We start from the raw sequence: 60,412 nt of genomic DNA, 5'->3' as shown, positions 1-60,412 counted from the left end.
CTCGCGCTGCGGGGCGGCGCCTCGGCACGGCCGGGCCTGGCCTGGCCGGGCCTCCGTCCCCTTCACACCAACCCACCCCCTTCCGTGTGAGGGTTTCAGGCTGCCGGGGGGGGAAACGGGCGTCCTGCCTCCCTGTGGCGGCTTGTCGGTGCCTCTCGGGGACCCGCCGGTGCTTCCCGGCGCCGTGCCTCTGCCGGGGCGGGGGAGGGGGGGGCTCAGTCCTCGCGGCCGCAGCCGTGCTGCTCAAAGTTAGCGAGAGCTTCCTCCTGCCGGCGCGCAGGCTCGGCCCCCGGTCGGAAGTTTGTTTGTTTTTTTCAGGGCTGACTCGGGCGTCCGGTAACACCACCTGACGGGCTCGCTGTGCTCGCACCCCTGTTCACAAGCTTTGCGGGCGTAGCTGCTGGCTCCTGAGGGGCCCAGCGATGCCTTCAGTTAACCCCCCGCGCTGCGCAAACCAGAACGCCGCCTTGTCGGTATGGTGGGTTTTGCTCCAGACTGGAGGAAAAGTTGAAGCTGCATCTGCAGGAGGAGGACTGTCGATAGACTGGCAAAGCTGGTTTTAGCAGAAGCAGCGTTTGGGTTCTGCTCTGGTTGTTCCTTAAGTTTAATGTATTTTGTTGCTGTATCTTGTGTTAAGACGTTAAAGTTTCAGTTGTAGGTCGAATAGTACCGGAAATTAGGTGACCATCTTTTTGTAGCTTTAATGTGTGTAAGGCATCTGCCATTATTCTAGGAAGTTTGAGGGGCGTGATATAATGCAATGAGGTCCCATTAGAAGCTTGTCAAATGAGTATCGTGGCTTGTGCCATATAAATAATTTTTCAGAGAGAAGAAGCAATCCTGTGGATTTTAGAAAACCTGTGACAAGCATGCTGCTGGTTTATTTTTAGCTAGCTTCTCCAGTCCTAAAAAATTGAAGCCTTCCACAAAAAATGAAAGTATTTTTCTTTTAGAATTTTATGGGTTTTTTATTACCAACTAATTAAATGTGTTTCAGATTCTCACAAAAGACTAGAATCAAACCAAATGTGTTTCATTCCTGCTAAACAAATTAGTACAAATGTAAGGCAAGAAGCCAGATCTTAGATTTGCAGAAGTCTTGGAGATAACAGCCCTCTTATGTTTAATGTAGTTTTTCTTCTGTGTGGGGTTGATTGGTTTTTTTTTATATAGTTTCAACAGAAAGAGGAAGAATTGTCTGCATTTTATCTTGTTTTATTTTCTTGTTTTATCTTTCATATCTTGTTTTATTTTTCTTTCTCCAGCATTTGCCATCTTGGGTTTAAATAGAGCCGTAGGAGGGAGTACTTGTGGAATTTTGCTGTCACATCAGAAGGATTCCACTTGCATTCAGCAGCTGCTGCAATTTTACTGCCTCTTGTTGGAGGTCACCAAACCCACGGCAGAACTGGCATCTCCCCATCTGTTTGATGGCAGAGTATGACATCTTTGTTCAACCCCCACCCTGCACTGGTGTTTTAGACTGAGGTACTGACTTTGCATTTGAAGCAGCTGACAAATGAATGTGTCCTCTTCTGCTGGCCCTGCTATAGCAATGGTTACTTCTGTCAGATGAGTAAAGCAAATGGCCAGAGTCAGCAGTATCTTACAGTGAAGCTTGATGTGTTTGTTAAAATCTAAACTGTGATTTTTGTAGGACCCCCCCCCGCAAATCTCTAGTTTAAATACAGGTTTATAATGCCCTCCCTAGGATGTCTCATGTACTGTTTCTGCTCTCTCCCTTCCTTACCCGGTTCTGTTCTTCAGCACATCTCCTTTCCCCAGACTGTCCTTTTTCATACTGCTGTTCTTTTGCCCTTCTCTATCATTGGCACCTGGGCATATTCTTACATGTTTCTTCTTGCCTAGGCGTGTTCTTGCTCTTTCATGTGAGTTAGGTCACTCTGTTTCTGTCCTCAGCACTCCTGGATGATGGCAAGAAAGAGCCCAGTGCATGGTAGGGCATTTCTTCTCTCTTGCCCAATTTAAAAAAAAAACAACAAACAATTTGCAAGTTTTGTTCAGCAGAGAGGACTTTTCGGTGATCTTGTTGTTAGCCTCTTAACAACGTATGACTTCAGAGTTTTCTGACACTGAATGCTATTAGGGCAGTAAAAATGCGCTCTTAACCTCAGATGGATATCCAGAAAGTTCAAATCACTGTTCAAAAGCACTGGAGCTTTCTAATTAAACATGTCTAGTATTTCTTCTTTTGGCAAAATAATATGCTGCTTGGGTCTTGTCCTCATAGGTTGCACTCCTTTTGCTTTGACTCAAAGTAACGATGTAACGGTTAGTAAAAGTTTTGCTGTCTACTCTCCCTGCGCCCCCATACTGTCACAAAGTGTTAAATGGGAAATTTAGATATCCTTTATAAGAGAAAAACCCTTCAATTATCTTGCCTTCCTCCTATAACAAACATACTAGAGTTACTTTTCAAGATGTGGCCTAAATGTTTTTAAGGCAACAAGAAAGGATGGGTTTGTGGTTGAGGCAGATGACTTGCACTAAGCTTTAAATTCTGGTACTGGCAAATTCTGCTAGTCATTTAGGATTAAATCTCATAAGGGACTTAGACGTTTGCCTGCTTGGTTCTGCCGATTGCCCACCCAGAACTGCAGTCTAGAGCCCCAGGTGAGTTTTGGGGTCTGGAAGGGATCCTGGCAGGAGAGCCCTTGTTGACTATTACCTGATATTCTCATCTGGGTCTCTCCAAGATCCATTTTAGCTCTGCTGCTCTCAAGTTCTACATGGTGGCTGATAAAACTTGCTGTAGCAGGCGTGTCTCGTCAGCTGTGCTTATTGCCTGGACCAGGCGTATGCCCTGTCACTGCAGGTGTTATATATGTGTGGCTGAGCCTAGAAGTTAGCCTTCTTAATAGAAACTGATTTTTTTGAAACTCCAGGCTTGAGATTTAGCTGGAAGATGTAACTCGGTGTTACCTTTGGCTTAGGTTCCCTGAAGCTGACAAACAGGAATTGAATGAGGGGTAATAATTCTTTAATTATAAATCTTTGAAGTATTTTGCAATCCAGATAAGATGACTTACCTGATGGATGTGTTGCCTCCGTTCAGCTAAATGTTAATAGAACTACCAAATAGGAAAAAGAGCGAAGTTTACACAGTATTTTCCACTAACAGCAATTGATTACTATTTTAGACTACACAGGTATGTGTTTTCTAAATGTAAATTCTACCAAAGTTAAATAAAGATCCTTTGTAACTTAAAGCTCTAAGCAGATACAAGATTTTTCTTTTGTGCCAGTGGTATTATGATTTGTGAATGCAATTGTTGGTTTTTTTTTGGTCTAGGCTCTCATGGACATAGGGAAGTTATTGAAATGTGTTCAGACTTCAATACATTTCATCTCTGTTGCCTAGGAATTATGACTTTTTGATACATGATGGATTGCACTAAACTGCTTGAAATTATGCAAACCCAGCTTTGTAGTTAGCCACAGGAAGCATTTTTAAATTGTATCTGAAAAGTGCTAATATTGAAGATAATTTTTTTTTTGTAAATTAATGCAGCTGATAGCTGATTTAAAAAAGAAAGTTTTATTGTTCAGAATACACATGCTGTGCTTCTGAGTTCAGGAACTGCATGATCTTTTTCACATCTCAGTGTTTTCCTTTTCTGTTTAGCTACAGAGCAATGCCATATGCTAAAATTGCATTGTGAAAGCTAAAACCTTGATGGTCTGTGTTAAAGAGATAAGGAAGAACATGTACCTTTTGAAGGGGAGTGCCGGTTTCTTTAAACTGAGTGCCTAGCTGATAACACTGTTTGCTTTTGGTAGCCTACTTGGTCCAGATAGGCTTTTCAGTGCTAGATAATCTTTTGAGCAGAGCCAATCCCAAATTCTGAGTAATTTGTTTAATAAATAGAAAAAAAGGAAAAAAAACCAACCCTACATCAAGACCTCAGAACTCTGTATTTTGAATCTACTTGCATGTGGGCAAAAGCAGTTTTGCTTTCTTATTTTTGGAGCTATTTGATGAGTATTCTTCACTCATACAAAGAACCGTATGTCTGTTTCCTTTACTGAACTTGTGAAGGAGAAGTCACTTTGGCAACAAACAAGGAAAGAAGTGTCATTCTCAGGCAGTCATGACAGGAGAAAGGTAATAGTTAATTACTTCATAATGTGCCTGAAGCAAACAAAGCAACAGGTTTGTGCGGTGGGATTGTTTTCTTCAAGGCCAAGTGCAGCTGAGGGAATGGGAAGGTGCTGAGGTGAGTTTGGTCAGGATTATTGCAGCACTTTTCCCCTCATATCTCCTCAAGGTATACTCTGTCTCTCCCTCCTCAGTCTAAGAACTGGCTAAGTGGTGAGCCTTGGGAGATGCTATCAGCGTTGGAAAGGTGGATGGGCAGAGGAAGGGGTCCTGAAGTGGGGTCTGGGGCTGGGCGCGGAGCTGCTCTGGAAAGGCTCTGTTTGGAGGAGAGGGACACTGCAGTGCAGGAGCAGGGGGAGTCTGTGCCTGGCTGTCACCAGCTGCCCTGCGGGACAGACTCCACTGCTCCGGGTCTCCTGCCGGTTCTCGTCTCTCACCCTTTCTTCCTTCCCTGAGAGTGAGCTTTGTGCTGCTCCGTCCCTGTCCCTAATACAGCCACCTCCTCTGCTCCATTTTGCTGGCCTCCTCTGCCAGATGCAGTCCACCCCCCTCGCTTAGAAACCACAAAATTAAGGTATTGTGAAAAGCAGATTAGTGTTTCTTTCTTCCTCTGCAGTTTACTAGCCAGAATCAGCATTGCTTAACTCTGAGGCTTGCTCCCTTCATCAGTAGCTACAGTATTTCTTCCTTAAGAGCCAAAGTACTTCAAGCAAAAACATTTGAGTATCATGCTGCTGTTCCTGAGTGCCCCTGAAGTGCCACACAGTGACTGGTAGGTGTTGTATACTTGACGAAACAGAGTTATTACCATATTTCTATGCAAACACCTAGATTATGACAAATTGTAGACTGTTAAAGATGCAGAATTGTGGGGAGAAAAGAAGAGACCGGAAGGAAGCATGGTAAGTGTCCTAGTCCATTCTTTCCCCAAGTGAGAACACTATCATCCCGAGCGAGTTTCTTCAAGCTTTTTTGTAGAAATCCTCCAAGGATGGCAGCGCAGTAATCTCTAAGGCAGTCTATTCCGGGGAATTACTCTCCTTAACTTGGAAATTATTTTCCTAATATCTGACCCAAGTTCCCATTTTTGCAGTTCCTTCTTGTATCCCCAGTGGAAGCACAAAATGTTTTTTTTCTTTGCTTCCAACCCCCCCTGACTACTTTTCTCCTAACAAAGCCATGTCTCTCTTGTAGGGTATGCATTGGAAAGTGTTCATACTGGTCTTGTGGTGCTGGCTCAGTGAGTGGGTCAGAATGGAGTGAGCTCTGGCACAAACAGGTAGTCTGTTTTGGATGGGCATTGCTGAATTAGCACGTATACATGATAGTGATTTTTGTGCCAGTACGTGCCAGTCTGCCTGCTGCTCCCTATTCCAGAGCAAGCTCCTATTGCTCTGCCACGTGCACACTGCGTGCATGATTGGGGTGCCAGCCCTTTTGTGTTGTGGGGGTTTTGTGTGCATATTCCCTTTGCAAAAGGCTGATGGTAGTAGCATAAGTGTGTTGCCTGAGAGAAAACGTGGACTTTCACTGGACCAGCTGCAGTTCATTCATTTGCCAGGAGAACTGGAAGGACCAAATTGCAAAGGATGCTTTGGCCAGTTTCTTTTATGTAAAGTCCTTTAGCTGTTCACTATGACTTCAGATTGCCTGAATGCAGGACGTATTTCAGTGTTTCTTACTCCATGGATGATGCTTTTCCCCTAAACTTTTCTCACAGGTCTCAGTCCGGGACCTTTAACCATTTTATCGTAGTCCTGACGCCTTTGAATCAGTGGCCTGGCATCTTCTAAACCAGTGCTGAAACCCTGCTGGCTCTGAAATGTCAGCCTGCAGCTCCTCTAGCGCAGCCCTGCAGGCCCTGGCAGCCTGTAACTAATTACCTCAATTCACATGGTGAGCCAAAGAAGAGTGCAAGGACTGTCTGAAAATGAAGTACAAAGAGGAAAAACAAAAGGCAAAAGGAAACTGAAGTAGAATATGATTCACAGACCTGCATGAAACTGAGCCAGGGAGAGGACAGAGGCAGGCAGGGCGGCTGCCACGGTGGCAGGGCTGGACTGGTCTCTCTGCAGGGCCATGCAGTGCCTCCTGCAGCCTGGTACTGCCGTGCTGGGGGTGGGTCTGCGGCGGCAGCGTGGCATGGGAAGGATGCCTGCTGAGGAAGGCTTGTGCAGGGCGTGGAGACGCAGCTCGTGCACAACGTGAGGAGTTGGCTGGTGATGATAAGCCCTTATGGGACCCTCAGAATGAGGGTCATACTTGAATGAGCTCCCGCTGAGTCTCTGCTGGCTTGATTGGATGCTCACTCCTCACCTTGGTCCGTGCCTATCATCGGCTCCATAATGCTGCATCCACCTAAGGACCTTGCAGATCTGCTTGCCAGGCTCCCCTCTCCCACTGGCAGCACAATTTCTGTGCTGTGCTCACCTTTCCAGGGTGACTTGAAACCGTTGCCTCAGTTGCTGTAGGGTGTGGGCAAACATCTTCTGGAGGAGTCGGACACAAGGCATGAGATCTGAGGCAGGAAAAGACCTGCATATAGCAGAGAGAAGGTAGCAAACGGGATTGAAAGGATCTACATTTGAAGCTGGTGACACTGAGGATAAAGGGGCAGTTGGAGACCAAAAAGGAACAGATGACAAAACCTCCAAGGTAGCTGTACAAGGTGCCATGAAACCCTGGCCTGGACACATGGTCACAGAACCTGCATAAAGCGCTGCTAGTATGAAGTAAAACCATCACAATTGGACAAATGTGATCCACCATGATAAGTTTATATCAGTGAGTGCTTCATGTCATGCACTGCTTTAACCCAATTTTGGGACATTACAGCTCAATTTATTTTATCATCAAACTGTGGCCCTCACTTGTGAAAGGAGCCAGACAGCTTGCCCGTAGCATGACATGGGCTTTCTGGCCAAAGCTGTCACTCTTCCCCTCTCCACCACTGACACAACAAGCAGAGTTTTTTTCTCAGTTCAAAGGGATCATACTGGCAATTAGTAACTGCCTTACAATAATGCTCTTACCTGTAAGAGGTGGGAAGTAAGGTACTGCCACTGTTACATACCATAATAAGTGTTCAGTTCAGATGCATTTGTTGGTGTCTGTGGCTTCTATTGCATTTTGGGTTACAGTCGGGATCCAACATGGCCAAACCTGGTGTTTTTGGAGATTGGGAGCGTGGCCCTGCCCAGCCATCCTTTAGAGGGCACTGACTGACCGTTTGTGGTTCCACCAGCGGCTGAACATACCCAGTGACTTGTTGCCACTGAGAGGAGAATGGACCATTCCCCCTTTACCTGCTCCCTTCTTTCCTTGTCCTCACGGCTTTCTTCCCTTCTCCAGCCCCTGCAGGCCTGACCACTTCCCTCTTAAGGGCTGGTTGGTTGTAGGGTTGGTTTTTATTTTTTGCAATGAGTTCATCTGGGATGTTTGAGTGACTTAAATCCGCTCCCAGAGTCAGAGCTGACACAAGATAAGCAGCAGGGTGTGTGGCCCAGGGACAAAGGCAGACTGTTCCAGTGCTGATAAAGTGTTAATTGGCCTTACTGCCTCCTGTGAAACTATGTCCTTTGCAGCACAATTCTGGAGGAATAATTAGCACTAATTGTTTGGTCACCATGTTTTACCCAAAAAAGGGGGGAGAGTGGAAGGGAAGGAGAAAGACCAAAGGGCTGTGTGTTGGTGAAGGGACTGAAGAAAGAGATGATGTGTCAAGAGGCACTTCAGGCCCTGGGGCTGGGAAGTGATCTGATGGGAAGAGGATTTCAATGACTGCCCAGAGGAGGGGGAGCAGACCCTCCTCCAGAGCAAGGGGGATTTCACTGAGAGCTGTAAGAGGTGCCTAGGGCAGGATTTAACGTCCAATGTGTTTGGCTCCTGTCCCCTTTTTCCTCACAGAAGGGCCCAACAGGTATGGAAGATAGATGGTGGATCTCTGGCTAAGCAGCTTGATCTCTCTGAAGGCCCAAATTCACCTCCCAATGCTGCCATGTCATCAGTGTTAGATAAAACATGCTTCATTTTTTTGTCTTCTAAGGGCATCAGTTCAGGCTCCCAGAGCTGCCTCCATCCTTCTTGCCAGGTTAGCTGTTTTCCCTTTGAGCTTTGTACGAGTCTGCAAAGAAACAAAGTCAGTGAGAGGAGGAAAGAGAAGAGCTGGGCTGGAAATGGAGCAGGAGCTCTCCTACCCACTGAGATAACCGTAGGGCCAAGGGGCCCTGCTGGGGGTGGTCCTTGGCCCCTCAACAGCTTCTCCTCCCAGCTGAGAGGGACTCTGCTCCCCCTGGTACGGGAGTCAAACCAGTCCAGTCACCTGCAGCCCTGAGAGGCAGGTAACAAAATGCCAGGTAAAGCTTAAATTAGCAAATGATGTAACACCGTACAAATTCCCCACCCTTCCTAGGAAAGACAAAGACTCACTGCCTTACCTTGACACTGGGGAGCTGAAGCAGATAGACTGTTATTTTCAAGCATGTGTTGACCTGGGACTGCTTGAGTCCCAGTCATCCCTGCAGAGGAGCAGAGCAAAAGTGCTGGCTGCTGGAGCCTGTGGCAGATTCTGCTTGTGGGTGGCTTAGAGGCATCTGAATGTTTCGGTACTTTTCTGCTTTCTAGAAATGTTCACCCTGCTCTGAGCATCCATACCTCAGTGTCCATCCATAACCTTCCATGCAGCTGCCCAGCTTATGGCTTTTTTAGTGAGAAATACCAAACCCTTAGTTGCAATGGCGTTTTGTTCCCACTCAAGCTCCTGGTGAAGGCTGGGTGAGAGCCTCCTCCCCCAAGCTTACATGTTCGGTGAATGTAGTGAGAGAGCCAGACGCAGGTGACTTGACCCAGAGAAGCGAGTCACCAGCTGTCTGTTGCGATGTCAGCCTCGCTTAGCCTTGGCCAGGACTGGGTGCCTGTGGGTGTGATGTGGTGCAGCGAGTGCTCTGCTCCACACTGAGCCGAGGGCTGGGAGGAGAAGGGGAGGGCAAAGCATGACATCAGGGCTCTGTATAACGCATTCAAAAAGGGACTGGAAGAAAGGGAGCATGGAAGGGATTACATCTAGCCCAGCACTGCAGGCTTAGCTCAAAGCTAGGACTTAAAAAATGGCTATGATGCTCTCTTTGCTTGGCCTGCATAGTCTGAGGAGCATCCCAGGCTGCTCTGAGGCAAACTTCCATCCCGGTTCCTTCTACACTCGCATGCAGCCTTCCCCAAGTCTGTACTTGCTCTATCTGTACAAATGAGAGAGCCCCCTGAACAAGCACAGGACGTTAGCTGTCAGCCATCGAGGATGTGGCAAGGGACAAGGGGTACTCTAAATGTGACTGCTTAAAATGAAAGGTGAACTGTTAAATGGCCAGTGATTCTTACCTCCAGTAGCATAAGCGCAGTTAAACCCAAAGAGAGGAAACTGAAATAGAAACGGCTACTAAAAATGTCATTGCAAAAACAATCTAAAGAAATATCATATGAACATAGGAAAAGGAACTGTGTTTCATGCGCTGCTACTTTTTGAAAGCATCAGGAAACAAGCTGTTGAGCAGTGGAACGGATAAAACCAGGCTCCCAACCTCCCCTGAGCTGCCTGGCCCACTAAATCTCGCTGCCAGTGATGCCACCGCTGGGCCAGAGGCAGGCGGTGGTGTGGCCACCCCAGCTGTGCCTGCATGCTGAGGGGTGGCTGGTGCATGTGCCGAGTGGCATGTCCTCTGCCATCGAACTGAGCTCCTACCAGGTGAGCTCGGCCTCCCTTCCCATGGACAGTGTCACTGATACGGGTGTCTCTTCTCTACCCAGCCACTGGTTGTCATTAAATTTACAGGAACTCTAGTATATATGAGGCATCTTGGCTAAATTTGGTCAAGGATACCTGGGGACACTGGGAAAAAACAGGCAGACAGGCCTCGGGATTATACAAGTCTCTTGCCTTTATGAAATGCAGACTAAAAATGAATCCAGAGCTCAGAAAAGTAGTGAATGGCTCTGGCAATTGCAGGGTGCCAGAGGCTGAGCCACGTAGATGCAATCTGTGGCACAGAGACGCCCGGAACCTCTGCCAAACGTGGCACAGAGGTGGGCGTGCAGCACCGGAGGAGATGTCCAGCTGGCACAGGGACAGCCATCCAGGTGCAGATCTTCACCTCATGGGAATCTGCTGCTGCCACCTTCCCCTGCTCTCCGCCTGGGCTGTACCTTTTGCAAGGTGTGAAGGTCTTCCACAGGTCAGATGCCCCAGTGCTGAGAGCAGGGATGCTCAGGTACTTCAGAAGACTCGAGTATGAAAGTCTTCAGGAACATGCACTATGATTTGGATAGGCAGAAATGTAAAGGCAGACAACAGGGCCTTGATAGTCACAAGCGTCTGACTTACACATGGATATAGACTGGTTTCTACTAGGTTTGGGTTTTTTTTTTTTGTGCCAGGTATTTTTCTCCAGAAGAACTAGCCTATTTCATCCAGCTGCACCTTCCAGCTCTGCTGCTGCTGCTTTCGTGCTCTTTGCCTATGGTGCATGCTGCATGGGCATCAATAAGCAGGTATCAGTATGGCGCGCTGGCAGACTCCCAAGGGATCTGCAGTAAGCAGTGAGCACAGTGATCCAAAATCATCTTCTATATTGTGTTAGCAAAGTACAAAGCCCGAGGGCACTGATGCTTGCATAGCTGAACAGGGAGGACCGGGTGAGCTCTAACTCCTCTGAGTCTTTTCTGACAGCACTGCCCCTGGGGCTTACAGCGGGTTTAGTTCAGCAGTCCCCATGCTCCCTAGTGCTGCAGCCAGCTTTGCATGGCAGCGGCACTGCGTCCCTGGAGTGAAAAGGAGGATAACAACAAACTCCACCTCCTACAACAGTGCCACTACAGCCAGGTTACTGATCTTCAACCCCAAGTTTGCTGGCTTAGCTCTTTTGCATAAAAGCAATCCCCCTCCCCGTCTTCATAAGACCTGGCTGGGCAGTTCAGACTTAACAGCTCAATTTCTCCACAGGAGCACATCCAGCATGTTGCCAGATTATAATCCAAAACCTCCCCAAATCCAGGTGGAAGTCATCACAAAAATCGCCACAGAAACTAAGGAGAGCAGCTCCTTAGGAGAAGTATCCGCAGCTACCCTTGGGCTACAGGAATGTGGAGCTGAAAAACAGGGCTGGCTTCCCAGGGCTCTTCACTCTCACTTTCTGAGTAATCCTGTTGATTTTGAGGGTGAAAACAGTCCTGTATTCTGCTCCAGAAGAACCAGCCCCAGTAAGACACAAGTGTCCAAACACGGACTACCCCACAGGAAGCTCTGCTGCTAATTAGCTTTGGCTTTCCTGATTTTCTGTATAATTTTATGTGTTTGCCCCACCTTCAGTTCTTCATGGTAGATGAAGCCTTCTGCCACTGTAGCCAAACGGTGGCTATTTGGGGCTGGAGAGCACCCTGATGAAAGGCTTTCTCTTCTGCATTTTGTTGTCTTGGAAAGGGATTTACCTCCACGTTGTACCCAATGTCCAATTACCCATACCTGTTGCCCATCTCAGCACTTGGATTTTCCTGCCTATCCCCTTTCTACCTTTGTTCTTATCTCAGGGCGCCCATGAAAGCCAGCATTTTTACAGCCAGGACTTACCCACTAATTCCCACTGCCAGGGAGCAAACCAGGGCCCTGGCATGTATCACTTGGTTTATCAGAAAGCAGGGTTGTATGGTGGGAAACCACAGAAGGCAGGAATATGCAACCGATTGTGTGACTCCCTTCCCTGAAGGAAAGAGTTTGCCATTACTCTAAACAGAGCAAGTCAGAGCAGCCAGGCACCCTGCACTCCTTCCACACTATCCTCTGGCTGCACCACAGGGGAAAAAAACATGGTGGAAGGAGATTTTCAGGAGATACTGAGTCCTAGCTAAGGCAACAGGCTGCCAGCACATAGTGCAGGCAGGGCAGAGTCTCGGGCCATCTGCAAGCACCTTTGAGCAACCTGCAGAAAGTAGTTGATGCTAGCCAAAGGGCCGTCGGGAGAACTGAACCCAACTGCCCGGGTGGGTGAAACCCCTCGCTCTGCTCACTGCCAGCGCTGCTCCTGGTGGTGAGGCTCTCTGCAGCCTGCCTTTCCTCCCCTTGCACTGCTCACACCATAGGCATCTGCAAATCACTTCTCTTCATCCTCCTTTTCCCCTTTGCAAGATAGTCAGAGGAAAAACCCCACCCAAGAGTTTCATGTTCTGTGACTTACCTTTTTTGTTTTTTTAATCTCATTATTGGATTGCCTCTTGCTCAGCTTCCTGCCAGATCCCTGGCTGTTTGCACGGGCTGTTTGGAGCCCCTTGGTCACTGCCCCACTCTCTGCTGGCACAGAGATTTTTGGCCAGGACGTGGTTGCAGAACATTGACCACCAGCTCTCGGAGCCCATCACGGTTTCCCGTGCCCCAGCCCTCTACCTGCAAGCAGCTACCAGGCCAGTGGTTTTGAGCCACAGCCTGTTTTTTAAGCGTTTCTTGTCATTGTGGAGTTTCTGCATGATTTCTTTCTCAGTCACTGAGGAAATTAGCTTTGAAAACAAATGGGAGCAGAGGGGTCTGAGTTTGGTCTTGTATTTGGTGCAGAACATCCCACGACATCAAGGGGCTGGAGCACATTGTGAACTGGAGTGTGCCATGCGCCCACACCCAAGGATGATTTCCATACTGAACATCAGTAGGTATCACAACTAACATGTCAGCGAGGGCATCCATTGGAAATAAGCTCTGTCCTATATTTTTAGCCCAGTTACCCTTTCTTTTCTGGAGTGGCAGGCGACCAGCCAGCACTGTGATGGCCAGACCCTGCTTCAGATGGGGTTACACTGTTGGAGTCCTGCTCCATATGCCCACAGCTGTAGTGGGCTGGAGGAGATGTGCTCAGCACTTTTCACTCAATCGACAAGGTACAGTCTTTATGCCCTGTGCAGGTGACCCTCACATAGGTGATGGGGATGAAGTTTGCCTTGGTTGTGGAGCCAGGAGTGAGTATCTTAGCTAAATACTGATCTTAGGCTAGGGACACAGAATTTGAAGCAGTCAAGTTAAGTAAGTTAGCAAGTTAGAATCATAGAATAGTTTAGGTTGGAAGTGACCTTTAAAGGTCATCTAGTCCAACCTCCCTGCAGTGAGCAGGGACATCTTCTACTAGATCAGGTTACTCAGATCCCCATCCAGCCTGATCTTGAATGTTTCCAGGGATGGGGCCTCTCTGGTTGCCCTCTCTGGGCAACCTGTTCCAGTGTTTCACCACCCTCATTGTAAAAAATTTCTTCCTTATATCTAAGTTCCCATCTGCTGAGCTTGGCCTGACCCTGAACAAGGTGACATATTTCAGATTACCAGAGGTCCCAAGTTATTGTCCGTCAGCTGAACTATCAGTTGGGACTGATCTGCTGCTCATGCCACCAGTGCTGTGTGCTAGTCTGAGACCCAGAAGAAGATAGGAGCCCATTGCAACCACTCTGGAATACCAGGCTGGGTCTGGGGGTCCATGTGTGTCCCATATCGTGAGGGTCATGCAATGAAGTACTCGTATACATCCATGTCTCCAACTTATTTGAAAAACTGTGCAAGCAATAGGATGGTGCACAGGCTGTTTCCTTCACTGTCCTCCATAAACATAGTTACACTCTTAATGAAGCCCTCCCAATAGAAATTAATAGATGATACCCTCCATTCCCAGCTTTGGTGTGAGAGCCAGCCCACAGAGGCTCTCCTTCTGCCTTTCTTTAGTCCAATATTGTAGTAATGGCACAAAGCCTTTCTTCCAGCTGTGAACAGGGATTATCATAGCCAAGGCTGCATTTTACACCATCATCTCAAGTATCAGGACAACCAGCTAAAAACAATTACTTTCTCCACCTCCGGGCTCTTCCCCTTGTGCTTTTCAGTTAGTTGCACTGAGAAAATCTGCGTTTCCTAACAAAAGAGCCTTGTTCTCCACTGCTATTTCAACTAGGATCGAGTGTCAGTGGTACGCCTGCCTGCTGTGTCCCCTGCAAGTGCTCAGCTTGGGGCCTGCCCTGCCGAAGCATGGGGTCAGAGAGCTGACGGGGATTTTCCCTCTAGCTGCTATCCCTGTCCTCGTACGTCACCGTGAATGGGAGCCAGAAAGAGGTGGCCAGAAGCAGCAGTGCCAAGATGCAACTCCCAGGCACTACCACTGCTGCTATTTATAATGTCTCTTGTCTGTGCCATGTTGATGAGATAATAGGATAGCTGTTTTGCTAAGCAAGCTGTATTATTTTCTTTTACCACCGTTATCTCTTGCTTTGTCATCATTTCCCTGCTCTAACAGGAATCCCCCTTTTTTTCATGAAATGCCTCACTAATTCCTATAAATAAGAAGGGTGAGGCACATATTGGAGCAACTTAAAATGTTTGCAGTGAAAACCAGTGTTACAGACCAGAGGTGTACGGACTGGGAGCTGCCCACGACTCACCACACCATCACTCTGAAGAGCCATATCCAGTGATGGCAGTATTTGCCATTTGATGGCTTCTCCTTCATGGGTTGCTGGTGGCCTGATCCAGAGGGTGCTGGCCCCTTACGCTGACTTCTGTGGGTATCTTCATGTGCTTTATACGGGGCACATTGTCACTTTGCTGGACTGAGGCTGGAGCGCTTGGTGCACTGTATGACAGAGCCTGCCAGATAGGCCTGTCTAGTCATTAGTTTCTCTGGCAGCAACAGAGATCAAAACATTTCTCTAAAATCCAGTAAGAATCCGGAAGGGAATGAGATCCTATCTGCAGGAGCTTGCCTGGAGAGCTGAATGGAGAATTACAGCCCTCTGAAACCATTTACAGAAGGTTGGTGCAAGAGCCTTATAGCCAACTAACAGTCCCTGCAGTTTCACAGGCTTTGCCACAGCAATATGCTCTTGCAGGTGGTATATGTCCTAACTGGTGCTTCAGATTCAAAGCCTTAAGAAGAGGGAGGTAAACAGTGAGCCGATGGATATTCAGAAGAGGACCATCTACCGAGGACAAGGAGAGAGGGCAGTCCTTCTGAAAAATGAGGTCACTGGAAGTGTGCCTATATTCATGCAAGGTCTGTTGCTGAACCTGAAGCTGTTCCAGTCCATCACTCTGCCGCAAAACACTGCCTTCTCTTTTGAAAAGCAGAACTATAAATTACAGGTGGGCTTGAACCAGAAGCTGTGATCTCAAAAATTGCGTATGTTTCTGGAAACATCTCATTCATGTCCAAAATTTGCTGCTAGTCCCCGCTTCACAGTATCTCAGGACTGAACGTGTGAGGATGGGCCCAGCTTCCCCCAAAGTTCAAGCTGTGTGGATCTGGAGACCACTCTTATTTCACCTGTACAACTACTACTTTAGCCTGAGACTAACTCATGTTTGTTTGACAGGCTGAATTCAAGCTGCTGATTACAAGCCTACATCCCGAGAGGTCCTTTCTCTTGGAAGCTGCAGAATTTTCCCTGCAGATCTGGGCAGCTTGTCCCCCCAAAATGACGTGGGGTGGAAAGTCGTATTTGGGGTATGCGACTTAAAAGGCACTTTAAGTTGTCTCTCCCAACATTTTGTCCTGTGATGTCTTGTACCATGTAGGTGACCACAGCAGTGCAGGACAGCTTATTTTATGTGAAAAAGCTGATTGCTCCTTCCTTGAGCTCTCCTTCATGCTCCACTTTTTAGACAATTAATTGCCACCCCATTCTGTGAGCAACGAATCGATGGCACACAGATCTGAGATCACAGCCTTTACTGCTTCTCTGGCTTCCTCCCTGCTGCCTCGCACGCTTCAGAGGTTTTAAAAAGAAGGTAACAGGAGAACAGGGAAGGTTGTCCAGAACTGCTGATCAACTTTTGCTGATCTCGAAATGGTCATGTCCTGCAACGCTCATGGAGCAAGGGAGAATGCTGCTGCCCCTTTTAACTCACTTTATTTTCCTGGCAGTACTGCCCCTCTGCTCAGGGCGGGCTGAGGTCTCTTGGGGTCCTGCCATCCCTCTTCTTGTGGCGCAGGGTGGGGGGTGCTCTTTTTTCTGTGTTAAAATGTGCAAGACGAGGACACCTGAGGACAGCCTCACCTCCAAACCATATGGAGCCCTGGAGGGATGTCCAAGATCGCTCCCAGTTGGATGGGAATAACTGAACTAAGCCTCAGCCTGCTCCCACCAGCCCAGTGGTTCATCCCCCAGCCATGTCTCCAAGGCATGTCTCCTCAGTCCGCAGGCACACAGGGTGGCCATGTCCCCCGAGCCGGAGCTGGGCTGGGTGTGAGGCAGAGGAGAGGCCGGCGTTGCCGCTGCCGTGGCAGGGTGTCAGTGTTCCTGGCTGGCTGGAGCTGCCTTTCAAGGGCTGCCAGCTGCACGTGCCCTGTACCGCACTGCCGGGGAGGAGAGGGGAGGAGAGGTGCCGGAGCAAAGGCAGCCTGTCCCCGTGCACCACGCTGTGGGTGCTGAGGGGGCCACCATGTTCATGCCCGTAATCCCACTACCAGCTCATGGCCGGTAACTGAATAACCCCAAGTCAATTTTTAACTTTCCCAGCACGAGCTCCTTTTTCAGCAAGATGACATGGCCTCCTGGGAGGCTCAGGCACTGACGAAGCAGCCGTCTTGCTGGATTTCCCCTCCTGCTGCTGACGAAAACCACCACTTCCTTCCCTGGCGGTGGGTAGGTGCCTCCGGCCCCCTCCCCACCCTCTTCCTTGGGGCAGCCGAGCGCCTGTCATCCTCCCCAGTGCCCCTCCAGCCCCTGGTAGAAATAACAGGTCCCCATACCATTTGCATTCTCCCAATCCCTTGCACTCCTCAGGGGAAGGACGATGGAAAAAGCTGTCCCGGGTGGTAGGTGCTAAACGCACTGAGAGGCCTCAGTGCAGCGCGAGGTCGGGGAAGAGGGTTTCAAGGCTCTTGGCAGCACGTGGCCATCACACCTGAGCGGTACTTGGGCACTGTCACCGTCGGTCCCGCTCTGGGCAGAGACGTCAGAGCGATTGGTAGGCACGCGGCCGCCCTCCATCTCACTTAAATGCTGATTTGATGTTATGCTGGGGAGAATAACTGGCTGCTTTTTGAAAGGATGCTAGTGGCTTTCTGAAAGCAAATGTTACATGTGCTCTGTCGAGACAGAGCAGTGCTGCCTCACTTCTTCTGAGTGGGGGGTGAGCCCAATCAATAATTAGCACTGATTAACCAGGAGGAAGAGGAAAGCTGGCTCAAGTATCATAACCCTGCTCCCTGAGTACTGGAGCAGAGTACTTCAGGTCATGGTGCTCCTCAATCGCAGCCTCAGACACATGGGGTAAAGCCGTTCCCGGCTGCTTTTAAGTACGGAGTAAGTGTGAGAGCATCAGGGCTGGGTGGGGGGTGCTCTGGGGGAGGAAGGGATGGGGAGCAGGGCTGGGGGGACACAGTTGGTGAGACACGGTCACCCCATGGGGAGCTGGCTTGCAGGGCTGCCTTTGGCACATACCTTAACTCAGTGCTCCCCGGTTCTCAGACATTTGCACTTTATCACTTTAATTCCTCGTTTCCTGGTTTCCAGCAGTCTGACCTGCACAGAGGTGAAGGCAGCGCTGCAGCAGCCCCAGGTTTGCTTGGCTGTTTTTGGTGCAGCACTGCAAACAGACCCCAGTGCTGCAGTGCAAAACCACAGAGGCTCCTCTGACCACAAGTGCTCAGCCCGGCTCCCAGAAATCTGAGTTGCCTCTGCAGGTCCAGCCCCATCTGTTGAGCGGCATCGGATCCGCTTTGTGATAGACTAAGGGCTGGGTATGCAGTTTTATTCAGCAGGGAGCTCTGGTGTGTTTTATCCGGTTGAGATCGATGGCGTTGCTGGTGGGAAGCGCTGGCTGCTTGGGGGAATGGGACTTGTACGCACTCTAAAGAGGCTTATGAAGGAATATAGGCAAATCTTCTGCCCGCCCAAACTGAGAGGCCTTTGAGAGCCCAGTTTTCACCTTTTTTTTGTTGTTCCAGGCCTGGAGTTTTTAATACAGTACTTTGTCACTTCATTATTCGTAGAAGCAAGACATAAGGGTGCTCTTGAACTCAGAGAGACTTCTAAGCCTTACCTGCAGCAGAAGCCACCTGTACCCAGCACCTGGGCAGAGGCTGCCTGAGACAGCCCCGTGCGGCCCTTCCCCAGCACGCCGGGGGCAAGGCTGCTCGGGGAGAGCTGGGAAGAACAACACAGTGTATTTGCTGCAGTATTTTAAGCACAAAGAGATACCAGGCTGTGATTATCTTCCATAAGGATGTGAACGGATGAAACACGGTGTAATTTATGATTCTTATCTTAACATTGTGATGCATGAGCTGCTAAGGTGGCTGAGGATTGAGCATCAGCAGCAGCCTGCAGGTTGGATTGCAGCAGGCATCAAAGCCTGAGGGATGCTCAAGGGCAGGTTCCTCTTGTTCCTCAGATCTGCACGGCATTTGGTGAGGTTTATGTGGAGATGAACGTCTCACCCACTGTTTTCAGTGGGAAGGCTTGCCCCGGGCTTCCCTGGGAGCGTCACAGGGAGGTGTGGGTGGGGACCGAGAGCAGGTCGCGAAACAATCCTCGCACTGCCCTGTGTGCCTCTGTCAGCCTAATGAAAGCCTAATAATTAGGATTGCCATTCTCTTTATTTTTAATTATGAGGTAGCACTTTATTTTAGAGGGCAAAAGTTACCCTGTAATTACCTTGCACGATTACTCGGTTATTAGCTGGTCTCTGACACCGCAGACACCCAGGAGAGCCCTTGGCAGGGCCTACGTGGGCTGGACGGGACCCCTGGCAAACCGTCCCGTCCTCTTACCCAGACCCCGCGGGGACAAGGACAGCGCGAGGCTCCAAGCACGAGCGGACGACCCCCGGCAGTGCGGCACAGCCATCCAGGACCCTTTGGCTCAGCTTCCGTGGGATGCTGAGGCCTCGCCATCCCGCCTCCCCGGCGCGCCCAGCCTGGCTGCTTTCACCGGCACAGGCGTGGACCGGGTCTGCCGGCTCCGAGCACCGACCGCGGGAGCAGCCTCATGCCGTAGGGCCTTGCCGAGCACTGCGGCGCACAGCAATATGCAAATGGTTGAGCAGCATCAGCCAAGAAATTGATGTGTTTTCGACAAGAAAGAAAGAGCGGAGCAGCACAGAAGGCTGCTGCGAACGGCCCTGTGCTCCTCAGCCATGCGGCCCCAGCCCGTGCAGGTACACAGGGCTGTTCCTCCCCAGGGGCAGGAGGTGGCTTTGCATCCACCCAGCTGCCCTGTGGGCTCACAGCCGTGCTTAAAACATGCCGGACGGGTTAATTTTTCCTTCTGCTGACAAGCCCTGGACAGGTGGAAGGAAACCCTGTTCTCGGCTTAGCTTCCATCGCTGCCTGCTGCCTGCACCCCACGCTCGCTCTGCCGGGCTGGTGGGGGGTCTCTCGTCCTCCCTCTCACCCCCACCGGGTTTGCTTCTCTAGCTGAGCCCTTCCGAAGGCTGGCTGGTATTTCAGTCACTGAAGAAATTAGTAACTGATTTATATAACAGCTTGTGTGACTGCAGGGTCTTCACAGAGATGCAACTGCAAACAACTACGCTATTGGCAGAATAAGAAAAAGCTGCCAAAAAACTACCCCACAGTTAACCGTGGTAATTGCATTGCCAGGCCAGATGCCTCTCTGCTGTCTCGCAGCGGCATCTGTACCTGTGAGCTGTGGCTGTGTCCCATTTTGGTGCAGCTCAGATCTGCAGCCACGTTAGCTCATCCTTCCCAGGGCCGGAGCAAGCTCCCTCCTTGAAATGGAGCTTCTGGTCTCCCCTATTTCTACAGGCGTCAGGTCGGGCCCTGTCCCAGCAGCACAGTGCTCAGCACCGAGGTGTCTTCTCACCCAGGGCCCGTTCACGCTGGCATTGCCCACCAGCGCTCGCAGTGCCTCTCCTGCAGCCCCTGCATGGGTGCGTTGATGCCCAGCAGACGCAGGAGGCTGCGTGTCGGCAGGAGCTGGGTGCTGCCCGCTCTTGCTTTCCTCCTGGCTCCCTGCTGAGATGCTGGTGGCCGTCTCTCACCTCCGGTCATCGGTGCTTGTGGCGGAGCAGGAGGGACGGTCTCCCCACGCAGGCATGGGTAAACCTGGGCAGAGCAATGCCAGGACAGCAGAGCCCACACCACTTCCCGACTCTCCTAGGGCTGAAGCTCTGAGCTTGGATGGTCCAGGGCTTATTCTGGGCACATGCGTGTCCATGGGCCACCGGCAGCAGACCCGATGTCCCCGTGCAGGAATGGAAGTCCCACCAGTTCAGCAGCGGTAGGTGGGAAGGCTGAGCAGCGGTGCCAGCTCTCCTCTCAGCAGCTGTGATTTAGTAGTGAAGCCTAAGTAGGAAATAACAAAGAAACGCTTGCAAAATAAAAATGTTTTTCATGTGAATAGAAATGTTTATAATAATTGGATTTTTTTCATGTAGATAAGGCTCAGAAAATGTGTTTTGTCAAAGTAAAATGCAGCGAGCTCTAGTAGGTGTACCCATTTCAGGATAAAAGGAACAGAAGCCGTGTGCTTGATGAACCTGAAAGATTTCTTAGAACTGCAAAAGGAATAAATGATCTTAATCATATTAACTCCTGGGGAGTCGCCTGAATCTGTGAGCAGTATTCATCACATCCCAAACGGTGTAGTTTTAAGCCTGCACAAAAGACACCTTCAGATGATCTCAGGATCTCTTTTTCAGCAGTGTAAGTTATCACTAACATTTAATTCCAATACGAGCGTGTTCAGTTCAGTAAACCTCGGCGCAGGAAGACAACCACTGCTCTTGCCAGTGAAGGAATGCCCTGCGGCACCCGCACGTCCTGGCAGCCTGCCCGGGCCTCCGCCGCGGCCTCGGCCTGCGGAGCATCCTCCCCGCCGGTGAGGGTCCGGCAGTTGACAGCTGGTGAGAGGAGAGGAGGGGCTGCAGGAGCTGGGCCACTCGCCTCTGCCACGCAAACTGCTGGCCGGGAGACATGTCCCCTCCTTGTGCCTCCCGCAGGCGTTGGGACAGCACTGCTCAAAGCAGTTCTTGCCCAAAGCCGCAGCAGCTTTGCGTGGCATCTTCCCAGCAGCTGCGATCAGGACATCAACTGATGAAGCTGCTGTATGGTCATGTTTATAAAGCATGGCAAACAATGTCTAAGATTGTACCTTACCCTCCAGCACCGTGTTTTTAAAGGTGATTTCTCAGACTGTCTCTTGATCTCAGGTGAGTGGGGCCACTGAATTTTGCCGTACTTACATCAGTTCAGCATTGTCGCCAGTCTTCTTGATTCGGGAAATCAAAGTTCTTTGCCAAAGGACTTATTCAAATGCAAAATGAATTAGGCTTTTTTTTAATCTTACTGCACATGTACTTCAGGAATTTTGGAATATTAAGAACCCCCAGAGACTCCTTTCTTCTCTCCACTTACCACAGTTTGTCTTGACAAGCAGCAATACCCCTACTTGCAGGCAGCTGCTGGCAACGCCACGAGCTTTGGGGAGTGATTAGAATTAACTCCCCACTCTCCCTTTCCCTCTCCCTTCTCCTGCAGCTGAGCTGGTAGGAGACAGCGAATCCTAGAAAGTGTAAAATTCAGTTTATTCACCCTGGATCCTGGCCATGTGTGATGGAGAGACTTTCAAATGAAAACGCACCGAGAAATGCTGTGCCCAACATTTACGATCCACCCTTGGTCTGATACAACGTATTGGTACCTCCCTACAAACCTCGCTTGGCTTCTATCTCCAGCTCATCATGATAACAGCAGCATGCTACTAAAACCAGAATCTTGCGGCAAATGTTAGGAGATCTCATCAGCACATTGTTTACTGTCAAGTAACAACGCAACACGAGAATGAAACTCACTGATGAAAATCCTTTACATGTATTGTCTATAAGCAGAAAGTTCACCTTCTTCTCTCCTTAGGGGAAAAAAAGACGAAGCAATGTGCTTTTTTACTGCCTAACCTAGTTTCTTTTTAGATATAGAAAAAACTGTAAATATTTTTAGGCTCAGTAACTATTTATACCCTACACAGGAGGAGTGAGTGTGCAGGGCAGGATTCAGCACTGCAGGACCTCTGTTTCACGCAGGAGTGGCCCACGGATGAATCAGCCTGGTTCAGGTCACAGATGCTCACAAAAACCACACCTTTGCTCCATGGGATGGAAAAGCCGAGTACTACATGCTGTTCTTGCACGTCTGCAGTCTCAAGCTCTATGTGCAGGCCATGGTTTCCTAATGGGCTGTGATCAGAAAGGGTGGTCCTGCACTCTCCTGGTGTTGACGCTGGTGTCTTTGTGCCCTTGCAACCAGGGACCTCATCCAGTAGAAAATAAAGATTAGTTTCCAGCTGCATCAGTTTTCTGATTGTGAAACCACACGAAGAGACGCGTAGTATAGCCCAGTCCTCCTGGGAAAGAAAGACAGCGGAACTGTAAATCTTTCCCTCCAGTGTAAACTACAACTTTTGCCATGATGCTTTTGCTTTTTAATTGCTTTCTGCCTTGTTGAGCTTCCAAACCAGTTTCTCTGAAAGGCAACAGCAAGACCCCTACTGATTTCAGAACCAGTTAATTCCCCATCAGTATGGGGTGCAGCACAGCAGTAAGGACTAGCCTCCGAAACCAGAGAGACACCCGCTGCGATGGGCGGCTGCGTGTGGGGACTACAGCTCCTCTCCTTTGCTTTGCAGTAAAGATGAGGTCAGCATCCTGGCATGCACCGCTCTGTGCAGATAGCATCAACCTGCTGCAGAGAGCTTTGAATTAATGATAAGAAAAACATCCCCAGGTCCCATTTGCAGGTTTCCCGAATACTTTTTCTGCTTGAATACTTACTCCGGGGAGCTTTGCAAGTCATTTTGTTTTAGTGTTCCGCTTCGTGTATATGACAGGTTGAAACATCAAGGCTTTATTATCTGCACAGCTGCTCTGTTTATTCACAGATTAAGATTTTGGCAAGAAATAGATTCTTGAGGCCCTGGGGTGCCTGCAAGCAGAGGGGTCACTGCAGGCAGGCCCCACGGAGAGGCACCAGCCCCGCCGAGGTTGTGGCTGGCCTGCTCCGCTGCCCTCCTGCCCCAGCCACGTAAACACAGAAGCAAGAGAAACCTGGAGGGTTTTGCAGGAGCTGCCCGCTGCTTTCCCCGGTTGTAAAAACAACAGGGTTAGGAATCTCCCAGCTCCTCAAATGGTCACCTCCAGCCATGCAGAGGGTGCCCCGTCTGGGAGCTACTCACGCACATCAGCTCAGGAGCGCTGCCAGAGCTGCCTGCTCCCAGGGACATGGACTTTTAAACATATGCAGCCTGGAGTTGACGTGGTGGGGAAGGGCAGCCGACAAGGCTGTAGACACAAAACAGAGCAGGCACGAGCCAGGACACGAAGAGGCAAGTCCTCTGACTTCAGCCATCAAAAATGGGGGCTCACATGCCCATCAAAGGAGAGAGGGGCATCTCCAGGAGATCCAGTTTACCCCGTGTCTGTTACAGAGAGGGTCAGTCACCCATGTAAAGGGCTCCTCTCTTTTCTTTTGGCTTTAGAGTGGGCCACAGGGATTACTACCACCCTGTATGTTGAAGCCTGGTCCTGGAGGCAAGTGGAGAGCAGGTGGAGGGGGCACTCCCACTCTGCCTCCTCCATCTACAGTACCAAGTCCAAAGGTTAGATGCTTTACAGTTCGGCACGTTGGCCTCTTTTATGGCTTGATGCTGAGGAATACTGTCCAGGGGTCTTTGTGCTCAAAAATGCTCCATTAGGCTGGATGTGGTGTTGAGTCTGGGGAGCCTGACATCTTTCTCCTACTACATGAACCGGCACACGAGATGCTTGCTGTCACGAGACAGGTAATGATGCTGTCCTACAAGCTAGGCAAAAAGAAAGATTACAGGTATCTCTGGACAGAAAACATACATGTTGCTGCTCTACTAAGAGAGCTCAAGTTCATTATTTACTACAGAAAATGGAGTTTCGGTGTGGATTGCCAACAGCACTTACTTGCAGGCACCAAGGCTTTAGTACTTACGTCTCTGGACAATTCTCCACTGAGGTTACATAGCAGATAGAGCTGCCAGGCAGTCACGGACAGAGATGTGAACTCCAGCATCACATCCAGCCTCGAGGAATTCTGACGATGCACTGAACAACAGCTGAGAGCGTCAGCCCCCACAGGGCATGTGTTTTGTATGCCTCCGTAGAGCCCAGCACAGCATTTGCTGCCATTATCAACAGCAGAAACATCTCCTGAGAGATTTCCTTCTTCTCTCAGATAATTCTGTATCTTCTGGCAATTCTGAGAAGCAACAAACCCTTCTCTCGGTGCTCCCTCCTCAGCTACAGAATAGCCAGACTTCTACACAGCATCCTCAGGCTCTCCGTCAGAGATGCAGCGAAAGGTGGGTGTCAGATACTTTCAGCAGTAGCTCTTAAGTAACTACAAAAATACTTGGTTTTCCACCAACAACATAAGCAACATTTTCACTTTTTGAAAGGTAGATTTTACTTCTTCTTGTAATATGCCACTGAAATTGCATTAGAGTATCTGATAGCTTCTCAGTCTGTTTTGTATTTTTTTTAATTGAGTTTTATCTTCAGCTGCATATGGTCTTAGCATAAGGAGTTTAAGTCTATGACAACTGGAAACCTTAGTACATGCCACATGAAAGAAAAGACATCATTAAAGAGGATTTAATATCACAAAAAATAATATTACAATCCGTTCTGTAGGGCTAACAACTAGAAGAAAAATGTATCATCGGAGTGTAACAGACATTTCTTGAATCAAGAAAAGGTCATCTGGCTCATCCCTCTTGGACATCTTATTTCCTTGTGGAAGATACTTAATTGATTCTTTAATTTATCCCAGGAACCTTGTTAGGGAGAGTGTGACGTAGCTTTTGCTCAGCATGTGGCATGAAGTCAGCTCCAAATTCAGCTTACATTTCCTCAAAAATATCTGTGGTTTTCTATAATGTTTAAATTACACCTTGAAGTTTCTTGTTTGAATAATAAATCTGTCTTAATGTCTTAATCAAACCTTTTAACTAAAAGACCTCTCACAAATTTAAGTCAAACCTGGCAGGCCTGCAGACTGAAGTCCATTCTTTAGCTAGGGAGTAGGAGCAGGAGCAAGGCAGGCAGCCACCTTTAATTTCTCTGCCAATGTCTCAGCTGTGACCTTTAGAGACAGCTTTTAGGGATGGAGAAGAGTTTAGTCTTCCTCATTATCCTTCCAAGAAAATGTAATTTCCTATTATCGTACCACAAAACCTAGAGAGCACAAATGACAGATGGTGTGATTGCAGCAGAGAAAGAGTTGGCCTGTTTGGTTGGCCTTTGATGGATGAACTTTGTCATCACCAGTCGGCACTGGATGCCTGCAGGGAATCCATCCAGCTCCTTGGAAGTTTGTCACTTGCAATGCCTTTTCGGGTGGAGGAGGAGCTGACAGGCAGGTGAAGGAGGTTGGTCGCATCATCTTCCCAGGTTCAAAGGAACTGAATTTCCAGGAAACCATTTTGGAATATTGCATAAGTGATGATGATGATGGCCATAAACATATGCTCTCCCGAGGGCTCAGAACTGGTTCTCCATTTCTCTGGTTGACTTGTCATTCATACCATCAGCCTCGGACGGGATTTTCTTGTTCCAAAGCTTTAATGACCATAATGCGTTAACTGACTAATCTGCAAAAATTATTCAGGCGTCCAGTCTATCAGCCTGCAGCGAGGAGATCTTCATGCCTTTGTCTCTGAAATTAGTTTGTTCAGTGTTTCAGAGAAGCAAGTCACAGATGGGGATTCAGCCCTTAGAGCACTCCTATGTTCAGCAACAGTTGCTGAACACACATATTGCCCAGTCAAGGTGCTCATAGAGACGGAAAAGCAGCACAGCTTGAAAGTCAAGTGCAGCATAGGACAGGGACACCAAGCTCTTGAACTTCTTTGGGGAAGAAGAAGAAGATGATTCTTTTTCATTTTGCAAGAAAATACCATATATACAGTATTACCAGAAGAAAGTGAACAGACAATGCAGTAATTGGCTGCCTTGTTTCATCCATTTGATAGGGAAAAGGAAAAAAAGAAAAATCTTGAAATTCAGAGACAGAAAATCCAGATTTTTTTAGTCTGAGTAAAGTTTCTTAAGAAAACTTCTTGGCTGAAACCAGCACAGCAACTTCTTTTTCACTTCCCTTTGTTATCCATCCCAAGGTATTAGTAGGATAACGGAGGTGACTGATGAATCACTGTGGCTCTTTAGAGGTATGAGGCACAGTCTGGTGAGGCTGCAAGCTCATCACAAACTTCATGACTGTGATCCTTGAAAGCCACCCTCCCCCTCCACACATACATTTTCTGCCACCACCAAATGTTCACCTAGGCATCAGTTTTAGCCTTTCACTTGACTTTCAGGTGGTATCCCTAGGTAAGCCCATTTTGACTGGAAGGCATCTTGGATCCTTCCTTTACATTTCCATGGATTTGGAATATGAAATACTACCAAAATATTTAACAAGGGAGACTTCTTTGGAGACCTTTTTCCCCATTATTCCTATGTTTATCCTGCCATAGAAAGACTCTCCGCTGCATCCCAAACATCAGAGCTATTTCCTTCCCCTCCTTGAAAATCCATCAGTCCTTTCACTTTCTGCTTGCCTAATTCCACACCTCTCTCCCCATCTGCTTAACATCCCTGGGAAGCCCCAGGGCTTCCTTAGGCAGTTTGTCTGTCCTGGCAGTTGCTCCTGACAGTGGGAGCTGTGGAAGGCAGTGACTTGCCTCTGCTCTGCAGCCGGGATGCAGTCAGGTGAGTGGCAGGCAGGTAGCTCCCGCATGATGGCTGGAGATTGTCCTTGGCTTGTACATGCTGCAATTGGGAATGTCAAGTCTGATTTTGATTTTACTTTACAAGCATATTCAAAACCTTGGGCCTTGTATATATGGCACATTCAAGAGCAGGGAAGAATTATTTCTGGTGCGTATTATATCACTGTAACAGTCACTGAAGCAAAAACTCCCTTTGCTGACCAACCCCTCAGGATAATAATTTTGAGCTCCTGCAGTAATGGAGAGGCTGTTGAGTCTGTGATGACATGCCCTAGTGCTCTTCAGGCACCGGCAGGTTTTTTAGTTAAGAAAAATCAAAGTTGATTAGGCACTTTCTTTAAATTCCTTATCTGTGCAGCATTTGGTATCTTCACTCTGATGATGATGTAATTTTACAGGTTTCCCTATGACCTTAATTGTGACCTGAATTTCTACTGGGGATAGCATTATACCCAAGCCCAAATTTTAATCAAAATCTCATCACAGTTTTGTAAGTAACATAGACCTGACATATGCTTAACATACAAATAATTAATTTAGAAAAAGGCAGGGAAAAAAGAAAAAAAGATACAAGCCTAACTCTGCTTCTCTCCAAAGGTCACATTTAATGGGCCTAGTCCCATTTTGCAAAAGTACACACCATTTTTCTAGGTCATGTTCCACCTAAAAATTCTCATTTATCAAGTCCACGTGTGAATAGTTTGTGAAACGCCTCTCAGTCCTACAAAATGGCAGGGTCCCACTGAACACACCACTCTAATCATCCTCACTGAAATGCTCAGAGGGCTGGCTCGGAAGTTGGGTCGTGTAATCTCCTATGTGCTTTGAGGTTAGAGTCTTGCTGCCTCACTTCCCTATCTCTCTCAGCACGTCTTCTTACTTCCTTTTGTTGTACTCTTGTTATTAGCATTTTCTTTGCTCACCTCACCAAAGTATCTGTTTGCATTCTTTGTAAAAGAATTATCTTCCAGAATACATAATGTCACAGACTTACCTTTCCTAATATTTAAAAGTAAGCTATTTCTATAGCCCCAGCTGTGCAACCTTCTGGTTTGTTGGGGTTTAACACGCAATGAATTTCAAGCCTGAGAAAATAGACTGGGAAAAGATGGACAAAATTTTGCATAGCACAAAATTTGCTATGCAAAAGTTAGGCTTCTTTAATACTGCTGACAGGCAGCAGGAAGTAAACCCCATCCCTATGTCTTGGCAGGTCAGGACTAAAGTTCAAGCTATGCTAGAACTGCATACAGACCATCAACCTGCTTCGTCTTGGAGGAAATCACTCATTGCTGATGTTTGCTGCTTCAGGTAACAGACTTACACTTCTGTTTTCCTGCCTTTAAAAGGTAAGCACTTCGCTTTAGTAACTGAGTAATTTTTTGCTCTAGTACAAGAGCCTGTCGCGCCTTCATGGCCATTGCTCATGGACACGTGGCAGGATGAGAACGTAGGAGGTGAATGGTCCGGATTCACACTGAAATGCCTTATCATCATCTAGCTTGGGTGAAATCTCAGCTATAAGCATTAAGGAGTCAACCTTTCTCTACTTCGAACAGAATTGTGAAACTGACTACAGAAAGACTGTCAGGTCTCAAAACACACGTATAGATGTTTTGCTGAGGTTTAGTGTTTTCTCTACGAAGCCTACAGCCTGTCACCTCTGGTCATCCCAGGACACACTAAGCAACAAACTGAGGCAACAGTACGTCCTTATCTTTGATCAGAAAAATTCTCATTTATGAAATGCCACTTGCTGGCAATCCAGAGACAACCTCACTGACCTAGAAGGGTTCTCTAGTTCCTTTTGGCAGTAGGGATTGGAATTAGATATGCTGATGCTAAATGGCTTAGCATTAACGGCAAAACAGCTTAACTACCCTGTCCCAGAAGGTTAAACTATAATGAGCCTCTTAAAAACGCTCAGTGCAATGGACAAGCACTAGGCTCTGCAGCACAAGGTTGGGGATCAGTCTTCCCCTCTACTCGGTGTGTGGCTATACAGCAGCAGAAAGCGTCAGTCCAGATAAGCACATTTCTAAGTATTACTTTTGAAATGTAAAAAAATAAAATGATCAAATTTAGATGTAAAGAAATAACCCGATGGAATTAAATTTGACATTCACTTATGAATAAGGGTATTTTACCATAAGGATTTATACTTAAACAATTCTTTCCTCTTTAAGGAACTTAAAAAATTCAGCAGCTTGGGACTTGGCTTTGCAAAGTCACACGTGTTGACAAGCAGTTGCGTCTGCTCCACAAGTCACCTGGGGTCCACACATGCTTGCCAGTCTGCCTGGGATGGTCTGCTGTGATGGCAGCTCAGGTGTATGATATTTAGATTTTATGTAGCTGGCAGTCTAATCTACAGCAATAATGGCATTGTAAATGAACACTTCCAATATGCAGATACCACTTTACTCACCACAAATATGTAGATTCCTGATTAAATCCTCCAGCTTTAAAGCGCTACAGCGCAGTTTATACAATAGACCGGGATTAAAAGCAAGGAGAAGAACTAATGTGGAGCAAATAGAAACAGTAAGGGAGTAATTCCTCCCACCAAAACCAATGTTTCTTGTCAGGCAAGAAATGGTTGATCAACAGAAATCATTTGTTAAGTTGCTTCAGGGAAGTACATCTCTAGTAAGAAGAAAACCACAAAAAACACCCACCCTAAGAAAGAAAAAAAAACAGAAGGAGGGTGGCTTATGGTTAAAAATACTTATTTTCTTCGACTCTTTTCCAAGCCCTTTTAAACACAAGCCCCAGACATGCAATCCAGGGCATGACATATTTAAAGTTCTGTCCTTGAAACCTTTTCTTTTTGCCCTCTTCCTCCCAGTCAAGGAGTCACATAAAGTAATGGGTCTGCAATAAATCACAGCATTCCAGATCTGCATCTAGCAGTTGAGTTTGGGGGCCCCGTATGTTTCAGCTTCCTTCAAGGCTACTTTCAGCAACTACAATCTAGTAAAGTCTGGAGGTTTTGCCAGTAAGGCTAAGCATCTGTCTAAGCAGCTATGTTAGAAAACCTTTCCTTAAAAAACCCCACTTTTCTGCAGAACAACTCTACCAGGAAGTTCTCCAAACTTGTGTAAAACCGCCTTGCTCACTGCAAGAACCTTGGATGTTTCAAAAATGTGGGTTCTTGAGAGGCCAAGCAAAACTGCACGGCTTACAGAGTGAACCTCCGAAGTCCTTAGAAACTCCTACTTCCAAGCCATAATTGTTGCTGTATTTTGCCTAGGAACAGAATCTGAAATTGCCATTTTCTCTAGTTCTAAAAAAAGCAATTTGCTACGTAGCATGATTGACTTGGCTCTACCCTGTACTTATTTCACTGCCAATCACTGTTAGCCCCCTCGAAAACCAGCAGACGCATCCCTCATCTAAACGCTGGAGATACAGGATGCGTAGCTACAGCCTCACCCCGTGATCCAAGAGTCCTCCCACACCAGCCAGTGCTAACGGGATGACCAATATCCCTAATGTCCCCCTCTCATCTCCAACACAAATCTACACCTCTAAAATAGTTCATTCTGCTTCAAGCACCCATTTAAAGACTGCTGTGCTTTGCACCTACTGAAGCTCCAAGTCAGCCTTACTGAGGAGGGGGCAGAAGATAACTTGACCCACAACTCAAACAACTAATGGTAATACAAAGTGCCGACTCCAGTAAAATCACACCAACCCGAGGTGGATCTCTCACCCTGAGACCAAAACAGGAGAGCAGCCTCACCTTTTCTGCTTTCAGCTGGAAACTGAATTACATGGGATAGGAAGTCTTTGGAGCACTTTCCTGTCACTCATCTGTCAAAAGCAGAGCTCGGGGAAAGCAAGGCACAATGTAAAAACCATAGAATTGAGCTTCATTTTTGGATTCATATTGGAGTTGTGTCTTGTCATGAATGCTTCTGAATTTTTAAAAGCAGGTAGTTGTTATGGCAATTAGCACTTGGCAGGTTTAAAATGATTCTTTTTTGCAATTTCAGACTAGGCTACAATAAGATAGAAAAAAAAGAGGAGAGGAATCCTTAAAAAATTACTTTGTTACATTAAAACTGAAGAATAAACGAATCAAGCAACATTTACTGTGTAATTTGTAACTCAAGAGTGGAAAAGAATGCTTGGGTCTTACTCATCACAATTAGCAGTTCCTACTACTACAGCTAACAGGTAATATTAATTTTTCTGAGGGTGGGGTAGGCAAAAAATTATTTTCACTTATATCCACAAGATTAATGCAAGGCCTCTGAATACAACTCAAAGGCTACAGGAATTGTTTAGAATAGTTCTTGCTTTCAACAGGTTCCTTACATGAGTTTTGAGGCACCTTAACGCTACATCAGTAGCAAGCAATTTGCCCTCTTTGAAAGGGTACTTTGAGTAACTATTTTCAGAACGGCTGGGATTCCCTATCTTCCAACAACTTTTAACTGCACCTTGGAAGAAAATAAAGCCACTTACCAGAAAAAAATCCCAAGGGAGAGGGTTGGGAATGAAGCTCAAATCTTGACTTCCAATATATTTTCTTGTCCATAGGGCTGTCCTTCTTTCCCTCCTCCATTCAGAATCTGGAAATACCAGCCTGCCAGGATCTTGCTGAGATGTAAGCTACTGGAAATAAGGAAGCATACCCAGTCACACACTGCCAGCTGCACAGACAGCTTACCAACAGAATGTGTAGCTAATTTAGCTACCTGCCTTCCAAAAGGACCAGAAGCAAAAGGCAAGATGAGTAAAAGGTAGGTGCTAACTGGGCTGTCAGGGACTGCTTCTGCAGCATCTTGGACTTGCACCCCTAGAGTTTCCGCACGCCCACGGTGTCCTTCTGGAAGCCTTCCCCTTCAGGAGCGCAAGGCTGCAGGTGGATGCTAGGCTGCCCTCAGTGCAACAGGCGGGTCGGTTTAAACACCCCCAGCCTCTTTCATTGTTTTGCCTGTTCAACCTGCACTGTCTAGTCCATCGTTTGTAAGCACTATGCAGTTCCCGTAGAAACGGCATTCTGTATTGCAAATGTGTGCGGTGCCAACACTGCACCAGAAGCTCAAAGAATTCAAGGCCCCCATGAGCCTTTTCTGCTCAACAAAGCAGGAGGCTACATTGCAGAACAGGGTATGTGCTGTGTACAAAGCAACACTGCCATGTTTTAGGAGGGTCTTCAATTTTTAGAACAAAAACTAAAAACACATGAAAACATGCTTGTAATAAGAGGAAGCTGACATTCAATACAGGAAATTTTTTTCATCATCACATACTGTAGATTACTCTAGTAGAGGAACGGAGGAAATGAAGGCTGAGGGGGTGAACCTTCTGTAATACTTAAAAGATCAGCTTAGGTACTGAAATAAGAAAAGGCTTTCTTAAAAAAAACAAAACCAAAAAACCAAAACAAAAACCAAAAACCACCACACCAAAAAAATCCAATGACGTCCTATGTAAAGATACCTTCATATTTTGTGTTTAAAGGCACAAGTGTAATGTATTTCTTCTCCTGTATTCCACCAGTCCTCATTTGCTTACATGCTTTTTAATTTTCAGTAATACCTTGATTTCTCCAGGTACCCGGAGTAACTTTACAGAACCCTATTAACTCAAAACTTTCTTAAACAGTTGGATAAAGGTTAAAAAAAAAAAACACCAAAAAAAAGCAGCACTTTCAGGTCATGTTATTTCATATAGCTTAAATTTATATGTTTAGAGTAAAGCACTTTACTGTGCAAGTTGAAATTCAAATCCTTTCAGTAAGGGAAACAGGCAACATCTTTATTACAGCCTAAGTGACAGAACTCACATTTGCTATAGAGTGAGCTATGGTCTTTCCTTTCTAAAAGTGGATTCAATATCCCCAAAGGAATTTTTTAGTCATGGTCTGCCAACTTGCTTCCAGACTGGAATGTAGCCCTTTGTTTTGTAAATGTATTTGATGACTGCTTTTTCCTTTTGACAAGTGCTTTCATGTATTAAAGAAGTCATTGTTACTTTTTTTCAGTGATAATTGAGGGATATACTAAGTTCTCCCTTAGAAAGCCTCATTAACCTTTGCCCTCCATATTCTTCCCTTCTTCCTGTTCTTAATCAGATTCTATTTTTTATTACCTATTATAACAGATTATTAACATTCAATTCTAGGAATGGTGACTAGTGTCCTTAACTACTTTTTCAAAGGTTTAAGATTATCTTACCCACCTTTTCTACCAATCTCAATCCTTAAATTCTGGGACAAAGGGCTCAGCTGCTTCTAGAAATGGAGCATCACATTCTGAATGCAATGATGTATTTTAACTTTTTGTTTTTAAATACAAGAAAAAGCCTATACTGAACTTCGAAAAAGTCAGACTTCTATCTTGCTTAAGTCCACTGCATGTGCAAAAGGTAAGGCAATGCAGTTCATGTTCAGTGACTTGGTTCATCTTATTCTTCCAGGTATCAGACTAACCTGGTGACACCAAGATAACTTTTCACCCAAATAACAGTATCTAGAACTAGAAAATACTTACACTGTGCTTACAGGTGCAGCTCAATCAAGAAAAAGGCCACTCAAGCTTCCCTCATGTTGACTACATAAATACAAGAATATTTTAATACAGTTCAACTATTTTCCAAGAGTCTCAGTTCTTGTCAGAGATGTGATACTGTTTGAAAATTAGTCTCAATTTCCCTGTGACTATTTCAGTTTCAAACCAAGTATCTACAAATGCCATAGTTACTCTGTGAATACCACCAATGCAGACTTCATTGGGGATGAGGAAAGGAAGACCATCATTACTCTGGGGAGCCCTTCCACAAACTGAGCTGTAGTGTCTGAACCCTCCTGCTCAGTTCTCCTTTAAAGAGCCAACAGCAGCAAGCTATGGGTTTCCATCTAACTAGACCTATTCCAAAGGTCAGCCCTTAAAGAATTTTGTATGCCTTTTGCCACAAGTCTGGGGACCATATGTTTGTTAAGGTACCTCCAGAGTTCCAGCCAGACAGCCAGAAAACTGTAGGCATCTAAAAGTTGTAAACTAATTAATTAGAGCAATCTTAAAATCAGATAATCAGATATGAAGTACTCAACCTTGACTTCTGTGAAATTAAGTAAATGCTCAAATGTGTATTAAGATTTTCCATAATAAAAATACTTCCATATTGGATTTGTGTATAATACTGCCATTAGTCTAAAAGGGGTGGGAAGACAGATGACATGAAATCTACACCAAAGGTAGTTGAAAAGTCCATTCATAAAACTTTTATTCCACTTACATCAACTTAATACACATGTTCTGAACAGTTATGCTTGGATTGTTCATGAAAATTTCATAAGACATTAAACAAAGCTAGCCATCATCTCAAGTTATTTCCCTGTTAACTATTTTTACAGCACATGCATGTTAGGCAAGTATCAAAAAAAAAAATCACAAAAGCAAAAAACCTAAAAAAGTTAAATACATGGGTTTTTGTTTTACTGCTGTGCTCGATATACAGTGTCATTATGGATATCAAGCAATTCATTTTTTACTGCATCTTTACTTGTACATTTGTTCTTAGGTTGCTTAAACCATTTAAATACAAATAAAATGTGTAGCAAAAATAATGAAAGCAACAGCAGGTAACTTTACAAATAATGGAATGTGAACCGTTTCTCTGTCCTTCTCTAGAGAAAGTTGATTGGGTTATCAAACTGTCTTAAGGAACACTTCAGCTGCAATCAAAGATGTACACTTGATTGGTATATTCCACAGATTTCACATGTTGACTTGACATGCAATATCTATGGGACATCAGTTTATTCACAGCCATGCGTGCTCCAGCTTGAATATTCATGCTAACTACACCTGTGGCTGCAACTGATTATCCCTTTTTTCCATCGTGACAGACCAATATGCAAGCAGTCATCTTTGCTTGACATAGAAAGCTGTTTTAACACTGGCCTTGTGGGAAGCCACAATGTACCAAAAGTACTATGCCAAACATGTAAAACTTGTATAAAAATTTCACAACCCTATATTGGCCACCTCAGATGAAAACAGATAAATTCCCCAAATGTTAACTGGCTCTATTCCCCTAATATTAAACAAAACCACATGGGAAATATAGAAATCCAAATAGAAGTAACATAAACCTGTCAAATCGTAAACAAAAACTATTTGTGGGACAGCATGGATGACAAATGGTCTACTGTGTAAATTTCAGAATGAGGCAGACGGAAGTTGGAAGGCTGGTTAATTCTCCCCTCCTTCTCCTGCTTCGGCTTCATCTCCTTGGGTATCCGATGTCCACAACTGGTTGGGAAAGAAAACAGAGTAAAAGATGTAAGATATTAACATTTATGACTAATAATTAATACAGAATTATTAGAAAGAAAGCCTACTTCTTAAATAATAATTTTGTAAGAGGTCCTAGTAAGCACCATGGAAAAAAAAAAAGCGCACATTAACACGAATATTTTTCTTGGCTATTACAAAATGGAAATCTAGTCCTAGGTGACCTGACCCTATGCTGTGTTTAATGAGAAAGTTCATGAATAGTCAAAACCAAAGTCTCATATCCACAAGGCTTACTAAAATACAATTACAGGCAGGCAGGAATCAGACCTACAAAAAAAGATACAACAATCAGGAACTAATACTTGGTTTCCTGTGGATTTGTACTTCCTCCTCAAGCGAGCTTCACACATCTTTCCAAAGGAAGAGTTTCAGTAAAGGTCTCTCTCCACAACAAACATTATAGTGAATGCTACCTTTTCTCCAAAACGGGCATCTGAAGGTTTTTTGGTTTTGGTTTTTGTTTTTTAAAAACAAAAACATTTCACCGAAATCTCTATGCCTTGGCTCTATTCAGTCAATCGTGCCCTGATTTGCAACTTTTGGAACACAGAGCTTCCAAACTTGGAGGGCATGGCAAGGATGGAAGAAAATCAGGCTAAACATGCAGCATGCACAAAATCTTATTTTCAGCTCCATAAAATCATACTAAGGAGCCATATATCAAGATTAAGTACCAACTAAGGAAACTAAGCATCAGTTCCAGAGCAACACCCAGGACAAAGAAATTATTTTGTGAACCAAGTATTTCGCCACGCTGGCTGATTCCAAACTATTACCAGCCCAGTATGATTTGTAATCTCTCACTTTATGGAGTTATAGCAGCATTAACCGAATCCTTCACGCTCTGTAGCGTAAGGTAGTAAAACCTAAGAATAACTAATTCTCTACCTACAGTGTTATACCACTAAGGTCTCACAAGATGCTTTAAAAAAATAAAAAATAAAAAAAATCCATCATCATAAACATTTTATCCTTTCCAGGAGTAAAAGACAATAGAGAAACCAGCGCAAGAACAGTAGCCTTGTTCTTGCTCTGAATACACAATATCTGCACTAAATGTTCCTTGCTGAAGGCATCAAGCAACAAGTTATTTTACCGAAGACAATTATACTACTACATTAGTCTCAATTTCAGTGCTATTCTTACAAGGAACAGTTAGTAAGAACAGTTTTATCAGAATTTTATCAGAGCCTTCTATCCTAAATCCTCACCTCTAGAATATCTACAGATATGTACATATACATATCTTTTAATGTAATGAATAAAGGGCCTGACTGCTATGAAAGGAGGATTACCAAATGAGAGCACAGTTTAACAAATCTGCTGGGGAAAAAAACCCTTAGGGGGAAGCAATGCTTTTTTTTTTTTATCAAAGAAAACAAAACAGTTTCATAACAGAGCAAAGAAGGAATTATCTAGCAATCCCAGTAAAACAGATTTTGACTGGATATGTTAAACAACCCTCTGAACAGTTCTCTGCCTTCAGTCCCTGCTGAGAATGAACACAGACTCTTCTTCAGCCATATAAGACTCAATGTAAAAAGAACCAACAACCAAGGAAACTGCTCCTGCATGTAGCTGATCATCAACGTGCTGAATCACTGTCAAAAGCCTACCTCACAGACTGTAACAGACTTGCATAACTAGCAAAACAGACCTTTTTCATGTTTAGGAAATTCATTGCAGTCTTTCCCAGTCACATATACATCAAAAGTTATTTTCTACCTCAAGACCTTGTGGACAAACATGGAATCAATGCACCTGTACGGGTCATGCCAAGCATTTAAGGCAAGACATATCATTCATTCAAGAGTATGGAAACCTGCAGCTGTCCACAGCTTTCTCCCTTATAACAGAAAGCTCACATCAATCAGCAGGCCTACTACTGTTAATTCACACACTATGGTAGCTCAGTCCGAGTTTTGTTCTTGTATGAAACAATTTGCTTTCCAACTGCTATGACAAGCTTGACATTATTTTTACTGGGAAGCTAGCAATTAAAGTCAGCTTCTATTCTCTATTTCAATACCACTCATTCAGAGGACAGCTCTTGAGCAATCTCACTCAAGGGGACAGTACACATAGACATTGAGAGCGATGCCAACCCTGTATCTGTCTCCATTACAGAGGTTGAGAAATCTCTTCCATTTGTTTTGTAAGCAACAGCTGGAACAATCACAAGTAGTTTTTTCAGTAGTGTTAAGTTGCCATTCTAGTGGAAAAGGTTCCAAGGAACAGGGAAATAAAGTGTTAGAAATAAAAGCAGAAAATACAGCAACTCCAATTTTATGCAACTGTACAGCTTTACTTCTAGTTATGTTAAAAGAAGTCCAGCTATTTTGTAAAGGTCTCTGATATCAGATGCACAGAATGTGAACAAGGAGTACACCTGGCGACAAGAGGTGCTTCTTATTTTTTCAGTCCTTTCTTGCAGCTCTTCCCCACCAAAAGACCAGGGAGTGAACTATGCCATTAATTACACTATAGTATGTTTGCTTATTTACTGTTTCATTTGCTTCTGATGTTTATCTTTGCCAGTTTTAAAGTTCAAAGTAGGTTACCCCCCCCCACAAGATAAAGATTTTGATTACTCTGACAGAACAACACAATCTTGATCCATAACTTACACCACAGACAGCTGAGTCCAAGGAAAAAAAGAATTAAGACTGTTGTTTTACAACTGCCGTGGAAATAGCTTGGCTAGCACTGATTCCAATTTCAGTTTTACCAAAATTAAAACCAAACAAAAAAACCCCCAAACAACAGGTCCTTAAATGGACTTGTTAGCTTTGTTTGTGGTTTTCATGTAGGATCTATTCGTTGCACACACAAGCACACAGAATAAGCTATATGAAATTTGACGTAAGTTTTGAAGAGGCAACTGCGACTGTATTCTGAAATGCTGATTAACAAGAGGTAATAGCTTTGCTAGTCACAGTCCAAACTACATTGCTTAAACATGCTAAATTCCTTGAATAAAAAACACCTGAAAAATTTGGTCAATTTGTCACCTGTCAGAAAACCATGTTAATTAGCATGCAGACAAAAAAAGACTAGGCAGGAGAAAAAGATGTAGCTTAGAAACATGATGTACCATAAACTCATCTGTAAGTAAATGACAGACAGGGCTCCACAGCTAAGAATGAACAGGACAACTCTGAGTGCCACAAAGACCAATCCTGTTAACAATATGCAAACTTTAACGATACTCACTGTCAAGTTGTCTCTCAGTAACTGCATTATTAGCGTGCTGTCTTTGTATGACTCTTCACTTAATGTATCAAGTTCAGCAATTGCTTCATCAAAAGCCTAGTGTTATAAAAACAAACAACTCCATTGGCTATGCAACAAAAGGTTATGCAAATAATTTACATGGAATTTTTCCCCCCCTTAGACTTACCGTTTTTGCAAGGGAACAGGCTTTCTCCGGGGAATTGAGAATCTCATAATAAAACACGGAGAAATTCAGAGCCAGACCTAATCTGATAGGATGTGTTGGCTGCATCTCTTTTTTACTGATTTCAAAAGCTTCTTGATATGCTTGTTGTGATTGCTCCACTATCCCTTTGGGGAAAAAACAAACACACAAAAACCACAACAAGTAAGTAATTCACATACTGTATTCAGACGTACAATCAGGACTGTGTTCACGCTTGCATGAACAAAGTATGTTAAGAGTGAAAGCCTGTGAATGAACACTTTACCTAACAAGTCACCATTTCATGAAGATTTTGCTTAATTACATTTTTAAATTATTAAAAAACCAGGAAGTTGTCATTGACCAAATCACAGGTTTGAGACTCTCCTTGTCACACTGTGACTACTTGTATTTACAAAGGTTTGCAGTAGTTTTGTAGCACTTAAGGAATATAAAACCCACCACCTATATGAAAAGGTACAAAATTGAAGTTTTAACTACACACAGGTTTGAAATAGTACCACAGCTTCAATGTCTTTAAACATTACAAAGCATTACAGATCTACATTTTAGTCACAGAAAACACTGATGACCTTTGCCTACCATGCTGAACCCTTTCAGTACTAGTCATCTGTGAATTTCCATTCAAATTGATTGGCAAAGATAGCGTGGCATACCTCAACCCAAATTAAATATATATTTTTAAAAGCTTCCAACAGTTCCATTTCCAACGCAGATATGGAAAGCATTTTTACCAAACTTAAAGGTTCTAGTACCTATAAACTTTGAAGTAAGGAGAAAAATTAACAATTGGGCTCTTTTTTAGAGATTAATCTTTTGCCATTCTCTTAATTGGATCAATTGTACAAGTTATAAATGCTTGGAGGGAAAAAACCCAACTGTATTGTGTATACTAAGGCTGAAGAGCTCAACAGTTTCCATTCTCACTGAACGCACTTGAACTTATGAGCGCACTATGCCTGCACAAGTCAGAGATCATGGCCCAATGCAGCCCACAAGCTGGACTATGCCCTTGATGACTGCAGGAGGCAAGAGACAGCTAGACACTGAGCACAAAGGGACCATTGTTCCTGCACTCTCCAAGACTGTTAATAGCATCTGAGAAAAAGGTGGGCAGGAAGTCATTCAATTCAGATGCAAAAGCACTCCAATCCTAACATTTCTGGATCTCATCAGAAATGCATCCAGCATGATCTCCGCAAGAGCCACCAGTCACATGTATTAAAAAATAAAGGAATTTTAGGCTAAGGACTCAAAAATACATCAGTATTTAAGTCAGAAGTACTCAAAGTCTGAGAATAACTGAATACCAATATTCAGGATGTCTATGCAATCTCTATTTGTTCACCTTTATGTATTCACAAAAACTAAAGCATCATATTGTCCTCTTCAACACGGAAGAGGGAGGACACTTGCTATGCAATTATTCAACACTTTGTCCTCTCTACACTTATCACTAATAATGGAGTGCTTCAGAAAAATCAGACAACTGCTGTAACACCTTGAAAGCGATTAGAAATTGGTACATTATAGTTGAGAAGAACCAGGTTTACTCTAAGTTAAATTTAGAAATAGCGAGAAGTGTTTTACTCTTCTCATAATGGAAAAGCCTTAGAAAATGGCACCGTTTATGAAAAGCAAAACAAGCAGCATGAAAAACAAGTAACTTTAGGGAATGAAGCTGAGCATTTTATTATCATTTTTCTTTAACATAAATAACTTTAAAAAAAAGCATATTTCTCCTTATTTGAGAAAACACAGTTACCTTTTGAGCAGTGATTCGGGGAACTTAGTGTAAAATTTGATGTATTCTATTAATTTTTAAATCAGTCACCCAGTATAAAAGAGTTGCAAGATTTTTAACCTTGAATTCTTTCAAAAGTATTGTACAGTTCCAAAGTTCAAGGCTAAAATAGTAGGTACCTGCTTGACATTCCTGTCCGCTAGATTGCTGTAAGAAAACCCCAGTTGATAAAATAAACGATCTGGTTTATGAAGATAAAAACCCAATTCCTAGAGTTGGGAGCTTTATGCTGTTGCTGTATTTACTGCAAAAGGCTGGAAGACTACTGCCCAACTAAATGGCCATTATTTCCTAAACAGTAATTATCAACTGCTCTTTTTCAAGGTCACAGACAGCATACAGGAAAAGCCTGTGAGATGAAACGCTTAGGGAGGGGGGAAAAAAAAAACAAACCACCCACCAAACAAAAAACCAAACCAAACAAATCTTTAGTTTAGGAGCCATAGCAACTATGAGCTAGATGGGCTTTCAAAAAATTTTCTTCACCTGGAAACTCACTAAAAACTGCTCAGCCAGAAGACTGGGTTAAATAAAAATGAACTTCAAAACTACATTAAACAAAGATTTTCACAATCTAATTTTAGAGGCTGCAACTTAATCCTCAACAGAAAAAGAAACTTTGGGACTCAAAATATTGTACCTTCTATGCATGTGAATAGAGATTACTAAAAGGAAAATATAATCACTCTGTACAGTAACAGATCTGAAGTCCTGGTTACACATGCAATTCTGCAGTCACCAAGACTGCTTCAGTTTGCATGCAGTAAGCATCAGAAGTCAAAACAAGGCCTATTATACTAAGTCTTAGTATCTTTATGCAACTCCCTGTTATCCAGCATACCGGGGAAACTGGGCTACCCTATGTAATGTGGATGTAACACATATGCTGCAAAGCTAAAGCAGACACATCTATCTCCTATTCTAAGTCTGTTTCACCTCAATGTAGTTTCAGGGAAGTCACGCAGACATCTTTCTGTATCATACTGGGAGAGCTTATTAGCTTGAGGGCAGCACAAGGCCACAGGGGCACCACACATTCAGCAGCACCGCAAGGAACCTAGCAAGCCCTACAAAAGGGCAGAGTGCTACTGAGCATCAGCCACACAGCTGAACAGTTTTCCAATAATCCCCGAGGGTCCCAGGTCCATGCATTCAGATTGTATGCGCGCTCCCAAGCATCCCATATTTCTCTAGACTGAGTGCAGGCTAAACTGAGTCTGCAAGAAAACAGCTCAGGGCTAGCAGAAGTTACCAGATTGGGCTCTGTGCAGAAGTGCACTGCTCTTCAGGGCACCTGCCACCAGTCCTAAACGGGCTCCAGGAAAGGGCTTAGCACTGTTTGCAATGAGCTGTATCTAAACATAATGTATTGTTCTGAGTTGAATGTGACTCTGCATGGAGTCAGCATGTTGTTAGGGTGTCTCTTCAACTACAGCAGGTAAGCCACCTAATATATTAAAGTGCCTTATATTAATTTTTCTAACTAAAGTTAGGTGAAGGCAACTTACCTGCAATTATGACAAGCTGCTTATATGAAGACACAAGAAACTTGAGGAAACAAACAACATTTGGACATTAAACTACCATGGTTATGGAAGAAATTTTCCTAACAGTAAGATTAGTTTTATTAATCCTTTGCTTCTCCAGGTGGTTTCTAGTCTCTCTGCTCACTGAACCTATGCAGACTTTTTGTATTCTGTAGAAATGCAGGAGAAACAGCACGAATAAGACTTCATAAAGCTACAAGACTTTGTTCCCCTACAAAGAGGGAAAAAACCAATATTCAGCCAGGCAGAAGATGATAAACCTGTACTTCAGTGAGAAACCAGATGCACGCATAAGTTGGAGCTGATTTCAAGATTTCATGACTGAACATCTGTTCCCCGCTTCAAACAGCAGAGGTACATGGGAACTTTCATAACTCATTTGAAAGCAAATGATCTATGATTTTTCTTCAGAAAACAGGAAGCCTATTACTAAAGAAATTTACATCCAGATCAGAATTATTCTAAAATTAGTCGTGGCAACACCCCACCAAAAGCAATCTAATTTGACAGTATTTAGCCACAAGCTGACATACAATACCTTTCTTGTCATCTCCAGCAGCAACCTCAGCCAAGTAACGGTAGTAGTCTCCTTTCATTTTCAAATAGAAAACTTTACTTTCTGCTTGCGAAGCATTAGGGATCAAGAACTTTTCCAACAGAGACTAAAACAGAAACAAAGAACATAGTGTTTTGAACATACATACTTTTACAGTGCGCTGAACCAACAATTCAATTATATTACAATCTATTTCAAAGTCAAGACAGCTTTACTTTTTTGACTATTGTCTTCACATCCTATATAGCATATTCAGCTAAGCAGAATGCGTTCTGGATCACAATTCTAGGTACAAAAAGGAATGCTGCATGCTGTGACTTCGATGGGGAGAAGGCGGCTGTGTTAATTTAGCAGATGAGTCTTGTATGACCAAAGGAAGGGTTTCTATAAGCCATTATACAGTACCCTGACAAAAATAAGGTAAAGAGTCCAGGCAGAGGGTATACAATGGAAGAAAGTCTGCATCCGCAGAAAATAATAAAAGGATCTGAAGTATCAGCTGCCAAATCAGGCAATAAGCAAGCCTTGTTAATCTAGCTGCCATTAACTGGAATGCTGTACTGGCACCGCCAGCAAGAAACTGCAAGGTGAACCTGGATTCTCTCAGATTTTCAGCTGTCTGGAAATGCAAGTCAGCTCTGTAGCACTGAAAAGGATCCTCTATTTGACTACATGCTGCCCTAGCAGGTGTTTCCTATATCTTCCAAAGCAAAGGTAGCTCTCTGGAGTCACTCCACCAAATCCTCCCTGTAGGCTCCCAGTTAAGACCAGGTTTTTCTAGATCATTCTAACTGCTTATTAAATTAACATAGCAAGTTCCCAGCTGAGGCAGTCATGTAATTTAGCAAAAGTTCTATTATGATGAAAAGAAAAGGAAAAAAGAAAATCACTAGCTCCAACACATTTAGTCAAATTAAGGTACAAGCTTGTCAAACTTCCTGATATTGAGTGCTTAAAGTCAGACTTTGAAAGAAAAGCCAGTTATTTAAAAGCCAGAAAAAGTACAGAAGTGCTCTTGAATACTCAAAATTAAATCAGAAGCTGTTACATATACTTGCTAAGGCTACATAGCAAACAATTTTTTAAAAGAGGTTTTAGTAAGAATTTTTGGGTGTCTTTTCTGCCCCTGTAAATTAGATGACTGACATTTCAGTTTTGCTCCACTGTTTTTAGCTCATATTTCAGATGACATCACAGAAATGGACAACCTAATTCAGTTCCAACCCACAGAATGATGGCTGCTTTACAGTAGTTTCCTCTAGACAGCACCCTGCAGGTTAAATGAATATCTTACACAACGTATTCCAGCCATACCATGAATATGGTAGGCTGTAACCACCATACTGCGACACAGGCACCTGTGATACCTACTCCGCTTAACAGGCCAACTGACAAAGCTACAGAAAACTGTAATTCACAGAAAGAGCAAGAAGAGTAAACAAGTTTGGTTTGTTGTTTGGTTTTTAATTAAAGTACTGCTAATTCATTTATATAAATCATGACTGTTTACCCTGGTAGACTCAAACTTGTGTGAAACCCCTCAAAACAACGTGACCTATTATGGCAGCTCTCTCTCATTTGTATCTCAGCAGATAGGGTAATGAAGAAGTCCGGCTGATGGAAACCGAAGTCAGACAAGGTTCAACTATGTTTATGCTCCAATGAGATAAAAACCTGTTAGTGGACTTTCTTTATTGGTTTCAACATAATGGAAGATATTTATTCAATCACCTTTAATATTAGATATTTCCAGTATTGTAGGGGTTGGCATAAAATATTCATTTTATAACTACGCAGGGAGACATCAAAAAATACTGCCTATCCTTGCTTCCCATCTGAATGACAGCAGAGGCAATCCTTTGGCAACAACTGGAACACAAGCAAGTTGGCGGCAGAAGTATTTTTATGGAGCCAGTCAAATGGGCTGCCGAGCTGCCTCATGCCAAGGGCACCTTTCTGGAGGGCATACTACTATGCAAGGAGAAGGGTTCAGAGCCACCTCTGCCCATGTGGCTGGAATGAAGCAGAAGGCCATAAGGTATATGGGTCACACACTTCAGCTCTCTGTAACTACTTACGTGCTCTGTTCTCACCATTGGAGAACGTCAAGATTCACAGCTATGACATTTTTCATGAGTGCCAAGAAACTCTGACTTCAATGACAACTGAAGGTTACCAGGCTCCTTATTAGTTTTTCTTTGTAGGACTGCAATTAAGTCAGGTGTGTCAGTCTGCACCTACCCTTCTGGCACCATGGGGAGTTGCCCTCCTTCTGTACCCTCCATTAATTGGTCAGACCAAAATATTTTCAGTGATTCTAGAAGCAGAAATTATTCATCATCTGTATAGAAGGTTGTTTGATTAAAAAGAACAGGTCTGCTTACTCCCATAGCAGCAACCAAACTTCCAGGCTTAAACTTCACTTAGGTCACAAATGAGGTAAAGTTGTTTGCAAACACCTAATTGAATGGCTGAATTGCACCAGCAGACAGAGAAGAGGAAAGATTACCAATTGAGAAAGTCTTCCTAATCAGATACATACTATTAGGGCAACAGCAGCTCGGACAGTGCATAAAACTTGTATTGAAAAAGTTTTAAACCCATGTTGAATTTAAAGAGTGATGAACTAAGAAAATCCCTTTGAACAGCTATTCATAGAATACAGCCTATGCAAAAAGGCTCTGATTCCAAGACTGCACTGGTAGCTTGCTCATATCTGGATGAAAGACTCTATTCTACACAAACAACATGTAGGACTGGTAGGCCACATATCTTTGGGAGAAATTTATTAATGCCAAATACTTCATAAACAGCAACAACAAAACCTGAAAGCAGATTAACATTTAAAAGCTAGCATGTGAAACTACTGAAAGGACATCTCTCCCCTATTATTTATCTAGTACTATATATTCAGTTTCTCCGGTTTGTACCAGTCTTTTTATTTCACGATTTTTTTTTTTTTTTTTTACTGGCATGAGTAAACACAGAACACTCCTTTAAAGTTAGCCTGAAGATTCAGAGTACACTGATTTATCCTAGAAAGTGGCTGGGAAAGCCACAATCTGCATGGAGGTGGTGTGGCTACAGAAATCCATACAGATGAGACTTACTAATAAAACTACTGACCTTTTAGATTTCAATTACAGAAGATAACATAAAAAGTTAGGTATAACCAATCTAACACTTTGTTATCTGCTAACACATCTGCTTATGGGGAATACTGTTTATCTTTTTTTTTTTTTTAAAATAGCTTTAACTGCAAGGCTTTTCTGGAGGATAGAATTTTTTTCCACAGGGAGGAATATCTTGATATTTAAGTCCTATTGAGGGGTTCTGTTTGTCCAAAGCAGAAGAAACAGGAACATGAACTGTTTCAATAGCACCACCAATATATGCCTACCTTCTCTCTCCTTTACCAGCCGATATGATAATGTTTATCAGTATAGAGCTGATCACCGTATGGGCCACTGAAATGCTAACAGCTAGTCCAAGACTGGGGCAATTAGCTGTTCTGTAATTACTAAGTTTGTTAGGTGATCCGCATCGCTGCAATGCATACAACACCCTGACAACTGAAGTCCATACAGCACAGGTATATTATAGCTACATGGTATGTAGCTAAGCCTTCGTTCTCATTCATGACATTCCTGCTATCGTGTGAAATTCCCATCCAGTTTTGATATATGCTACAACTCCATGGGCAGTTAATAACAGTGCCTCAATCAGAATATGGTAGAAACAGCTTTTTATACAAAACCAAAACATTACTCCCTGCCCCCTAAACCCCATAACTGCTCAGCCGTAATTGTCAGAGGTTTTAATTTGACAGCAAGAATCTAACTGCTGTGAAACAAACCATAGCATTGTAGCCAATTAGGCAGATGCAGCAGCATCTTAGAGCACTTTTCAGCCCAAACCTGTAACAGCTTGTACAAGTGCTTCTAATACTTTTCATAGCAAAGTCATACACAGTATTTCCAGAAAGACTTCATGGAAAATTATTAAGTTTAAAAAAAAAAAGAAACAAACATGCATGTACTAAATTTGAATATCAACTCTTACTAATATGCTGGCCGTTAAAAGATCAGGCTTCAACATTTCATGTCTGCAATTGTGATTATAACTAAGTTAACAGCTTTCTGGTACTCCAGACTGGGAGAGACACCACATTCGAACTCAGGAGATGTCAGCTATGCTCACACATACCATAGATAAGAAATCTCATGAATTTGGTACATTCCGCCACCCCCAGCAAGTATGCACTAGAGAATAGTCATTGTCTCCAAAATAACAGAGGCTGCATGCACACAACTTTATTATTCTACCGGTGAACTTCAATCCTGGCTTATTTTAAACACTGAACTGGAAAGAGATTCACTTTCTTCCTTCTTACACGTGTTCTTTTGCCAGAGCAAGACACAGTCAACAGATGACATCAAGCACATTGCATTTTGAGCCCATTTTGATGAAGGCCCTATGGACTTGTTCCTGTGGTTTTGCAAGACAAAGTCTGAAAGGTAAGACTTATCAGACTCAGTTAGGGGTGTGAAGGAAGCATAACAAGTAGTAATTCTGTGTAACAAAAAAACCTAACACCCAACCCTTTACAAAGTCTGCCTGCTTCTTACTGCACGTAGACATGCTTCAGTTTGTCAAGTCATGGTAAGAACTTTAGTTGAAGACAGGAAGCCAACCCATAGACTTGAATAGTCCTTGCCTGACACTTGAAGCCTAAAACTACCCTTCTTTTAAAAGCATTTGCTTACATCTTTGGCAAATGACTTGTGTGGGCCAGAAGACTATTCCCAAATTCATCATGAGAGTATTAAAATCAATGCCTCAGTTCTGTGTTGTTGCTTATAGTTCTGTGCATATTTCCCTTTATTAAAGGTTTGGTCTCAGTACATGTTATTGCCTGGGAACTTTAGATAATTATTAATGCACATGAGGATTGCATCAACAGCTCAATTTTCTATTTAAGATACTTCCCTCCTGACAAACAGGAGAATAAGAATAAAATCACCAGTTTCTAGAAAAATATAGTTGTAAATGAGCAGGTAATATACAGTTAAAGTACTGAGAACAAGAAACTTTGTTTTTAAATACCAAAAATTAATTATTAAGATACATTGTTGAGTAAAAGCTCTAGAACTATTGGAGAAACAAAAAGATACTGCTCTCGCACAAAGGAACCAAGCTGCAGAATGGCAAAAATCCAAAAGGATACACTGATAAACATTAGGTAATTTAAACAGTATCAGCTTTGCTCAGAGCTAACAAGGCAGGCCTTTTGTTTTCTTGCAGTATCAAAAGACACCTGACATAGTTATGACTTTATTTCTTGTTTTGAAGATAAATTACACAGGAGTATTAGCTGAACTTTAATTCACACATCATCCATCTGTGGTATATGGCAAAGGGATGAAAAAGACATGGAAGAACTCTTTGTTTTTTAAATTCATGGAAGACGCGAAACAGTGTATCTTTTTTTAAGCTCAGCCTGAAACCTATTTCACACTAACTGACAATGGCCTACTATTTTCATGTTGCAAGCAGCATGCCTCTATCCTTTTCTGTGACATTATAAGAACACAGAAAGGATTGTACTGGCTGACAGGACTCTTCTGTCTACTAACCTACCTGCAACACTGCCCAAAAGAGGATGCCATTAGAAAAATACATAAAGAAAGCAAGAAAACATCATGCTTCCCTTAGCCTCCATCAATGCCTAAGGATTTCGTGAGCCAGATGTGGTTTCTCTGAATGTAGTAACCTTCAACAGGCTTCTTGTCCACATTCCATACATTGTGCAAACTCCTCTTACACCAACATAACTTTAATACCCACAATACACTATGGAGAAGAAGCTGCAGATACCTGACTAACTGGACATGAGAAAGCATTACTTTCATCACAAATCTACTCAGTTTCATATTAAAAAAAAAAAAGTTTAGTTTATAAAAGCACCGGTGCTCAAGTTTGCATTTCTTTTAGAAGACTACCAGATAACCTCAGATTATTTTAAGAGTTTCAGTACCATTTCCAAACAGGAATCAAAAGCCACCGCTGCACTTTCACACCATCCAGGTAGCTATTTACTTTGTTCCCTACAAAGGAAGAAGGTGAACAGGGAAGGAGGGAAAGAAAAATAAGAAAGATGTGATGGATATTAAGAAAAGGGGCATCCAGCTGAAGCACTGTTAGAACAAGCAATAAAATTACCACCTATTGAATCTTAAGATTCAGCTTTCCAGATACATCAAGATACACTTACCACCTGCAACCCCAGAGAGTACCAAGCTCCTCTTGTGTTCCAATGCTGCTAAGGCAACAACCCTTCCTCTGTGGCAGGAGAGACAAAACTACCCAGACTACCGTTACAATGTTGACTTGCTATATTCTGACTACCTGCGCAGCTGCTCATGAGTATTTGGAAGAATTACACATATAAAGTATCAGTGGTACTTAGGTAGACATTCAAAATACTGATTCAGATCAGTGATTTTGGTATGCACTTTGTGGGAAGGGCTACACGTACCTGGTTTCAAGTGGAAACCACTAACCAACCAGCACAGCAACGTAGCACACTTCTGTTTAGCTATTCCTTTACAGACATATTTTGATGACAAAGTTACTAAAGTAGGCCACCTGTGTTGGTCAAGTTCAAGACACCTATCATTTCCACAAAAAGCTAGCAAGTGATTTTCCATGCATGTGTTTTCTGCCTCAGCACCACAGTTAGGAAAGTTACTTGGGCTATAAAACAACACATGCAATTAGCTCCACTGCACAGATTGGCACAGACGCTACAAAGGGTTTAACCAAACCATTTGTGGCCAGTAGAAATCTTATTTACAAATGTCTACTTGAATTGTTGAAGGAAAATGACAAATATTTGTATTTTTAAAGGGAATATTTTTAGACAATCCCTTCCCAAACCCAGGCTGTTTTGAGACAGGCTCATTATGCTGCTTCTGATTACAGTTCTACCCAGAGCTCAGGATAAGGACTCTGCAACTGCTGCCTCATGGGTGACCTCCAACCCTCTTGGGGTAAAACCAAAAGGGCTGTTCTGCTGTCAGCCTTCTACTCCAGCCAAAAGCAAAGCCTCTTTTTTTAAAGTTAGCTACAGATTTCTATCTACTCATTTGCTCACTAGAACAGGAATACAAGAAAATCTGTCAAACACTAGTGGCTACTGTGGCATTGGAGATTATCTCTGGTAAAACATCTGCTGAAACGGAGGAAATGAGGCCTGAGTAATAAGATAGTAACTGAAAAAAGAACTAAAGGACTAATGGAGAAAAGGGAATCCTGTATAACAGGAAGAATGGCACGAAGTTTTAGCTTATGCAAAAAAATACTACTAAAACGGTCTAAATGTGTTTCTTTACAAAAGAGAACAAAAGCAGTATCACATATGGGCAGGTGGAGAAAAAAAAAATGGAAGTAGGACACCCTGAAAAATCATCTTCATGCTGACATGCGTGCTGGGGGATAGAACCAAGTCAGTCAGAAGTAGGTGTATGCACTAAAACACCTACAGGGTGCTTAGAGGAAAGATATGGCATGTACGGATGGACACACCACCCGTCTGCATAAAAAGAAAAGGATGGGAACTAAGGCAATGAGGAGCAGCATCTCAGTTCACACTTTTACAGTCATACACATAGCTCTCCTCGCAGATCTACCCTTCCCAACTTAGACTATCATGCCCTTTACTAGCTTGTTCCTTCTACCACTTTGCTTTCCAATTAGTATTTATGGCAAGGGAAGCAAATGTGCTTAATATCAGGATATACTCCTTGAGATTATTCAAAAGACTTTTAAAGTCTTTCATGCTAGGCATTACAGGTTTTTACCAAAGTACGCTTAACACGTGACAGTAAAGGAACCAAATTCTGAAGCATAGGCAAAACCACCTCTCAGTCAGTAACCAGCTCTGAGAAAACTCATACGAAAGGCAGCAGCCAGTAAGACACTTAATAGAAATATAGTTAGGATTAAAGTATTTAATTTGTTGAGGCATTGCTATAGATATTAATACACAAAACAGTTTCCACTGAGGATCAAAACCAATATGCAATTTTTTACCTGTTTTGGGGTTTTTTTTGCATCACCTCATTAATTTATTTCTTGAATATTGGGAACTTGCAACAAAAAAAAAGAACGGTGCCAAATGCATCGATCATTATTCTCTGAAGAAACAGAACAACTTCTGAGAAACTTGATATAATACAAAATGGAAGCCAACTGAGCTGGATGTGAATTTCTGCTAGACAGGTAGGTCTAAGCTATAGCTATTGTGGCTGTACTCCAAACCTGAACACGTTCTAGCTGTCTTAAGACTCTACAGTTTTGGTCTCTAAAGAAATGTTATTAAAAAACCCCATGAACATGATGTAACACTTTTTATCCTTGATAAGAAACAGAAGTAGGAACCATTTATCTTTTGCAGCTTGCACTGTGAGCAGATCTGAAACCTTCTGAAGCAGACTATTTACCCATTAGGAGTTCATTATAGCATACACTGTTAATAAAAGCATTTTATTAGCAAAAATGCCATTTTAGTGATGTAAGCATACTCTGCACTAGGAAAATCTGATCAGCTAGAGATCAGATTCCCATTGTTAGATATTTTGTTACCTGCATAATCACAAAAGGTAACAATATCCAGAAAAAAACCCCACCAAACCACAACTGCTCTCCGCCTCATTTGAGCTGCATTAAATCTGATTAAAATAAAAAAAAATTTACTGTTCATCTCAGCAGCAGCATGTCTTATTATTAAGTCTCATTAGAAGAGGCATTACCAAGCTTCTGTCAGATTTCAAGTAAAATAGGCAACTACACAAAAGCTGACATTAAGTAAAAAACAAGTTCAAGAAATAATCGCAATCTTAATGCTCTTCAATCAACTTTAATAGCCCAAGCTTTCTCAAACTATTTCAAAATGGCAGTCAACTACTGCCTGAATGGACAACCAACTTCAGGTTCAGAGCCAGGAGCCGCTGTGTCTGCCTACAGTAAAGAACAAATAAAGTGTTTTGAGAACCTGCTTCAGAAACACGTACTTCTGTCAAGTGCATAGTAACAAGACAGAAGTTTCCAGATAAAACCAGAGATTGTGTGGCATCTGTTTATACAGAGATAATGAACTAACTCTGCTCATATTCTAAATTTTCTATTTCTATCACTTAACAGCTTTCACAGGCACAGTAAAAGCTGGTATCTTAATGCAAGGTTTCTACTCTCAGCCTTCTAAGTAACCAACCAGTGAAACAAACACACTTAGCAGCTTCACAAAATTACAAGTACACGCAATGAAGTTCTTGCTTCAACAGCATGGAAGGAGGAGAGTACCTGTCACAGCTGACTGAACTGATCAACTTACTTTATTTTGCTGCTTAGAACTGCATTATCAGCAGTAAGTGCATAAAGTACTTGAACACTGAAGATTGTCAAATGAAGCAAGCTGTTACTTGGGATGCTTTTGAACAGTATAAGCACTATGTACTTTCTTTTTTTAAATCAAAGCCAATTATTAAGCATTAATGCCAAGTGAAATTAATGCAGCAGACTATTAGTTATAGTAAAGATTTGTTCTACTTCCAATAAATGCAAGAGGATATAGATACATGTATATAAGTGTATACACACATGTGAATAGCTAATATAAGTATCAGAGGTAACTGCATGTTTAAATATTTTTTTGCATTTATGCAGAGCACTGTAGCTGATTTTATGAAAAATGGGTGCATTAAAAACATGTATCAACATTATAGATGCACTTCTTGCTAAGATTAATAAGTACTAGCTCACCTTTGCTCCTGCAGCCCAACCACCAGTAAATTACTTATATATCCTGGAATCTAAAATTATTTCAAACACAAGCTGAAGTTTCATGCATTTACAAACATTTACATGAACAATGTAGCATAAATAAAAACCAACATAAGTCATCTCATGTTTGAACTGATCCATGAATGATGTTTCAATTCTCCAAGATTCAACAGCTTTTCAACTGATTTGCTTTAAAAAAAAAATAAAGGAAATTGCTCTAGTTTAGGCAGTGCTTTCACTGCAGGAAAAAAAGAAAAAGAAAAAAACCAAACAAACTAAAAACCCAACAACCAAAAAAAGAAAAAAAAACCAACCCTGAAGGGGTGTAGCTACAACCAGGGAAGTGATTAAAGGATTAACAGAGTGAAATCATGAGGTTGATGCAAATTGCCTCAGCCTTCTACCTTCAATATATGTGAGCAATTATACCAGCCAAACCCTAACTGAAAAAGCTAGGCTTGGAGAGTTAATCAAAAGCTTAAATTATAACCGTCCTGGGAAGTTAGTAAACCCTGGCTACATTTTGCTGTGATATATAAAAGCTCATTCAGAGAAGCATTTGTGAACCAGAGGTACTCGCATATTTTCACATATGCCACTAGCACATTACCAATTACCATCTTTTAATATAAATTTTAACAACTTGAGATGACAACTTGAGTTCTATGTCAAGGTTTGGGCTCCACAGTACAAGAGAGACATGGATATATATACTGAAATGAGTCCAGCGGAGGCCACCGGCATGACTACAGGGCTGGAGCACGTGATGCACAAGGCAAGGCTGAGAGAGCCAGGTTTCTTCAGCCTGAAGAAGAGAAGACCAGCAGATCTTACTGCTGTGTACAACTGCCTAGAGAAGATGGAGCTAGACTCTTCCTGGAGGTCTACTATGAAATGAGGCAGCAGAAATGTTGGAAGATGAGAAGTTCTGATTACACAGGCTGTCCAGAGAGGTTGTGGAATCTCTATCCTTGAAGATATTCAAAATTTGAATGACAAGACCTTGAGCAATGTGATCTAACTGGATATGTTCTGAGCAGAGTTGAACTAAATTACCCCCCTTCCAACGTAAATTATTCAAGCAAAACAAATAATAAGGACTAAGTTTTCCAAAATAAAGATTTTGGGCACCTAACTCCTAGATTTCAACAAACTAATCACCCCCCTTCTGTGATCGACATTCTGCAAATAGAAGCTTCTACAAACGCCTCCCCTTCTTTTCCAAAAACATCAAATAAAGGACACAGCTCTCAAAGACAGAAACAAAGTGCAGTCAAAAATAAAAAATTAAGCAAGCCTGAAGAAGTCATAGAACTGAAGGTAGCAATTGTCAGTCAGAACACTGAATTTTGTTAGTAACAGGTATCTTCATAGCATAGAAGGTTGTATGGTATAATCAGTCACGCAAGCTTATAAGCAATCTACTCATCTGCTTGTTAGCACCACTGTAAGTTAGCTGTGCTCTTTGACCATCAGGAGCACACGCTGAGCATAAAACAGTTGACCTTAAAAAACAGAACAAACAAAAAAACCCCAAACCAAACACCTGTGCATGTCAAAAAGCATATGGCTTCCTATAGGAGAAAGGACTAAATTTCCTAATCCTGTCATTAAGAATTAGTGCAGAAACCGGTTTTATAGATGTTAACATAGTAACCTATTAGATGTTTGCAGGCAACTAGAAAATAGTCCCACAGTAATTTGAGTATTATGGCAATAGGCATTAATTCTGTGGTATGTTCTTTAAAAAGCCATTTAGATGCATTCTGTGTGGAATTACATTCCCTTCCCCTAGTGAACTGCAGCCCCATGACAGGTTACTAAACCTTCTCCTACTCCCCCCCCCCACAAACCAACATACATATGAAAGAATCGCAAACCTAAAGTCACTTATTTGAGATTTAACTGCACTGTCTCTTCTCACTTCTAAAAAGTGAAGCATCCATAACAAGTGCAAAGAAATCTAAATAGTGTAAGCACACAAGGAGTACCATTTTATGCTTCTGAGCATGAAGTTAGAAAGAAGTAACATGGTGAAGAAAGCAAACAATTCATCTTATTGAGAGGGTCCTAACAGCACCGTTAACCTGCAGCTTTTCTGGTAGGGAGGGAGTGGGGAAAAGTGCTGTGTAGCACCTATGTGCAACAGTAACTCCAGAACACTGAAGGGCAGCCAAGGTTTCAGGAAGCTCTCTAGACCTTAAGGGATACAACCAAAAGGGAAAAGAAACAGTGAAACAGAATGCTTGAGCACTGCAAGGAAAGAGATTTACTTAAGCTATGACTGTGGGGGAACTTGGGGGAGGAGGAGACATAACCTAGAAGACTGGGCATGGGGGAAGAACATGGGACCTGTCACTGGTACACTTTGAAGGACATGCAGGGGACTATTGCTGTGTGTGCCAGCCTAGGAAAGAGATTGTAACTGTCTAGAAATACATTCATACTAAAGTGAAGATAGCCAGTTGTGTTTTAAATGATTAATTTACATTAGCTCATGTCAGAGACTGCCTGAAAGCTCCTAGTAGTTTAGAGCTCCTGAGAACTTCTAACATGCAAGCAGTATCAGATGTTAGCTATTTATTCAAAGACCTCTCCATACATTCTTCTCTATACTTCAGAATCCTCATTAGCTGAAAAATGCATCTTACTACAGATTTAATTTGAACCCCTTCAGTTACAGCTCTGTTTCCCATTGACTGCAAAAAGCATTTTGAAGAACACCCACACCTGTTGGATTAATAACAATTTTTATTATGGAAATTACAAATAAAATATCATTATACTGGTGTTTTAGACAGACCCTCCCTTCTACTATAGAAAGTGAAACAGGATGTGAAGCACACACTTAGCTAACATGAGGAAAAGTACTTAACAAAAAGCTTAATTTCCTGTATCAATAGGAAATTTCTGAGGCTGGAAATTTTCTATAATACTCAAGCACATTTAAGATGCTCAAGTACGGCAATGTACTTCCTTCCCCCCCCCCCACTATATTATTCTTGAAGAATTTGGAAATTCAGTCTTTATTGTTACAGTGCAAGGAACTTGTACTCTATGCACAATGTATCACAATTATTTGCAGTTTATCAGCACTACCGTACCAACTCCAAATTAGAGTCAGTTATGCTACACCTGAATATACTCCAATGTATATCTGACAGAATTGGTGCTGGACCAAGAAATTTTAGGCGTCTCTTCTTTGTACAGCAGCACTCTGAGGCTGCAGCAAACAAGAGGACGAGTTCAGCTGTTTGTAGAGCTGTAGAGGTAGTCTGCGGCAGGTTCAAGTGAGGGAAGATTTAGGAAGTGGCAAGAATGTAGATGCTGGCTTTTCCTGCTGCAAGGTCAGTGTAAAGGAGAAAAATTAACAGTCAGATCTGACCACATAACTGCTAAAATTTTTATCATCGAGTCTAGTAAGTTACGAAGCAAGAAAAAAGTCCAGTATTAATTGCTCTTACTCACTCCATAAGTTAGCGGAAGAGCTGGGAACAGAACCCAGGCACAGTTTAGTATACTCTGTGTCTACCGGATTAGAGGAGCTATTTCTTCCAACCCACTAGTAATTCGATTCCAACAAATGAGGGAAGAGAGCGAGAAGCTGCAGAGGAGCCAGCTTTGGCTACATTCTGCTAGTCACAAACACATTCTCTTAATTGGTTTCCTCCCTTCACCACTGAAGTTAGGACACCAGTCCCTTCCACACTCAGCTGTGATGTAACACCCCAGGGTATTAAATATTACTTAAGAGCCTAGCAGGCAATTGAAGACACAACAACAGCTCAAACAGATTCACAGTCTTAATAAAAGATACAAAAGTTTCGGAGCTGCTTTTGTACTGTAATTGATAAGGCTCATGACTGAAAGCTTCGAGTTTGTTAACACTTCAGGTCTTATTAATGGCACACTTCACACCAACCAAGATTTGGTAAGCCTTGTTTTTCACTTCTGTGAACAATCATAGACTAGGTTATGCTATACAAAAATTACAGAGGACCTTCTGAAAAAAACCCCCAACCTAGTTCTAGGTTTGCATGTAGCATTGTGCAGACTCCTGTTCATAAAAAACAACTAAATATGTTACCACAATTCTTTTTTTTCTGTTAAAGTAAAGCATATGTCAAATAAAGCAATATGGTCAGCCATGCTTCTACGCGAATAAGAATGTATATGAACAGGATATTCCAAGAAAACAAGAATATTTTTTAAATATAAATCTAATTCTTCAATGCAATCAGCAATGCCAAAAGTAGTGCATGTCATTTGAAAGCATTTTTAAAACCCATCCCTTGAATTAAAAAAAAAAAATTAAAAAATTGTTTTTTCTTTTTAAACCTAAGTCTAAAAAAAGTAGTTTTATTACTCCTAATCACTGTCTAAGGCATTGTTTCTTCTGGACAGTAATTTTTCCTTAATCTACTAAGAAAAATTGCACCAGCAACACTGAAGATTAGTAAGACATTAGCTTCCTAAAAGTAATAACATGTCAAAGAATAATGATTTCTTTGGATAATGTATGTGTATCTCATTAAACACAAAGAGAGACTCAAGTCCCCTTACGAGATTTGGAAGATTTAACAAGATTCCCCACCTGTGTTCCCTCCTCACAGATACTTTAGCTGCTGCAGCAAACTCAAAAGCTGGGGTTTTTATTTAGTTTTTGTATTTAGCATGTACAATAAAAACTAGTTTCACCTCAGTCTGGTTTCCATTATCAGAAAAAAATTGAAATGCAAACACCAAGTTCTTCTAAAAGGAGGTTTCTAAGCCAAATGACTTAATTAAAATGATTTCTTAAACCCAAACGTAGTTTACAAAAGAATTTCGGATCACTCTGAACTAAAAGCATCTAGCCCTGAGGACTTTCCCGTTAAAATCAATTAATTAATTTAAAAAAGAAATAACAAGAAATTAGAACACCAGATTTGGATCCTTATTTCCCTGGCTTAAATAGATAAGCCACCACTTAACACCACAAGAACTAGTAAATCAGTTCTTTCCTATGCGTAAGTTTGGCAATTCCATTTTCATAGTGGCAGTTTAAGAGTTATCCTTACACAAGATAACAAAACATATGAAACTGGGTGTGTTACAATAACCATGGAAGCCAGCCTAAACTGGAAGCCAAGACTCAGGAGTTACCCATGCCGACTTTTACACACCCTTGGAGAACCAGTCTTCTAGCAGCAATCACCACCCATGTCATTTAGTTATCTTACACAGCAAGCAAAATTTATGCTACTAATTGATCTTAATTTTCATTTGACATCAGATCTTCAAGCACATACTTAGCTATTTAACACTTCCCTCATATCACATGTCATTCTGTCACCTCCAGGTACATGACCCCTCGTCACATATGGGATGACACACCAGCAGGGTCCACACTCCAGTGGACAATTCTATTGCTGACAGTAACATCTACCTCACACGTGGTCACAGGTCACTGGACATCCATTATAATCGTGTGCTCGCTGAAGCACCGCAGGCGTATGCAGTTGAAAAAAACCCTGACAATCTGGAATAAGCATTTGGAAGAGGTCTGGATTTCATAAACCAGACTCCTAACGAAAATATAGGGTTGTTCGCAGGGTACATGCACATTTTAACACAACTACAAGCCACAGAAAATGCCTAACTTGAACACCCTTTTAGTTTGCTACTAAAAATTTTAAGTTTAAGAGGGTATCACAGCATTTCTACTGCCTCTTCCTGCAGACAATTTTCTGCATGGCTGAGTCATAACTAACATTACATCATCTTACCCAGGGAGGGGCACAATTTCCGTAGAGTAAGAACTACCTCTTACAACTAGAGCAGCATATTAAAGTAGCAGAAATCAAAGTGATCTAGGATACAAATACTGCACTGAGGGGGAAGGGTGGAGGAGAAACCCCAAACTAAACCTATATCTAGTTCAGTCTCAGAGAAATAAGTTGATTTTTCACAACTATTACTTTACATACAATAATGTTTAAACATGTCTCCATATTCATTAGCATTCATAACTATGATGATTTGTATATAAATAATCGATACATTAGAAGGAAAGAAAAGTCAGACATTTTTTAAACCTTGTCCTTCAGAAATAGCATAGGAGACCACAGCTTTACTGCCAGACTAGAAGTAGTCCCAGAGGGCCCAGCACCATTTACCCCATAACTCTAAGTAAAAACGGATCAACAGTTTCATTATTTCTCACCAGCACATCATTGCAGATGTCTCTTAGCTCAGTCTCAATTTTCTCTCTGTATTCTCGAGCCATCTGCTGTTTTTTCTCAGCGCCTTCCGTCTTTTGTTCAATACTTGAGACGACTCTCCAAGATGACCTACGGGCTCCTACAACATTTTTATAGGCAACAGAGAGAAGATTCCTCTCTTCGTTGGACAACTCAGCTCCTTGCTCAGTCACAGACTTCATGCAACTTGCCATGTCATCATATCTTTCAGCCTGCTCAGCCAGTTTGGCCTTCTGCACCAGCTCATTTTTATCCATGCTGATATTTCTAAAGAGGAAAAATAGCGAGGCATTATTCAGACATTGATCAAGGACAAAGGTGTTTTAACCTCATATGTTCAGACCAACCATTCTCTAAGTAGTTTGGAACTGTAAGAGGTACAACTGAAATCCAGAACACAAGGCATACAAGCACTCAATGCTCAAACACACGGATACGTGGATTGAAGAGTTAAAGTCACTGATTCCTCCTGAGAAACTGTTGACTTTTAAAAGTATGTTATCATTTTAATAAACGCAAACAAAAGCATCCAGAGGTGAACTGAAAAGCAAATCATTCCTATCTTATGCACATCAACGATCCTAATTCTTTGCCATCACTCTCTCATAAGACTACGTTCAAGCTGCAGCATCAACTGCATGCAATTATCAATACAACAAAATTGACAAAAAAAAAATCCAATAGTAAGTTTTTCACAGGAGAAGACCAAATAAAGGCTAGACAAACAGTGCCAACTTTCTGTGCCTTGACAGAATCTTACAGTTACATGCAGAAAGACTTGGCATACGGATCTGCAAATCAAATCCCCCACTGGATATTACAAAGTCAGAATGCACCAAATATCTAAATTTCAAGGTGTACACCCTTCGACAATGTTCACTTCCTTTCCCAAAATGGGATATGCTAGATGTCCTGAGCCAGGTACTGCTGCTCAGCCTGAGAGGCTCTGCTTTCAGAGACAGAAGGAAATTTTACTATTTAAAAATATTACTTCAACATCAGTATTTGAGATAGCATGACCTGGCTGAGATGCTTTATAACCTGCATCTTATCCGCACTTTGAAAAAAAAAAATTAAAAAAATCGAGTTCTGGTGAACAGGGGTTTCAGGTTTTTTTTTTGGTACATCAGGAAAGATTACTCGTCCCTCACCCCCCACCCTTTTATGTATCTTGACTTGATCGGTTTTGAGGCCGTGGCAATGTGCTTTGGGATACACCATCCTTTAAAGTTTGACTAGATTATTAAAGCAAGAACCAATTTTGGTCATGTACACTTTATGTGTTTCTGTATGTTCCATACACAAAAATCCAGCATCTTAGTCTTTAGCCATTAACCGTTTTGTCATTTTGCGCGAAGTTACCGCAAACAATAGCGGCACTATCTTCCATTTAGGGATAAATTAAGCAAGTTCTAACATTCCGGTCACCTGAAAGGGAAAGTTTTAGTAGCTCCCACCCCCAACGCCGGGGCACAAACTCGGCGGCTGTTCCGCAGCGTTGGCGAACGCGCGCTGAAAACTTGACCGCACCGCGAACGGCGGGGTTAAGGAGCCATTTTAAAGCAAGGTTTGGGCTGCGGCTATTTACCACCCGGCGCGACCAGGGCTGAGCGCCGTTAAAACGCCAGCCCCGACGCCAGTCCACCGCGCTGCCCGCGGGCTGCTACGGCGGCATCCCTCCTCGGCGGCCAGGCCGCCCGTCCTTCCCGGCGGCCGAGGGCGACCGCTCGCAGGCGCGGCCAAGGGCTGGGCGCTGGC

At 43.2% G+C, this 60,412-nt stretch overlaps 1 protein-coding gene across 1 annotated transcript; it reads right to left on the bottom strand.

Moving 5' to 3' along the window:
- Window positions 1-34,119: 34,119 nt before the first annotated feature.
- On the bottom strand, window positions 34,120-59,133 carry YWHAZ (tyrosine 3-monooxygenase/tryptophan 5-monooxygenase activation protein, zeta). The gene is made up of 5 exons (XM_010577033.1): window positions 58,618-59,133; window positions 42,552-42,675; window positions 38,624-38,787; window positions 38,437-38,532; window positions 34,120-35,178 (listed from the first exon to the last, which is right to left on the bottom strand). The coding sequence occupies exons 1-5, from the start codon at window positions 58,909-58,911 to the stop codon at window positions 35,119-35,121; spliced, it is 738 nt and encodes a 245-aa protein (XP_010575335.1). The 5' UTR covers window positions 58,912-59,133; the 3' UTR covers window positions 34,120-35,118.
- Window positions 59,134-60,412: the final 1,279 nt, after the last annotated feature.

This window comes from Haliaeetus leucocephalus, unplaced genomic scaffold, assembly GCF_000737465.1.
Source record: "Haliaeetus leucocephalus isolate CR32 unplaced genomic scaffold, Haliaeetus_leucocephalus-4.0 Scaffold555, whole genome shotgun sequence".
NCBI lineage: Eukaryota > Metazoa > Chordata > Aves > Accipitriformes > Accipitridae > Haliaeetus > Haliaeetus leucocephalus.
This window is presented reverse-complemented; position numbering and strand designations above follow the sequence as displayed.

Coding starts and splice junctions, on each gene's coding strand:
- YWHAZ (XM_010577033.1), bottom strand. CDS start 58,911: ATGGATAAAAATGAGCTGGTGCAGAAGGCCAAACTGGCTGAGCAGGCT. Junction 42,676..58,617: donor ACATCTGCAATGATGTGCTG/GTGAGAAATAAT, acceptor TTTCTGTTTTAG/TCTCTGTTGGAAAAGTTCTT. Junction 38,533..38,623: donor CCTGTTCCCTTGCAAAAACG/GTAAGTCTAAGG, acceptor TTATAACACTAG/GCTTTTGATGAAGCAATTGC.